Source organism: Vidua macroura, chromosome 8 (genome assembly GCF_024509145.1).
Source record: "Vidua macroura isolate BioBank_ID:100142 chromosome 8, ASM2450914v1, whole genome shotgun sequence".
NCBI classification, from domain to species: Eukaryota; Metazoa; Chordata; class Aves; order Passeriformes; family Viduidae; genus Vidua; species Vidua macroura.
The window spans coordinates 5,157,616-5,229,704 of NC_071578.1; the positions used below are offsets into that span (position 1 = coordinate 5,157,616).

The 72,089-nt window shown below is 39.0% G+C and overlaps 1 protein-coding gene across 1 annotated transcript; it reads right to left on the reverse strand.

Annotated features, from left to right (window-relative positions):
* Positions 1-11,433: 11,433 nt before the first annotated feature.
* WDR11 (WD repeat domain 11) lies at positions 11,434-46,876 on the reverse strand. The gene is made up of 29 exons (XM_053984092.1): positions 46,736-46,876; positions 45,686-45,797; positions 42,250-42,403; positions 41,217-41,390; positions 39,990-40,176; positions 39,352-39,517; positions 39,021-39,135; positions 37,869-38,064; positions 36,732-36,835; positions 36,071-36,244; positions 34,629-34,713; positions 29,825-29,931; positions 27,684-27,759; positions 26,143-26,251; positions 25,720-25,844; positions 25,156-25,303; positions 24,739-24,845; positions 24,160-24,274; positions 22,768-22,939; positions 20,928-21,036; positions 20,132-20,194; positions 19,081-19,146; positions 18,201-18,369; positions 17,868-17,963; positions 17,348-17,513; positions 16,413-16,510; positions 14,917-15,062; positions 14,068-14,147; positions 11,434-13,539 (listed from the first exon to the last, which is right to left on the reverse strand). Exons 1-29 carry the CDS (start codon positions 46,819-46,821, stop codon positions 13,382-13,384), a joined length of 3,663 nt encoding a protein of 1,220 aa, XP_053840067.1. The 5' UTR covers positions 46,822-46,876; the 3' UTR covers positions 11,434-13,381.
* Positions 46,877-72,089: the final 25,213 nt, after the last annotated feature.

The following is a 72,089-nucleotide window of genomic DNA, read 5'->3' on the forward strand; positions in this document are numbered from 1 at the left end:
TAGTGAAGATGAACAGAATTTAACTGTCTGCATTTAAACAGAAGTCTCAAAGGCCATCCCAGAACCAGCACAGAGATTAAATGTGTAAGCAGGGGGATGGCAGGGAAAGGGACAGGGGCACATCCACTGTGTGACACCGTGTGGGAGCAGAAATCTGGGAGCTGGGTGCCCCTGGCAGTGGAAGATGCTGCTGGGATCACCCTGCCCAGGGGCCAGAGCTGCTCCCAGCTGGCTTTGGCCAACAGAAAAATCCTCAGCTCCACCTCAGGATGGATGGCTACAAGCTGAAACCAGGCAGTTCCATCTGGTGGGGCAGCACACGGGTTTTTAGCAGAAATTGTAATTTTAAATCAGACTCCAAATCTGGGGAGGGCGTCTGAGAGCTGATCTCCTGCCTGGCCAGAGCCAGAGGGGCAGACGTGGGGTCATGTGGCACCTTGGGAGACAGGCTGGCTTTTCCACCTCAGGAATTCATGTGTATCAAATAGGAACTTCATTTCTATCCTCTCCCACTGTCCAGAGATGTCAGAAATCAGCATAATTGCACAGACTGGCAAGACTCCCTGGGAATGATATGTATTTTCTCTCTTTCTCTCTCATACAGAATCCATCTTTCCTCTGAATAATTACTGCCAGAGCTGAATCAGAGCCTGCCAACGTTGCAGAAAAGAATGCAACCATTTTCTACAAACTTTCAAAACAAATATGACTTCACTTTGCTGAATTTTTTTTGTTAATTTTTTTTTTTTTTTTACATCCACTGTCATTTGATTCTCTTTGAATAACTTGAATGAGTTTGGGGAAGGCGTGGTACACAAGGAACCTTTGGGCAGACCCTCAGCTGGTGTACAACTGGCTTCAGAAAAGCACTGCTCAGTCACATCCTGAAGATGCCTCACAGTGAATTTGAAAAGCTCTCTTGGAGATTATTCACCTCACATGAATGCCACTGTTCCCACCAGCTATGGCATTTTAAGGATTTTAGCTGTTAAGTCAGAGGGCAGACAATAGGATGGGACAGAGCCCAAGCAATTAACTCTTCACTTGGTTTTATTACTGAATCCTGAACTGGACTCCCACAGGGAACCTGTAACATGTTAGTCAAAGAAAAAAGGGCAAAACTTTAAATAATTAAAAGTTTGGAAGATGAAATTAAACAGCAGCCTATGATTTGCGCACAGAAACTTTAAGAAAAACCCAATGAAACAAAATAAAACCCAAAAGACATTAATTGAAACCTTTGATCCCAGCCAAGTATTCATCCTGAGATAATTACTGCCATAAAAGCCTCTGACACTGACAGGAGAACTGTCTTCAAAAGCTACCTACGTCAGCAGCTTGGAACTTGAGAGAGGAGCTGGCAAGGATGAAATCCTACAGAGATGTGAAAAGGAGGGAAGATTTTGGAGGGAACTGAGCCTTTCAGTGTTAAGTCATTCCTCTGTGAAAACATGTTTTCATCTATCAGAGGCTGAAAGAGGAAAAGGATGGGGAAGATTTGCCAGCAGAAAGGCAGTTCCTCCCATAAGTAAGGAACCCGTGGGTTAAAAAAAATAATTAGTAGCAACAAACTGGACCTTGAATGGCATTTGGGACAAAAGTCAGCAATACAAGGTGGTTAAAACTGAAATCACACAGTTCCCTACTCATGGTGCATGAAGTGCTGCAATCTAAAAATCTCCTGCTGGTGCTCCTCTGCTCTTCCCAATTACAAATGTTTCTGAGGTGCACAAAATTGAGGTTTTCTCTGTTCTTTGCTGCAGTCCTGCTCGTTTTGGCACTTCCCCAAAGATGACAGCAACTCTTGGAGCCCAGCAGTGCTCAGTCCCTGCTCCATAATCGTTGGGTTTGGTTTAATTCCTGGGAGATTCACCTGATTTTGATAGAGACAAGGCTGGCTGATAGTTTCAATCACCTTCTCACCCTCTGTGTACCGGCTGAGAAGCTTTAGGCTGACAGATAAACACTCCTGCAAAGATTCCAGAGTCTCTTTTCCTCTCCAGGAATATTGTTACAAGCCCCCCAAAAGTGGTGTCCATCAGTCCTGCCTCTTGTGCCAAGCACTGTCCTGGGAAAATGCTCCAGCCCATGCTCATGGTTCTTTCCCTACTCACTAATTATTCCTGCATAAGTTCAGGTAAAAATGGCTTTGACATATTTTTCCTGAACATTCCATATGGCAAAGGGATATTCTCATATCAACTCATTTTGTTGATGTGTTTTTAATTTTTTTTTTTTTTTTAAAGGTTGTAGAATTAAACATCTCTACAACAAATGAAAAATTGAAACAAAACATTTTGGGTATCTTTCCCTTTTTTCTCACCAAGTGTGATTTTGTACTTTACAAGTCACATCAATACTCAATATTGATATTTTAGATATTTTGTTATTGATATTGTTTTACATCAATTCTTGATATTGACATTTTAAAGCTCTACCCGTCTACAGAGTAACTAAGTGTAGCTTTTAGAGCTCTACAGAAGGGTAGAGCTCTAAAAGCTACACTTAGTTACTTTGAAACATATTCTTACTTTAGTAAGGCAAAAAATCAGTTTGTTTCCATTGGCCTTTTGGCCTTTCCAGCAGTCAGGGATGAGCCGTGGCATTTTTACTTAACTGGGAATAAATCTGAAAAAAGCACCTTTAGAAGTTCTCACCAAGAGAGTAAGAAGCCACGAGAAATACATATTTTGAAAAGAAAATGAAATGGACTCTTTCAGAGCAGATATTCCTGGTTCATGTGGGGTTAAAGGACAAACCCCAGACAGAGCCAGAACTGTGAGCACAGAGCAGGGCACTGGCCCAGCTTTGACACTGGGAGGGGGAAATTCATTTCTCTTATAAGAGAAATGAATAATGCAAAAACTGCATTACCGAACCCAGAATTGCTTTTGGGAGGGAGCTCCCCTGGCACTGCATCATCTTTATTTTTGAGAGGAATTGATCCTCTCCAGTGGGGGTGCAAGTGCTGTGAGTCTGAGCTGGCTTGGGGCTGAACATGCAAGTCAGGGAGTCAGGAACACTCAGAGCATCTCACCCCAAACTCCTGGGAGGACAAGGCCAAGAGCTGAGACAAAGCAGCCCCCAAACCCATGGGATGTGGGGGTGCTTTTTGGGCCTCACCCCCTGGAGGAGCTGTCAGGCTGGAGGTGAGGGTCCTGTCAGCACCAGATCCAGTGTTCTCCTTGTTTTCCTGCCATTTCTGACCACAAAGAACTGGGTGCAGCGAGGGACATGCTTTGGTGCCAGCACAAGAGGAACCTCCCTGTGCCTGTCCTCCACAGGGACACACACACAGGGATGGAACAAAACCACTCCTTGGCAGGGCTGGCCTCAACAAAGGGCACCACCACAGACTCCTGTCACTAGTTGGAGACATTAGGTGCTTCTACCAAAAAATTAAACCCACTTCTGTGTTGGTTTTTTTTTTTTTTTTTTTTTTTTTTGCCAGCTGCAAATGCAGAGGTTGCTTCCTGCTGAGCTAGAACTCAGAATTATCTGGAGTAGAAATTTAAGCACCATGGTAAGTGCACATGGAAAGACAAATCACTGGGTTTGGTATCCCCTCAGAGGGGATGCTGTGGAGCTGAAGAGAGAATTTAGTGCCTCATGCAACAGTTAAAAGTTTTAATAACAATAATAAAAGATTATTCCAGCATATCTCTCGTCCCAGCTACACCGGTGCCTCTGCCCAGTTGTGCTCCCAGCACTTTCTAGTTTCCTTAAACTTACAAAAATCATATAAAATTCACAGACAACTTCCTGCTGACCAGAGACACCCACACCAGCAGGTGCTGAGGGTTATATCTTTGAAACCCACCAGAAAGAACTTCTCCTGTCATAACCTTTCACTGATTCTTTCTCCTTCCTACACACAGGCACAAAGGATAAGGTGCTGTGATCTCTGCTGGTACCTGGGAATGCTGCCAGCAGTTCTGGGGGTTACTGGCACAAGCACCCTCTGATGCCCAGGTTAATGCAGAAACAGTTTTCCTTCTGCTGCTCCAACACAGGACACACTTTGCAATCTCTGTGTGTGCATTAGATCTGCCCCCAGCACTCTCCAGGGAGCAAATCTCCCCTTTCCTCTCAGTAATGAAGAGGCAATCCTTCAGTGATGCCTTGTGCAGGCTGACCTAGAGCAGAGGCTGGACAGAGTCACAGAATAAAGCAGGGATTTATTCAAAGGATCTCCTCATGGATCCACCTTGGGCAGCACCAGAGCCCAGCCAGGGCTGCAGCCAAGAGGAACCAAAATGGTCCCAAAATGCACGAGCGCTCCCGGGGGCTCTCACTGGGATCAGCTCTGCTCCATTTGCACCTTGCAGTTCATTGTCCCATTCCAGCTCCAGGCAATGCACTCCCATCCTGCTTGTTTTTCTCTCTCCAGCCCACGGTGTTTGTGCTCTTGGGCTGAGATTTGGATCATTTGTCCTTGGTGCCCAGCTGGAGAAGGAATTGTTTTGTCTCCCTGCTCTGTGCAGAGAGCTCACCATCCCCTGATATGAAGCCCAGACCCTCACACTAAAGCAGCACAGAATCTGAAAAACAGAAAAGCTAAAACCTGAGGCATCATCAGCGCAAAAATAAACTGAACCAGACCTGACCACAACCAAGTTCTGAAGCAAATCCCACCTTTCCAGCATTAGATGCAAAATAAAGCTTTAAATCACACTTTTTTTCAAGTATTTTCTTTTTACCAAATCAGAACAGATTTCAAGTGAGGTTTGACCATGTGTTTAATGACAACCTGAGCTCCCACTTTTGTAAGAAAACTGGACACTCTCAATGCCCTTCTTTCCTTTCCTGTAGTTGTTTGTAGCTGATGCTAAAATCCATATCTGAGATCATTCCTGCCTGGTGGTGCCTGGGAGCTGCCACTCCTCCAGGACTGCAAACAGGCAGAGAAAGCCCCGGTCCCTTTGGCTGAGGTGAGGCTGTTCCCAACCCTCTCCATTCCCTGATCTCTGCTGCCCTCTCCTGCAGCAGCTGCAAACTCCCAGGATTTCAGTGAAATAATCCGATATTAAAGCTGCTATGGTGAGGTGTTTAAACTCCGAGGGGATGGGGCAGGAGTTTTAGGAGTAGGGAAAATTTAAGCTGAAAAGGGAAAGTGCTTGTGGCAGCGTATTCAGCACAGCAAGGGGCAAAATAATGATAATTATAATAATGCTAAAATTATAATAATGATAACGCTAACAGTGAAAACAATAATTGTAATAATAGGAACGATGGTAATAAATTAAATTATCAGTTAATCATTAAAGTTGGAAAAGACATCCAAGATTAACAAGTCCAGCTTTTGACTTCATACCACCCCGCCCACTAATCCAGATTGTCCCCAAGTGCCACATCCACTTGGTTTTTGAGCCCTTTCAGGGATGGTGACTCCACCACTTCACTGAGGAGCCTGTTCCAGGCTTAACCACTCTTTCAGTGAGGAAATCTTTCCTAATATCCGACCTGAATGTCCCCTGGTGTAACTTGAGGCCGTTCCCTCTCCTCCTGTCCCTGTTTCTGGGAGCAGAGCCTGACCCCCTTGGTTGTCTCCTCCTGTCAGGAGCTGTGCAGAGCCACAAGGTCCCCCCTGATCCCCCTTTTCTCCAGGCTGAACAACCTCAGCTCCCTCATCCTTCCTGGGACTTGTGTCCCTGAATTCATTTAAGATGTTATCTCAAAGCGCCGGAGTTTCACAGAAACACAAACATTTTCAAAGTTCATCAAACATGAAAATGTGGAGGAATGGGAAAGAGAAAAAAATGTGCTTTGCAAATAATCTTGTGGCCAGGGAATTTGCCTACAAAGCAGTCAGAAAGGATAAACAGATTATTTCAGTTCAGTTCAAAGAATGTGCCCTGGCTTTTTGAGGAGATGGCTGTGGCATAGAATAAGAATAAACTCCCTCCACATTGGCTTAGTTCTACTGGGAGAAAAAGCTGCTACCAGAAAGCATCACATCCAGGTGATCTCTCACAAATTCCCTCCCTGCTCTCTTTCCATATTAGCCAGGCTGCTTTTCCTTGCATTAATCTGCCTTTCAGCTGCCTTTTAATCAAAGCCAGGCTTAACTCTCCAGTGGAAAAAGAAAGCAGATGCTGAGGTAAACCACAGAGTAGAACTGGAAGAAACAGAAAGAAAAGGCTCCTTGGCTTGATAAGGCTTTAAGAACTATTTTTCTAGAGGGAAGGGAGAAAGAAAATGCTCCATTTTTTCCCAGCTTGGATAAATGGCTATGCCTGCCTTCTTTTCCCAAATGTAGGAAGCATGGGCTGGTTTGTACAGTATTTTGCACGTGCCAGCTCCTACTTAGTTGTGCAACATAGAAAAAGCAAAAAAAAAATCAATGCTGACGATTTGAAAATCAATCTTCAGATTGTGGAAAAGATTTTTTGGTGCTGTCAGCAATTAAGAAACAAGTAAACAAGTACTCCAAACAAGCCATCAGGCACTCCAAATCAATCAGCTGTTCTAGGGAGGGATTGTATGCCAACAACCAGAGATTGAGATCCAGTACTGCCATTGCTGTAGGTACCAGTTAAAATTCCAGACGCAAGAAATCATTGAAAGAGAACATGGTAGGAAAGAAGAGACTCAGATATTTGAGGGGAGGGAGGGGTTTGTGTTGGTTTTTTTGGTTGGTTGGTTTTTTGGTGTTTTGGGGGGGAGGGATTGTGGTGGATTTGTGGTGGTGGTTTTTTTTTCTTGGGTGTTTTTGGTTGTTTTTTTTTTTTTTTTTTTTTTTGTTTGTGGTTTTTGTTTTGTTTTGTTTTGTTTTGTTTTTTTTTTTTTTCTTTGGTGGGGTTTCTTTTCTGTTTGTTGGCATTTTAAACATTTTGTTTTGGGTTTTATTGTAGAGATCCCCAGCTGCCTTTCAAACATTAGGTCCATTGCTTTAATAAATGTCCTTCTGTTCCCAAGGCAATTTTCTCCTCAAAAGAAAAGTGGTTGGTGACTAAACCACCAAGGAAAAAAGTTCATTTAGGAGCCAGGAAGGTAAGACCAAAAGCTGGTCTTAAAAAAAATGACATCTGCAGCAGCAAAAACCTGGTTTTTCCTAGGACAAGCAAATGCTGGAGCTGCAGCCACACAAAAGAATTGCACAGTAAATCCAGACAAGAAGAAGGAGCTCAAAGCTTTCTGAAATAGCTGGTCCTGCACACTACATAAAGCACCAGATGAACTTGCCTTTTATATAAAGAAATACTAGAGACAGAAACCAAAAAGGTAAAAAGAGGTGTGTGTATAAAAGTTCACAAACAGCGCTGGAAAAAAAGCATTTCCAAAGGGTCACCAAATTACACCATTATTCATAAGCCTGTGGTTGGATTCCAAAAGCAGGGAAAAAAAAAAAAAGATTTACTCAGTAGGGCCGTAAATATGAAACCAGTTTGAAAAAATGACCACACACCCACACACACACCCAAAAAAAAAAAAAAAAAAAAAAAAAAAAAAAAAAAAAAAAAAAAAAAGCAGAAAGATGACCTTTTCTTGCAACTGAAATTTGTTGCCTGTAGTTTTTTATTAGTTACAGCAAGTGAAATAAAAGCCAGACAAGTCTAATATAACTCTATTATCTCCTGCTACACCAGGGTGAAAAGTAATAACACTGCATTTTTTAAAAATCACCTGCTGGCATCTCTTTTGCCCAATGGGTAACACAACCACTCAATAAACCTCTGGAAAGCAGCCACTGAAGCAGAGTTTGCCAGGGGGAACCCTCCTGACCTGCAGCCACTCTTTGCTAAATGAAGTAGCCGTGACAATGACATGGACAAAAAAAGTATTTTCAACTTGGGGATCTGATTTCCAGAAAGAAAACCTTTAAGCTGGGCCAAGAAAGTCACACTGGAGAAGTATTTCTCAGCCTTGCCTTCTCCACCTGCTGAGTCTGATCTGACAGGAACTTTGGCTTTCCCTGCAGCATCTGCTGATGAGCTGTTCCCTCCCCACCACCACAACTCCTCCTTTTGATGCTGCACTTTGCAGGGAGGGAGGAGAAAACAGGAAGATGGAGGGAAAAGTTTAACCTGTGAAAGGGGACCAACGATTTCAATGAATAGCTTGGAAATAAACTTGGTATCACCTAATTGTAATTGCTGCTCTAAGATTTTCAAGACTGAAATAAACATATCACTTACCTTCTGTGGCTGCATTTTAAATGTGCTGCTTCCCTCCTTTGGGTGTCCAAACTTTTCCTTTTCTTCCAAACCATTACAACCAAGCCAGAAAGCCATTTTAAATCTCAAAACAACAGAAAAATAAAAAAACCAAAAAAAAACCCCAAAAACACCCCAAACAAACAACCCACACTAATAGCAAGTTAAACACAAAGAAAGTCTAGAATTAAAAAAAAAAAAAAAAATTAACAACTAAAATCTAGAGGTTTTATTTCAGCTGCATTTGGATGTTTTCTGCTTTTGTTCTACCAGAGTGGATGGATGAGATGCCAGCTCTAATCCCTCAAATTGTGACTATGACTTCCACCTGGATGTAAAATTTTACCCTTTCCAGTATTTCCCCTTTTAATTGGTCATTCTACATCCAACTCATTACAATTTAATATTTTCAGCTGGGCTGAGACAGGAGAGCAAGGGAGAACAGGGCAGAGTTCTCTGTTACAGGAGGTTGGGAGCCTTCTGATAATCAATTCTTTAGAACAGGCTGCATTTATGTAGTTATGTTCCTGTTAAAATTTGCAGGAAATCACTTAAATTATCAGTTAAGTTGTGAGGATGCACGTTGGCAGGAGGGCTTAATTCACCACACATAATAAATACTTGTTAGAAACCAGGCATGTTTCAAGAGGTGGATGTTGTTTTCTGATTAAAGGAGCAAAATATGAGAGGAAGGAAAGCACTTTGCACATGGACAGTAAATTCTGACTGCATATTCTGCCAAGCTCTGCCCATCCTTAGGGAAGGCAGGATTCAGATCTGCAAAGTTTGTACTGTCCTTCCACAGAACAGAACTTCAGTGAGTCCAAATCCACCAGTCTGCCTCTAAAAAATTTAATTTCATGCTTTTGTGGTGTTTCTTTTCCCCTGGAATCAATGGGAGTGGACAAAATGCACTTTGCCTGTGAGGTAACTCAGATCCCAGCTCACAAAGCAATGACAACATGGCACTAACTCGTGCAAGGGGGTGTGGAGTTGGAAAGTAATTGAAATCAGCTTGGGAAATGAACAGATATTGACTTTGCAACTTATCTTTCAGTACTGCAGCCTTTGGAGAGGTGAGAACACAGCTCTGCTGAACCCCTCTGTGAATTATCCTCTATTAAAGCTGTCACTTTTAAGCAAAATGCTTTTGCCTTGAGTATCTGCAAACACCTCAGCAGCATCCACGTCCTGGGTTTGTTTTGCCATTCTCCCATTCCTACAGAAGCTTTTTAAACAATTTCCCCACATCCTTTCCTCATTCTTATCTTTCCCCTTCCTTATCTTCAGTGCTTAAGTAGAAACTGAACAATTCACTATGAGAATTCCCAACTCAGAAATATCAGTGGGTCAGTATCAGCCTCATTAGAGAATTTTTTGTCACTGCTTGGATCTGTGGGTATCAGTTTTCTTACCCTGAACTCATTAATGAATGGTTCACATAAACATCAAAGCTGTGATGGCTTATTCTGAGAAAGAAAGAATTATAAAAAAAAAGCCAAACCCTACTATTTTGTAAGCTATTATTATTCTCCTTCTCCCTAGCAATTATAGTTGAACTTTTAGAATACAATTTTGGGCAGTAAATGATCATCCAAACCAAATCCATTCCCCATTGAAGAGTCTGTGATTGTCATTTTCTGTCTCCAGAGCCAGCTGCACCAAAAATGATCTCTCAGATTATTTGCTCAGACACTCAACATCAACACTCTGGGCCAGGTTTCTTGATGTATAATAAATGCCTCTCTCTGGCTGCAGTCTCTCTAAACTGGCAGTCTGCATTTTAATGAAAGCAAATGATAAATAATTTGCAATACAGTACTAATAATTTTTACATTGCAATCAAGTATTTTATGTAGTCATTTTCCCTAATTATTCCCCCTGAATCAATTCTATGTATATGTGTGTATATAAACACATCCACACACCATTAAACTGAATTTTTTGAGAAGTGCTTCAGAAATTGACCCAAGTTAGGCAATTTTAGACACTGTTGGTCAATATGTTTAATTTACAGGCTGCCTTTATTGTGAAGCACATCGTGATCCAATTAAAACTCTAATTAGGGCCTGCCTTTACTGAAGCCAAGCTGAAAGACCATTTTCTACACTTTTCACTGACAGAGTAAGTAAATCCATTATCATAAAACTGAAATAATTTGGATTTTTTTTTAAGGATCACATCAGGAACTGAAAAGAAATAAGCCCATTTTTAAAATTTAGCTCTGCCAAGAGAGTCCCATGACAACATTCACCGTGAGCTTCCCTCAGGTTGTACAACCACCAGTGGAATGGGAGCACACAGATGGGGAGAGAAACTGCCTGTGGGACTGACTGAGCTCCAGAGATGTACAAATTCCAGAAGCTTCACTGAACTGAAGACAATTTATGCATCCTTACAGACTCAATTTTAAGCTTTTTTTTTTTAAATTTTGCTTTTTTGTTGTTGATCATAGAAGGCCAAAATTATTCACATAAAACAATGAGAGGGGTAACCAGCACTAATTGTGTTGCAAGATTTTCTCCAACTAGAAGTTCCTCATCTAGACAACCTAAATGTCAAAAAAATTCCTTATTTCCAAAGGTCCTGGCCTTTTGCAAAAGAATCTTTCAACAGTTACTGAATACTCTCCTAATCAAATATCCCAGATAATTAATACAAGGCTGGTGTTCAAAGACAAATGCACGAAGAATCTCTGTACATTATACAGAATCTCTGCATATTGACCAGCAAATACAATTTTACCATTTCTTCATTGCCAAAGATGGTCAAACACAGGTTCCAGAGTTATGGCTTCACTGCTGACTGAAGCTTCAAAATGCAAAGAAAATACAGATTATAAACCTCTGGGGCTACTTGCAGAATTCACAGTGCTTTGAGGAAGGAATTCTCAAAGGGGTTTAAAGGAGTTAAAATCATATTTATTTTAAAAAATCATTCAGTTCACTTTCTAGGTTGTGAGAACAGAAAGGGAGGGGGTTTCTTTCATCACTTATTTCTGTGCTTTTCAAAACTCAGGATGTGCAGACCGTGTCCTGCTCTAATTTAACCCATACAAATTTTATGTTTGCTGCTAAAGCCTGGGAATTAATACTGCTCAAACACAATGTTTCATTAGAACTAATATGGGAAATGTGACTCAGATGTACAAAGGATAATCACTTCCTCTATTAAACCAGCCCTGAGCATTGTTCCTGTCCAGAAGGCAAAATGACAACACTTGCACAAGCAGCACTCAATTCCAATGATGGCTTTGTATTAAATCAAGACACACAGAGATGTTAAAAATATTTTTATTATTGTAATGAGACTGCAATATTATCTAAATAAACTTTTCCATCACTATTACACTATTTTCCTCATGAAGGTTCCAGTTGGGAATGCCACAAATATCCTGCAACCTGCACACTTACAAGTTTATAGAAACATTCAATATTAAAAGGCCTTTGCAATATGTTGTTGGCTTCATTTTTTTAAACCATCAGAATTATAAATCCAAGTGTATACTGAAGTAGATTTATCTCTGAGACCCACTGACAAACAGCTTCAAGGGCTGTCAAAGAACAAGTCTGGGTGTGCTCACAACACTGCAGTCCACAAGGGCTGCTACAAAAGCAAGAGACTGATCAGAGCTGTAGCAGTCAGTGTGAGCCAGAATTTAGGCCACTGCTAATTACAGTTAATTTTAATTAATTCTATTGTTCATGTAATACTTAAGGCAAATTTCATTGTATACTCATTTTCCCAAGCTAAAGCAACAACATAAGCACAGTTCACAATACACTGAATAAAAGGTATTTTAAGGTTATTTATGTAAGATGTGGCAATAACAAATACAACACATTGCAGATATAACTCCTACTTTTCTGCTCAGAATGACAAAACTCCCTTTTTCAGTTTCTATTCAAGAAGATTTGAATAGTCTATACTTTCCAATTTGATCAGAAATGTTATTTAAGACTTGAACCAAAGGTTTTCTGGAGCTGGAGATGTCCCAAAGCTGATGGGAGTTCTGAACATATATCCACAAATCCTTGAACAAAAGGAGAATCCAATGCACTGTTACTGTAAGCAGACAACACAAAAATTACATTCAAATGAGAGACATTTTACAGGATTCTTTTCATGACAACAAACTCAATTTCAGTAGCTCCAACAAGCTGGGAAAAAGAAGAATTTAGGTTTTTAGCCTAAATGCCACAGCATTGAAATTGCAAGGGCAGTGTACCATCAGCACCCATTCCTCAGCTGTAAAATTTCTCATCAGTAATACACAGAAAAGAGACATCTGACATTGGAAACAATAACACAAACAAGTACTGAAATACTGGCAAAAAATCAGAAAAGAGGTTTTTTGTGGCATCCTTGTGTATGTGGACCATCAGATATGTTAGCAGAAGTATCTCTTGAAAAAGCCATTGTTTTGGCTTTGCACAATGCTTTTTTCACCTTTTGTTATAATCAGACGTTTAAAACACAGCAGAGACTGGGGACAGCACCAGCAGTGTCCTGACCTTGCTGCTGTGGAGGAAAAACCTTCCCCGCCCTTTGACAGGCAGAATTCAGTCCCCAGGGTGTGCAGGGAGTGCACACTTGAAAATAAAATGGAATATAACAATCCCTTAACTGGAAAAAGTGACGTTTCATGGACTTCTGGAATGTTAAGAGAGCAACATTTGTAAGTGAACCTGTTAAAGATTCCATCCCAGGCAGTTATAGAAATGACAATACAGTGAATTGTAAAATAACAGTAATTTTAAACAAGAAATTGGACTGAAAAAAACATGATAATCCAGGAAAGAACTGTGTGCTTTGTGATCTCTATTTATTTTTAAATATATTTATCTTTTTACAGTACAGACTAAATCATTTTTACATATAAATACAACAGTATTGAAGTTCTATTTAAGATTTGATTTTTAGAAGTAAATGGACCAGACTTTAACACAGGTATGGAAGCCTGTCAGCACATCTTTAAATTTGATTCCTGCTACAATTGAAAAAGTGGAAATATTATTGTATAATTTTATCATAAGCTTCTTTCCTCTCTTGTGAAAGTGCAGACAAATTTAACAAAAAACACCACCACAGTTCTTAATCCTGACTTCCAACACACAGTATTTGCTCAAATCCCACAGATCAGCTATTACAGTGATTCAGGAGAAAAGTGTATTTTCCCCCAGTGGAATCCCAGTCTGCCAGAGAACCTCACAAACACAGAATTCTCACTCCTGTGTCACCTCCTCCTTCGGCTGCTTGAGTTCACTCAGAAGCTCCTTCCCACTTTCTCCTGCTTTGGAGGCAAAGAGAGCAGCTCCCTCCTTAAAGCCCAGGAGCTTCAAGCTTCTGGCATAATCTGCATACACAGCATGGATCAATTTATGTAAATGAAGCATTAAGGAAAACACAAATTTATAGCAAAACAAAAAAAGCTCTGAATCCTTCCCCCCCCTTCTTACTCCTTGGCTCTCCCAAGGTGAAAATGCTGAACATTGCTACCAATTGTGCTAATCCATTATTTTTCAGCACAAGTAAGAAAAAAAAGTTGCTTTAAATCCTCCTTTTGAACTCACATTAGTATTTATAAAGCAACATGTAGATTGCTGTAAACTAAACCAGACACATTTCAGATATGCTTAAGTATCTACCATGATACAATGGCATAAATTGCAAGAGAAATCTTAATGCCACAAAGATTTTTTCATTAATTAGACCTGAGGTTATCTACATCACTTATTAGTGGCATTTTTTATTTACAGGCTGATGACTCCATAGAACAGGATCAGGTATTATATATCTGCATTAGTTATAGTATGTAAAACAAAAGTTTGTGCAACTGCTCAGCTTTCCAGAACACGGGGTCAGATGTGAAGATTTAGTGAGCAAAGACAGGATTTCAGAAAAAGGATATTTGTATCATCATTAACTTCAAATGCCCCATACTTCAGACAAGCTTCTACAAATAAAGCTGCTCTATCAAAGTACCTCATACTGTTGAAAGGAAAAAAAAAATAAAAAAAGAGAATAATTTGTTATTATACAAACCAGAAAAGTATTCCAGGACATCACACCAAAAGACTTGCAGAGATGCTTTCTAAAACTTTTTTTATATCTCCCCTTCCTCCTTGCACTCAAGAATTGACACTTGGTATAAATTTTCCTGAAAGATCAGGGCTGAAGTTACTCAGAAAAAAATCATAGATACTATAAATCATTACTGCTTGGTCCATGGTGCTGGGAATCTTAAAGCCTGCAGTAAAATGAAATGCCAGTTGTTGCCCACAGGTTAAAACTAATTAAAGAAAAATATGCTTGTGGGAAATGGATTTGCAGAGAATTCTCAAAGTTTCAGAGAAGGTTCACATAGTAGGTATTTGTATGTAAACTGTGAGATAAGAAATACTGACTTAGAATATCCTATGGAATAGGATAGACGTTGAGAGACAAATGGAACTAGAAGCAAGTTTTAAAGGATGGTTTTGTAAATAAGATTAGATACTTTAGAGAAATATAACAAAAAACACTTATAATGTATTGTAATTGGGAAATAGTTGGCTTCTGATTGTGATAGCATGAGTTATAACATCTGTATTGCCTCACCCTTCACATGACACTGAAAATGGAATAAAAGTTTTTAAAATGCCTCTCAGTTGCCCCATCTCTGGGTCCGAAAAGGGCTTAGTCCAACACATGCAAAAATAAAAACAGATGTCAGAAATAAGTGTGGACAAGAGAAAACACAGCTTGTTTACACCTTTACCTGTGTAACATCTCTGCAACTTTAGTGAAGCAGCCAAGGGACAAGAGGACAAGAATGGCCTTGGATTTCTGGTTGACCTGTGGGGAGCAGAGGTGATCGACCCAACGGCGCAGCACGTCCGCGCACTCCTCCGAGCTCAGCCGCACCTGCGGGACACAGCAGAGCCTGAGCGAGCTCCCAGCTGCCACACACCCCTTAGCAGTGCTGGGATCCCCAGCGTGGGAAGAACGATGTCTGAGCTCCAATGATTTCAGAAGGCTGATTAATTACTTTATTAAACTATATTATACTCTAGCTGTATTACACTAACAAGAACTATCACTAACTAACTAGAAAATCCGTGATTCTCTCCTGAGAGTCCCGACACACACGTGGATCCAACTGGTCCATGAATCCAAAACACCATCACCAGAATCCAATCAAGCAATCACCTTGGGTAAACAATCTCCAGATCACATTTCACATGGGCACAAACAGGGGAGCAGCAAATGAGGTAATTGTTTTGATTTTCTTTTCTCTGCTTCTCTCACAGCTTCTCTCAGGAGAAATCCTGAGAAAGTGAAGTCTCTGTCTGTTCAGAGGGCATGTGAGTACCACAACCCCACACTCTGTTCCTGCTGCACTCTCCTCAGGGCAGCACCCTGGGCAGAAGCATCTGAAACCATCAGTTTTTAATAAAAAGTACGCATGTTGCTTGAGTTAATACGGCATTAAGGAAAATCAGAGATACCTGGGTATAAAAGTACTTCATTTGGTTCACTCCATTTTTACCTGTGATTAACATCATTTTTACCCCAAGCTGTTCTAAAGCTTTTCTAAATCAAGAAGTTACTTTTCAACCTTTACTGAAGACAAAAAAAAAAAAAAAAATCTTAATTTTTCTGAAAAGCAGCATTCCCCACTTTGAAAACCTAAGCACAACTTTTCCATTCTTTCTTCAGGAAGCAAAACAGAAACTTTACTTAAGAGATGCTGAAGAATCCTTACTATCACCTGCCCATTTATACTGTGGAGAATTAAGGCTGTGTCTGGGTAGTTTTGCTGTAATTATGGCTGCACAACAAAACAGAAGGTGATGCCAATTTATGTGGGTGGTGGTAATTTTGAAATCAGCTCACACATTACATAGAGCTCAGCAAAAAGTCACTGCCCAGTTACTTATCCACACTCAGGAGTGGGTTTTTGTAGTTTATTACCAACTTTATACTGCTGCAGCTACATGAACCTTCCCAAACTGCTGAAAAATTAGGAAATTGAGTATTCCAAGCCTTTTAGGCCCCATTCCTGGAATGTGGACAACAAGGGCAAACCTGTGTGGTCAGAAGGCTGAAGAACCTGCCAGCGCTGATTGAATGGACTGGCTTCTCGTAGCTGAATAGTATTTCTAATTGATGTTTCGGTGATTTAGGGAACTTCAGCACCCTCCTCAGCCTTCCTAAGCACAGGTGCTGTGCAGGGGGTTGGTGTTCCCTGCCCAGAAGTGAGGAATTGCTCACCTTGGCCAGCCATGCTGCACGGTTCCACTCGCCGTAGGTCTGCAGGTAGCGACAGGCGTCTGCGGCTTTGTCAATCAGACACAGCAGCTGCACCCCCTCTGGAACAGAAACATGCACTCCACTCAGGAAATCCAGGCAAAAAGAGCTGCTAAGCGTGGGGAAGGATCCCCATCTCCTCAGCACATGAAGATATTGAGACTGCTCTCCATATAACGTGGGTGCCAGTTATTGCATCTTCATTCCGGGCTATGGAGGCCACACAAAGCTCTCGTTTATCTTTGTTCTGAACACTAATTTAGGGATTCACATGACTTTTTACCATAAAGACATAATGATCTTTGTAAATTAAATAAATAGATTTCATGGGAACTTTTTAATTTTAATTTAATGTTGTCCACAGTGCAATTATTAACAGAGTGGAAAGTAGTTTTTTCCAGGCAAGTACAGACTTTTAACTTTCTCAGCATGTTTGAGTATTTCAGTTATATGGTTGTAAATGAAATATTTCAGTTATGTTTCAGCTCTTGCATTAAGCAAAATTAACCTGTACTTGTAAGAAAACACATATTATGAACAAAGGTTCTGAACTGAAAAGGAGACTAAATAAGTATTTCATGTTTTGTAACAGGGACACCAAATTTTAGTTAATTCTTTAATTAGAAAAGTGGAAAATACATATTATGTGCCCGGCTTCTCTTTGTGCAAACAACTGCTGAAGATTTACTCCAGAAGTAAGTTTTCCAGTGAAAATAAATCAAGACAAGCTGGATTTTATAACTCAGTTACTGATCATTTGTGTTAACTACTCTGTGTAGTCTACTGCAGCACATGTAACATGTAAGATCCATCACAGCAGGAATCACTCCTGTTTCACTGGCATCCTTAAAAATGATACGAATTATCAGTTTACAAGCAAAGAGAAAGAGATATTTTACCTGCAAGCTTTCCATTGGCTATCATGTTGGTTGCTACCAGTTTAATGGTGCTTTGAGATGGCCCTGATGAGGTGACAGTTGTGACCAGGCAAGCTTTGAGTGAATCACAGTAATAATGTGCATTCTCTGAACTGGTTTCCAGCAGTAGTTGCACTGCTCTGTCAGTCTGGCAAGAGAAAAAAGTACAACTTTGACCACAACATATTAATTTTGTCCAAAGGCTTTTCTATTTTTACCTTTTTTAAGACATGGAACAAGTAACAATGGAAGTTATTCTAAAACAGGCTACAAAAATATCTCCCTGTCTAGTAATGACTAAGATTCTATTTTAATAGGACATTTGCAATAAGGACAGCATTGAAATCTCATCACAAATTTAACATAAGAATGGAAAAACTCTGCACTGGGTTCATACAAGTAGGAAATAACAAATAAAGTTAGAAAAAGCTTTCCTTGAATAGGCTAAGTACACAAAACAGACAGGAAAGAAGAATAAAAAATTCAAATATTACCCACAAACCTGGCCCAACAGAAGAAGTTGATCAGCACATTTCCTGGTATGATCATATGTTGATCTCTTCACTTCCTGGAGATTTACCCTTTCCAGCTGGAATTTCTGGACAAAGAAGGAAAAATATTTTAAATGTAAGCCTACCCTAAGAAATAAAACCAGACTTTTAAAATATATTTACATATCTTGCCAGTTTTTGGACCAGCCTCTATTTTTAAGTACCAGGAATGTTTTAATCCAGACTGGTATGTTACTAATAAAAGTGAAATATGTACAGGAAAGTGAGTGTTTACTGTACTGATGACATTCCTATTAAATTTGGTTTTGAACTCTTTGACATACCTGGAAGTAAGAATTTTCACACAGCACATCATAGCATATATCCAGAGGATTAAGCAGCTGCTCCTGAAGGACAGCTGTGTCTGGTTTTGCAGGCTTTTCCTGGCATAAGCTGTGCAAATAGTGGGCAGCAATAGTCCAGAAATGCAGCTCAGATTCGTCCCCATACAGTCTGAGAAGATACAAAGCAGGATGTGAAACAGGCTTGGATTTGTTCATACACCACATAAAAATATGATATATTTCATTTTCTCAAGGACCACGCATTGCTGTGGACAACACAAATATTTTCATTATCAATGGGACAAACTATGAGAGAGGATTATGGAATGACATTCAGCAAGGTAAGCTACAACAGCAATTAAACCCCAGGAATGGTCAGAAAATGTGGAAATTGATATTTATTATTATATTGCACTTAGTCACTGATACCCTCTTTCAACCACAAAGCTTGAAAACCATCTCTGAATACAGACAGCCTAAAATTAGCTCAGTTTAGGCAGAGGAACCACACAGAACAAATACACTTGAAATAAACCCCAGACCCTCCCCTGTTTGTACAGAGCTATTGTGAAGTTCTAAAGGACATTTTGGGGCATGAATAATTAAATGTAACGTGGCAGCCAGAACTGCAGCTATAGAAGTGCCACCAAGACTGAGGGAAGTTCCTGGTATCCAACAAGCAAATAAAACTGTTTCAGTGAGGTAACATTTCCATTTTGGTCCTAAAACCACTCTACTAAATGAGTAACAAAGTAGTTTGGGGACTGTGCTAAGTTAAAGGACAACTGGGTGAGTTCCTAAACTTCAGCTCATTCCTGTGCATTAATAGCACAAGATTTTCCCAGGAAACATTTCCTGTATTTATCTGAATCTTTACTACCTGGCAACCAGGAGACATCTCTGCAGGAGAGTAAAATCTGGATCAAGCAGAAGTTTCTTTATGTCACTGCAAAAGAGAAAGTGTTAAAGAATCTGTAAAATGCTGGGCAGGATTGTTTGGTTGCTTTTGAACACAAATAGGATACATCACATACAAACTGAAAAGATCAGCCCACAAAATAGACAATTTCTTTTCTGAAGTGAAAAAATGCATCTCTGAAAACAATTACAGCAGGAATTATATATAATTTGAAATATAACTGATCTCCAGGGGCAAATGCAGGGAGTCCATCAGGAACTTTTTATCTTTGCAATATAGGGAATCACCACCAGGGTGTATGCAAAGCTGCCAATTAGTCTGCAGTAATTCTATTAATTACAATATTAATTCAGCTAAAAATAATTTTGCAGCTATGTAGTCTCACAGCAGAAGGGATGCACATGCATGAATTTAGGCTTTCCACAGGTGTTTCAAACTGGATAAAAATAGGTTTTTACCTTTTCCATCCTACTAAATGAAAGGACAAAAGGAAAATGGACAAAATCATCTATTTACTAGCTTTAACTATAATTTTCAAGGTTTAAATTGAATGCCAAAATCTGTTTTCTGTGTAAATAGAGCAAAGTGCATCAACATTACTCTGGAATTTTTTCTTCAACAAAGGATTTCTGGAATTATCTTTTTTTCCTCAGAGGTCAAATATTCTAACAAACCTTGGAGTGTTTAAGTAGCAGTGTCCAATGCAGTCTGGATCAGCATAAAGAACCCCTAAATCCCTGAGAAGTACTGCTTAAAACATTCCAAATGCTCGCAGGTCAGCTGCAAATCATGTACTGACCCTATCAGCACCTTTAAAGCACCAAGTTTAAAATGACATAAAAATTACATAAAAAATGACTTTTTTTTTTTTTTAATAAAAACTGTCATTACTCAGGCACATCTTTAGAGAAAAGAATTCTTTCTTCATTAACTGAACTGCCACAAACTTCAGATATTTTGCCTTCTCAGAATTCCATAGCTTACACAAATACAAAACCAGAAAAATTCTTACTTGGACAATGAATTCAACTGCTCTTGAAGAATGTTTTTAATATTTTCATTCTCTGGATAATCACTGGATTAAAAAAAAAAAAAAAAATAGAAGTTTTCTGTGTTACCAAAAGGACAGAATTATGTGAAATGGAAGAGCACTACTTGTAGGAGAAAAACACAGGCACATACATGGAAAGAATCTTTGACATTCTTTGGGTAAGCCATTCATGCGAGATTCTTTATCCAGTTACCAGTTCCAAAACAGCAGTGAAAGATTTGGTTTGCTCAGAGTAAATGCCAATCTTTCTTTTCCCATTTTTCTTTTTTTCATTAACCATAAAATTAATAAAAATGGCAAAGCCTAGAGCATTTTTAAGTGACCATGAGCACAGCCCAGGACACAGACATTTGTGCTCCTCTGACGATGTGAATGTGGCTCTCCAAGAGTACAGACAGGTCTATCAGAATATCACTTTCATTTACACTTTAGGAACAACTCTGATGGCTGCATTAACTTCTAGAACAAAGAGAACACAGTCTTTCTCAGAAGTAATATAATGCCATAAAAATATTGCCAGGACTGAAAGCAGACTGCAGTTTTAAGAGCCAAGAGCTACTAAAGGCCAGAAGAAATACCTGACCTTAGAGCCTTGCCTATGTATTACTTTTGGTAATAAATAGTGAACTAATTATAATTTTGACTGTCCCCAAGAGTGAGGAAACTTATACATCCAAAAGTTATTTGCACAGAAAGAGTAATAAAATATGTAGGCTTTAAAAAAAAATGTTATATATAAAACAATATTTCTTCTTACATGTCCATAATATCTAGAGAATATTTCTCATCCCAAGGTTGATGCAGTAGGAATGCTTTTAAAGCTAATGAAGCCCTTGGAACAAGGAGGTAGGGACACCAGACAGGTTCTGAAACAAAAAGAAAAAAATAATTATCCAGAGAGTCGTGTGCAATAATGCTGTGTTCATTGATCAGAAAATGTACCTCCAGAAAATATACCACAGAAAATGTGTTACAGAAAATGTACCACAGAAAACATCTCAACAGAAAATGTGCCACAGAAAATATTCCACCAGAAAATGTGCCTCCAGAAAATATATCACAGAAAACAGGCACCAGATAATGTACCACAGAAAATGCACTACAGAAAATGTACCTCCAGGAAATGTCCACCAGAAAATGTATCACAGCAAATGTGCACCAGAAAATGTCCCAGCTTGTTTGCAAGCACCAGGAAAATCATACATAAAAGTCTTTTCACACACCAAGCACAGGCTGCTAGACATAAAAGCTTATCACTACATTCAAGCAAAAACATTTCCTAGAAGGTACAGGGTTATCAACCATGCTCAATTGAGAATTTCAGGATATTCCATAGTGGGTTTAGCCATAGACTCCTGGAATTCACTGTACTGGCTTTGGCAGAGCTGTGTACAATGATTATTGCTACAAGGTGCAAAGTTAGCTATACCATATATATCATAAAGCATGTTTAGTTTTGCTTTGTCCCCCTAATTCCTACAGTACAACACAAGGATTAAACCCCATCATCTGGAAAGGATGGTGGGAAGTTTAATAAGATACAAATTATACATTAAGGCTGTCACACCAGTGTAGAAGTCAGTAAAGCTGTATCCAGTACAAGGTGTGGGTGACAGGCAGCAAATGCTACCCAGTGACTGAGGAGGAGAACAAGCACCAAAACCAGCTCCATTCTTAAACATTCACAATTCCCTGTACTTCGTGTGCACTGAGTGATGTAGGACTCTTGCAAATGTGAGTTGGTAATTAAAATATTACCTCAGAAGGACAGCTCAATCACAGCAGCCTTACAGCTTTCAGTGTGCTTGGCTTTCCAACATTCATCTTTATAACTTAATATTGCAGAACACTCCTTCGATAGCAAAAATGGCTGTGATAAATTACATGTTTCCTCAAACAAACCCACACCACAGCTCCCCACGTCACAGTTTATTGCATATGTCTTAGAATCTACTGGGATTTAAGGCAATGACTTAAGGAAATTGTATGAGTAAAGTAGGATTGGTTCAAAAGGCAACAAGAAGAAGAATTATTTAGAACACTAGTAATAAAAATACAAGAAAATGTAGCTTAGTTAACTAGTTAAATATTTAAACTCCCTTCTTAGACATATGGTTAAAAAGGTAACCAGCACAAATATTGCTATTTTAAAGGTCAGTCTGAAGAGCAATGAATCCATCTACAGACACCTGAAAAAAACCCAGAAAATACATTTTTACCCATCAACAAATGTTTCTAAATCACGTAATGAGTAACAGTGATACAGGTACTGATAGCTAATTGATATGTCAATGCCTTTAAAGTCAATTTGCTATATATCTGTACAAAGAGTTCTTATTTTCTTCATTTTTATTTAAATTAAAATATTAAAAAGTATGTGCTATTTAGGAGATGAAACTTGTATTAAAAAACCCATGCATCTGGCCTAAGCATAAAAAAATTACCTGTACCTATGCAAAGCAGTAGAAGGGCAAAGTAGAAAGTAGAAAATCTCCACATGTGACAACTCCCAGTTCTAACAGAAGTGCTGAGCTGCACTTTCCAAAGAGGAGGGCAGAAGTACCAAGCAGTGGGCAGCAAAGAAGACATGAGCATACCTATTAAATCCTGCTCATCCATCCTGAAACACGAGGGTTTCATGGACAAGTCCAGCACTCGGATGCATCCATCATCTGATGCCAGCACCACTTTGTCTGACGTGCACCAGTCCACATCCAAGATCCGGAAATTCACGTTCCTCCCGCTCCTTAAACTGCTCACCATTTGTACCTGCAAAAGTTCAGTTATTTTTTATTTTTAGCAGCCTCTCCATCACCCAGTGTGAGGCTGTGTCACACACCCAGGAGGCACAGCACAAAATTCACCACGAAAGGTGAAGTTAGCCATAAATCATTTCAATAATGGTCTTTTCTGGAGAGTAAGGAATTTAGAAACTTTGCAGTAGGTCACATGGTTGCCCTGGAACAACACTATTTCCCAGTTTAGGGCTAAGAAAAAATCCTTTTGAGCATAGTGTACAGCTGCCTTTTTGTTATCTTTTTGTTATCTTTTCTAACAGGACAGGATTAGATGTATAACAGAACTAAAATAAAATATTACTAGAGATATTCTGAAAGACTTTTGACTGAAAATGTGAATTTAATTTTAAATGCTTTCACGTAGGAAACTCCTTTATCCTAGGAAAAAATGAGGGAACAGCATTGGGAGAAGTACCTTGTGGCATCAAAACTATTCAAATGTGCTTCAAGGAGAGACTCATTGGGTAATATCCTACTCTACTTATGTAATTCACAGTAGTTGTTCATACCTGCTGTCCATTCTTATCATCAGTGGAGTTTCATATTGCACTAATTAAGTGTCTGAGTTTGAAGCTGGTGCTCATTACAAAGTGAACATGAAAAAAAATTAAAACTCCTCTTTCATACCCTGATACCTTGACCTTATTCCAGGGGCTAAGTTAAAACAGTACAATTATATTTCCTGGCCCATGGTACTATAATTCCCTGAGAGACCTAAAAGCAAACCCCAGAAGGTTTGTGAACATAACTAGAGCGATTCTGAGTAAGAAGAGAAGCTAGAGAGTGTTAATGAACAGATGTCTGCTTTTTTTGGTATTCCCTAACAAATTACATCTCAGCCATACACAGAAGAAACCTGCAGTGAAAGCAATCTCCTGTCCACAGATTGAAGTCTCAGACTGGGGACTCCCCCTTAAATTTTTAAGGTCTGCCTCAAAACCATTGCAAGAGGATGACAAAGAGGATCTTGGACATTGTCAGCTTTAAGAATGGAAGACTCTTCTCATTGATGGCAGCTCAAAGATGCCTTATAGGGAGTAAAAGTCTTCTGAGAAAAGCCATGTGACTTTATCACACAACTGCCAGCAAGAAATCCTGACTCAGTAAAACTTAACCCCTCACTCATCCTGCTTTGCAGAGGTGAGGTGTGGGCTTTGAAGAGAAGTGCCTATCAAACCCACAGCCACTTACCTCTTTTGAATCCCAAATTTCTACCCCATCGTTGTACATTGCAAGAAGTTTTTGATTTCCTTTCCCTGGGGCAAACCGTATTTTTTTCACCCAGCTCCGGTGAGTAGGAATCCCCCTAGGGAAAGACAAGATTAGGATCCATATTCTATACCCAATATTGTAGAAAACTGAATCCTTTCCAGGAACTTTGCAGATCCTGGTACTGCACAGACTGAGGAGAACAATCTTTCTATAGATCTACACACAAATGGATGTTGAGATTGTGAATTTATCAAACTGAAATGATGAAATGCTTGGAATAAACACTACAATACATAACGTTTAACCAGAAGCCATTGCAGATTTAATGTAAAAAAAAGATACCTAGCTGGTTTTAAAACCTTGATTAAATGTTAATTCTTCTGAAAACACACAAGATTAAATGTAGAGAACTGTGACACAGTAGACATTTTCTGAATTTTTAATCCAAAATACTTGCATTTTTCTCTACAGTGAAGAACAAAACTGAGGAAGGATGAAAACATTCCGCATTCTAATACTCATCATCTCATGTTTGACAGACTTAATTTGCATTCATACCTGGATACTCTAGCCTTCAAATCCCAGAAGTTTAAGTTTCCATCAACATCTCCAAGAACCAGGATATCCCCTTTCCAGGCAATACAAGTAATGCTACCCATACTTCCCTAAAAATATTTAAGAAGCAGAAAAATATCTTGTGATTAATAGATTCAAACATATGAATAAATATTTCAAGATTGATATTCATTTGAAGAAAATATTATACAACATGATACTCCAAAACAGGAAAAATTGTATAGAAAACTGTGAAAACAGAATTGCTATCAGTTTTAAAGTTGGAATTCATATTTCAGATTTCAAAGTACTACATAACTGACCACTTGCTGCTACAAGGCTTATCCTTGATTTTTTTTCTGGCAATCAAAGCTAAGCAAAAAATTAAAGCATCAATGATATAGAAAAATTGGAACTCACATCTGGAGGAATTCTTGCACTGTCTTTTACTGAGTTTCCCTCTACTGTGAGATGATAAACCTGCCCATCAGCACCTGTAAACACAAAGTGCTCCCTGGCAGAGATGTTCTGGCTCAGCTCTGATTTACTTTCAGCTTCTTGCAACAAGCTTTAAAAAGAACATAATGAGACACAATTATTTCTTTCTTGAAATCAGAATTGCAAGATAAATTCTACCTCATGCACAGAAACAGCACAAAAAAGAGCATATATGCTTCTAAACACTTTGTGCAACAGTTAACTATTTATTACTTCCACTCTTGTGGAAAGGGCAAGTAACTTGTCCAAGGGCAAGTAAGAGTTTTACTTGAAGAACCAGGTAACCAGTGGACTGCCACAGACACACCTGAGAGTAACAGGTACATCAAAGTCCCCCATGTAAAAACTAAAGGGAGGCCCATAAAGTTGTTTCGTTTGCTATGTACTCAAGAATCAGTTCCAAAATATTCTTTTCATTAGAAGAATGGCACATGGTGGGAAAGCAACAATTGCTGTAGCCCAGGACTCCATCAGGAGGGGGGATACCTGATCACAGAGGATTCCACACTGCTGACTTCAGTGTCTGATGCCACTGTCTGCCGGGCCATGGCCTCCCTGGCTGCCAGCTGCTTCTTCCTCAGGCTCTTTAAGTTATGGGAAGGTGACCACTCCTGTGGAAAATGGCCCAGGAAAAATGGGAAAGACAAAGGTTTATTCCCTGAATTTACTGGGGCTTTACAATGATTTCCAAGGAGATCTGTAGTACCTCCCTCCATCACCCAAGGGGCAGAGCAGATTTCTTCATCAGAACCTCCTTTTTTCCTGCCTCCATTTGGTGACAGATGAAATGTTAAAGCACTTCTCTGTATATGCTACAGCTACAGTAACACTTGCTGCAAAATTGTTCAAAGATTTTATACTATTTCAATGTATTAAATTTATTAAAAGGTAATAGAATTTATTCCTTACCAGAGCAGTGGCTGTAGGGAAGTTTTTAGACATTTCTCTGAGCAGAGTGCAAGTTCTGACATCCCAGATCTCCAGTGGCTTGTCTTTAAATACCACAGCTAGGTACTGCCTGAAACAAATGAGAATTTACTCCAGCAAGAGTCATTTGAGCATTTTACTTCATGCTGTTCACACCAGCACTCTAGAGACCCTCAAAAACTAGTTAGCAGAGCAAATCAAATCCCCCTCTGAAGCTTGGGATTCCCTTGAGTTACTGAGGAGCAAAAGAATGTCTGAAAAAGAGTTCTCTTCAAAGCTAACAGAATTATAAATTTCTGCCAGGTGGTTCTCCACAATTACTGTGGAGGAGAGAAGGGGAATAATTCACAGAGAGCAGCAGCACCTCTGATCTCACCATGTTCAGCCTGAACCAGAAAAACACACAAGACCGCAGGCTGGACAGAGTTTTTTCCCTCCTGCACATGCATGCCACTTCCTAATCCTGGGATAAATGAGCATAAAATCATCTCACACTAAACCACTTGTCAGTTATGTCTTCAGACTGCTCATCTGTGGAGCTGGGTGAGTGTAAGCACTTTTAATCCACCACTTTTCACATTTAACTTGAAAATACAGAGGCTGCAGCAATTTGTCCTCTCTGGCACTGCATTCATCTCTCTGCAAGTGAACCTCCTTTCTTGTCTCACTCAACACTCTCCAGCCTCTTCATCTAAGCCCATGGCTGTTCTTAATTTTTAATGCATTATTAAGAACATTATATGGTTAAACTCTTCCAGATTCTCTGGAACTTCTACATAGAAAAATATGTGCAAGCTAGAGACATTTTCTTCCTCCACAGTAAAGAAAAAGCTTTTAAGATTTAGAGACAATGCCCTATTAAAATCAAGTCTACTTTAATTTCATTTAAACAAGAAAGTGAAGTAATTTTCCAGAGTACTACAATTATTATTTTTGATACAATGAAGATCAGGGCCTCCTGTCAGAAGCCTGAGCTCAAAATAATGAGGACTTGAAAGGAAACAATTTGGTCATTTATCAGCTGACTTTTCAAACAACTATATCTCATATCTGGTTTTCCAGCAGACAATTATGGCAAAGGTGTGAAATACTTACAAAAGCTAAATAAATATGAATAATCATCCAATCTTTAATGCTAAACTTCCTAGTTCTAAGTAAGGCTTAAGTTATAGAAAAGAGAATTAACTCATAACAGGATCAAAGTTGAAAAAAAACCAGTTCAGCACTTTTATTCTCCTTAACTTTATCAAAAAGCCTGTTCAGCAAACACAATTCCTGTAAGAAATAAAATATTAATTACTGATTTTGCAATGTGATTGGATCCTGAAGTGACAAAGTCAACCAGAAAAACATTCACAGCTTTTTCACTTGGAATTAATATTCTGAAGCATTTCCCTCTTGATGCTGTTGAATATTTTCCTATACACTCTGAAGTGCTCTTTGTCTTGGCATGTCTATGATGTTCTGAGGATTTTCATGCAGTACAGTGAAATTTATAAACTTCCCAAGGATGATGCCCTTACTTCAGATGAGACACCTTTATCATTTCGATGGCTGGCTCGTCGTTGCCTCGCTCCCCACGGAATGCAACGCTCCTGCCTGGAGCACAGAACAGGGGGAGAACAGCAACAGTCAATAAACAACACAGAAAGAGAGAAATTTAAATAGAAACTGCTCTGCTTGCAAACAGAACCAGTTTACTAACCAAACCAGAACGTCTCCAAATCACCTGTCATCTCTAATGTTGTCATTGTCAAAGTTTTACAGCATTTCATTTTACTGCATTTCAGAGCTCATCACTGAAATCTCAAAGTTTACATTAAATATATTGTAAACTCCACTGTCAAATACTGTCCTGACTCACTTCCAGAGCACAGCAACTCAAATGGATGCATCAGGATTACATAAATATAGAGAGAGATTTCAAAGAGTTATTATTTTCCACTCAAAGTCAATGAGAGATCCTCTCCATTCCCCAAGGAGGAAATTCATTAATTGCTTTCAAGTTTGAGAAGAGAAATTAACTCTGCCATGAACTAAGTGTGATAGTATTTCATGGTGAGCTACATTCTACACTTACCAGAACCATTCTCTCTTCCTTTCCAGCTAAAATAGTAAATCTTAAAGAGTTTATAATCTCATCCCCAACAAAATTTTCATCCACTTGTAGGAAGTGCTGCAGAGTTATAGGTGCTAAAGATATGATATTTATCAAAATAAATAATGACCTACAAACAGCCTCTTTTTTGCAAGTTTCATTCTTAGCTTCAAGGAAAATTCAAGCTATAAATTTTAGCTCCTCTTGTAGCTCACAGCAAAATTACTGAAGCCAGATACATGAATAAATCTAGTTATCAAGAACATGAGTTAGAGCTCTCCTGTCAGAGGCTACTGGAATTCTGTCTCCTCTCTTTTCAACATCTTAGCAATTTTCTTTCATATTTTTGTCAAAGCAAATCTGAATAAGCAGAGTTTTCCTAGGCCTAAAATAGAAAATTGGGCTACTAAGTGAAGGAAGAAGCAAAAAAACAGACAGTTAAATTGCTGTGCCTTTCTTGAAAGCTTTAAAGAGGAAATGTACTATTTTTAAGCAACTCAAATGCTAAGATCTCATGTATTCACATTTACTCAAAACTTGCTTGCCTGCAGAAATTCTGAACCTTTGATGACTTCTGCCTATAAATGTTCTATACTGATTCACAAGGTGAATGAAAAATCAGATTTCCATTTTACATGAGATTAGTTTCCCAGTGCAAATATCTTTTCTGTTTTGATTTTAAACAGATGAACAAAAGACATTATATGAAAAAACTTTACAATAGTATTATGCTACAAGAATAACCTCTCTGTGCAGCACCCTGCACATACAACAACTGAGGTTTTTCCATAAGCTTAAAAATACCAATTAAAAAGTCACTTTGCATAAAGCAATTCAGAATTAGCCATGTGCTACAAGATTCAGGCTCTTCAATTAGAACTTAAGTGGCTCCAGCTTTTCACATTTAAAAATAATGTAAAATTATTGAAGTGCTTCCTGTTCTGGGCTAATCTCCCCAGTTATACCTCTTCTTGTACAAATATTGAGTTCATTGCAAAAGTATTTATCACCCACTATGAGACCAAAATAGCTGTAACCTGTTAATTTTGCTATCACCAGTATCTTTTAACAGTTATTTACTTTTTAACCTTTCCAATTCTTTCTAAAAGTACCAGGTTTTATTGTTTTAAATCCCTTTTATACTCATTCACACTCAAATCCTGACCATGTGCAACACAACACAACAAATGGTTCAATGCTATTTCAGGTGCACACGAAACAGTGGGTGCAGATTATGACAAAACACATTTGGAAATGTGGAAATATGTGCAGTTTTGAACAAAATCCACCACTAATACCCCACGTGGCTGCTTCTAAACCCCCTGCTGACACTTATTCTTTTAATAAGTCCAAGATGTTTTTGTAAAGGTGTTGGTTCAAGTTTGTCTGCAGAGCACCAAACAAAACACATCTTGTGGCTTCACAAAGAAAAGCAGGAACAGTTAAAGCTCGTTTATTATTTTATTTTGCCATGACCACAAAAGGAGGAAAAAAACAGGAGTCAGAACTTGTCACTCCCCAGCAAATCTGTCAGCTCCTGGAGCAGATTTCTCAGGAAACACAAACCTGTTGGAAGGTCCACCAGCTGCAGCTCATTCCTGACCAGTCCCAGATTGTTGGGTGTTGATGTGGCAAAGGAAATGAAGCCAGTCAAGCTGATCCACTCAATTCCCCTGTGATCAGAAGGAAACACATGAAGCATATCAGCCAAAAGATTTTAATTGCTACAAGTCTGAACTGAAGTATTTTTTTCCACAAATAAAAACCCAGCACAGATGTCATTTTCTACACTTTCTGGAAACATCATATTTAAGCATAAAAAGAAACTACACATTAACAACTATGGTGTGAATCTAAAGTTCCTGAATTAAATTTTAGAGCAGCTTTCTTTTAAGACTGCATTACTTTGGTTTAATAAAAAACCCAGGTAGAAACACTGTTAACTTCTGCAAAAAGCCCTGACAGATACTCATCACTAGAGTGGATTAAAAGCCCTGCTCTGATCAAATCAGCGGTTACTATCAAACAACTCCAAATTCCCAGAACACAGGAAAATATTCATGTGGGTGGCAGTGTGGGTTGTCTTATTTCTTTCAGTCCAGAGAGAGGAGAAATAAAGATGATATAAAAAGAGAGGCCCTGAAGAGATTTCACAAAACAACCATAAATCTGGCCTTTTTTTTTTTGTTTTTGTTCTTTTAGATCACACCAAAGCAGCTCCCAAGCAAATCACGTTGCAGTGCTGCAAGAATGTAAAGTTCCACTGCATTAATAAATAAATAAATAATAATCATAAATAAAATTGAACTCAACAGAACATATTGGCAGCACAGATGGCCTTTCAGCCAATTCCTGAAATACACCACAGGCAAAAGGGACAGAAAGTGGCACTGGATGGGACTGCCCCTAAACAAGACCCTTCTCCAGCCCCATTTCCCACACACACTTGGTGCCTGCAAAAATTGCTTTATCTGTGAAATAAATCAAGGAGCTCTTCCAAAGAAAATTGAGCTCTAATGCATACACGTACTCCACTTCATTTTAACACAGATAAAAGGATATAAGGTTTCCTCAAAGCCTTCAAACACAGATTACTTAAGAACTGTTCCCAGGACAAATATTCTGGTTCATCAACTGCCTGCTTTGGAAGAATATATGTGCAGTATATGAAAGATAAATAACAGTATTTATGATTTACTGTCAGTAAATCCAACTCACACTGCATTAAGTACAAGTTTCCTAAATACAATGTACATGGGTGAAACCAAAAAGCACTCCCATAATATTCTGCACATACAATTTACAGCCACATTTATTATTTTAGTTGAAGCTTTAAAAACATGGGAAGCTTTATTCCTAAGTCCTCAAAAAAAGTTAAATATTTAGGGCCCAGTTTTTTTCCCAGCAGGACCTATGGAAGTTCAGCCATTAATTTCAATCAAAATGAGAAGTATTCAATTATTAATTGAAACATTTCAGGCATGATTGAATAGAAATCTACAAGTGCAGTAATGGGTGACATTGCACGTCTCCAAAGGGTCATAAATCCAGGGAGCTTTCTGAAATGGAAGAAATGTGAATTCTGACACCTTTCCATTTATCTCAGCTATGTTTTTTGGAAAAAGTCCACTCCTAATGCATTGTTATTGCTGGTAGTTATTCACCATTCTCCTGCAAAGACCTGAAGCATTTTCTACACTTTTTTCATCAGCTCAGATTTAACAGGGCAAGTCCTTTTTCTCTGCTGCTGCCTGGCCATCTGTCAATACCAATAAAATCTACAGAAACCCAAGACACTCTTAAATCATAAGGAAACTTTAGCTCAGCTAACTGCTTGCACCTGAAACAACATATTTTTTGTCACTGTCACACATAGAAATTGAGAATCTGAAGACAGTGGTTCCAATTTTAATGATGGAGACAAGTAATGCTTTCCCTATTGAAATAGCAAACATTTCCTCCTAAAATCATCTTTGCCTACCATAATTAAGGGTTACATTCAGCTGCCAACCACTTTTTAGACTGAATCTACTCTTTTAAAATATAACATTTAGAGATTCTATATATTCAACTTGTCTCAGTTACTTGAGGAGTGAGACTCAGTTGTTTTGATTAATGCTTCCAATGCAAACAAATCACAAAGTGCACTGAAGTGGATAAAAACACAAATTACATTTCTAGTTGGGAATAGATTGTTGTGACTTTATGACATGGCAGCTGCTACTTAAATTTAAGGGTTTTAAGAAAAAGAGAAAGGAAAAAATGGGAAATTAAACCATATGCGCTCCCAAAGTGGTGGTAGATACTTTTCATTCTAATTTCTCTATTCAAGGAAAGTTTTTTTTAAAGAGGTGATGAATGTTTGCAAAGCAGTTTCCCAAAGAGCAGTCAGCTGAAATTCAAATGCTAAAAACAGCTTCAATTCAACTGCTAAAATTTGGATGTAATGTAGTAATATTCAAGTCGTGCCTGCAGGCCATAGACATTCTTGTTATAGTCAGTGAGATTTTAATTTTAAAAATAAAAGCTGTTGCAGTCTTGAACTTGCTGAGCTTCAGTGAAAAAGAATGAGCAGCACTGCTCCAGTCTCAGCTATTTCACTAGCAGAATGAGCAAAGGCAGCACCGAGAGCTGCCAATGTGCCACTGAACTGAAAGCTGCACTGCGGGCATTTTATTTGCCTCTCTCAAATATATTCTTCTCTGCACTGAAGGTGTTTTGTTATCTCCTGCCTACTGTCCACAGGTATCAGACTTGGTTATTTCATGGTTCTTCCAGTTTCTCTTAGTGATAAGAATGATTTGTATTTCTCTCCGTCCTGAAGGAATCCTGACCTTCTGCTCCCAGTTCCTGCCAGGCCAAAATCCCCTTCTTGATTTCCCCCTCACTTAGGCTCCTGGCAGTGTGCTTTAAGCATTTCTGATGCTTCTTACCTTCATCTCCTTATAAAAATAAAATTAAACTCAACAGAAAAGTATTTACTTCCACAATTCTAAACAAATAGTGAAAGCTAAGTAATAATCATAAATAAAATTAATATTCAAGGTTACCCATAAGTACATATTATCTTAAAAGGAAGGACAGAAAGGCAATTCTTCCTCTTTCAAGTTACAACACAAAGTGTAAATAAAAACAAAAAAAAAACCCAAACAAACAAAAAAATCAGCATGTGACTACATATGTACAATACTTTAATCTCAAAAAAAAAAAAAGGAAATAATAATTGCTAACACCCAAACAACTCAGTGGATTTGAAAAGGACAATGGATTTGTAAAGGAAAATTGCCTTATTTTTATTACATTCTCTTGCTAAATAAAGAGCACTGAGAACTCTGCTGGCCTTGAGTTACAATTTCAGGGTATTCTCAATTACATACTAAAATAATGATGGTCCCTGAAGGTGTTCTTTCAGATACAATGGAAACAGAGGCAAAGTAACAATTTCACAAGTGAAAGAAGAACTTCTGCACTCCATGAAAATTAATTTTAAAAAAGAAAAGAATCTCCATGCCTTAATCTAAATTGCTTGAAGCATTCCCTTGAACTTGTAACAATTATGTAGAATCTCATTCAGACAATTGAGAAAACTGTAACAAATATTTAAAAGATGTACCCTGATAACATATTAAGGCTAAATAGAATTCACAAACATTTTGTATTAATTCTAAAAAGTTTTGTTGAGGGAATTTGCCAGAAAAGCAATATATTCTTCAAGTTTCTCAAAAGCTGCAAACCCTTTACAAAATTGAAAAACCCAAACTAACAATACTCCTAGTAAGGCACAAAGCTTTTCTTCCAAAATTGTGTTTATTTCCTCCTTCCTCTCCATTTTCCTTTTTTTTTTTTTGACATATGAAATGTGAATAGTTTTCATTTTGTGTTTTATAACCACTGTAATAAAAAAGGACTCTCCTCTTGTGCTGCATAACAGAAAGTAAAATTAAAATAATTTCATGTGTAGTCAGTGGTATGAAACCAAGAGATTTAAATGGTTTAGAAGAGAAAGGGGAATTCTATTCTTACAGTGCTAAGTAATCACACCACAAACATAAAGAAAGTTACTTTGTTTGGTGGTAGATTTCCCCAGTGAACTCTCAGAGCTGCCTATTCTCAGGAATCTGTACTTTTTGCAGAATGTACAGTGCAATGCAGACCTTAACCAGATGAAGGCTTCAAAACACAATTCTGATACAATTTTTTATTAATATTTGTACTAGAAATAAGTGTTTTATTTTCATGCTTAAATCTGCCTGGAAATATGTATCCAGCAAGCATCACCTTGAATATCTGTGCCATCAGTTATCCAAAAAGTTCTGCCATTGTGTGCATACAAACACACAGCACAAAAGCTTTAAAATTTACTCTGCTCCTTCTTAGGATGGACAAATACTGATTCCTTTATTCAGTCTTTAAAAAACTATCTTTAATTCCCTTAGGACTAAAACTGTCTCAACAGCAATTTCAGCCCCAAGGGGATAAAGCAAATAAAGCCTGACATAGCAACCAGCATTATTTCAAAAGACTCAATCCCAATAGTTATGGAATAAATAAAGTTTCTTGTCCTAAAAAGATTTCTTTGTCCTGCAGTGCACTGAAGAGACTGGAAGTAGTTGATATGCATTCCAGATCAGCAGGCACAGATGCAATTCCAATATTTCTTTCAGTGTAATTTTCATTACAGTTTTGTCAGGGTGTTACAGCTCTCACACAGCAAAGGCAGGGTAGAGCACTCTACCCTGATTTCATTAACAATTTTCCTGATTTCATTAACAGCAAGGCAAGACACCCACACTGCTGGGTAACATCACTCAGGTGTTTCAGCATTTGTTTTCTAGAAGGATTATAGCAGGAATTAAAAGGAAAATCTTACTTGACTTCACAGGAGTGGATGCTTAACTCTTTGTGGAGGAGTCCACTTGTGAGGTGAAACACCAGGACAGAGCCATTGCTTGTACCTATAAAATTGATTTTAAAAATATAGGCATACATATTATTCTTTTCTTCCATGCTTTAGTGAAAATGCAAGATTTACAGCTATCTCTCTCTCTTTCTCATTTTTAGATACCTGTAACTATTATATTTTACAATTTTATAAAAAGTATGTGAATTTCTAGCACTTAAATCCCAAATATTAAACCCTCTGCAGCCACTCATATCCACTTGGATCAAGACATTTTCCCAAACATTTTTGCAGAGCCTGTAGAAAATCTGATTATTATCCTTGCATTTCCACAGCACACCCACCCAGCTGAAAAAGAAAGGAATGTTTCTTTTTGCTTTGATTATGGAGATGAGTAAATGCCTCAGGGAAATGCTTTAACTGTTATCCCCCAATAATGCCTGGGTAGATTTTATGGAATCATTAACACAATTCTGCTTTCTCATCCTGAAATAATGACTTTTTGCAAATTAGAAATTAGTAACCTAGTAGCTTTCAATTAAAAAGCTCTAGTAACCTAGAGCTTCAATTACATCAAAAACCTTCTGATATACTGAAACCTACAATTTTCCATTAGACACTTCATTATATTCATATCAGTTCTATGAATTACAGCAATGGATACCTAAAGAGCCATTCGGGTATGTTAAGTCTAAAAAGACCTTGCTGTAACTGCACTTTACACCTGTTTGTTTTCTAATCTTTGTATTTCACCTTTTTTAACAGTTGCAGCTCATGGGAAACCACAAGTTACATTTTAGCAGCATCACATCATGTCATGATGGACTGCCTCTAGTTTAGAGCACAACTCTGAAAGAGGACGCCAGAAAAATCAGCTTTAAACAGGGAAAATTCCAAGTTAATACATCAGGTGCTCACTGGCAACTATTCTAATAGCTAGATGAGTTTAACTACATTTGTGGTAAGACAGAATAGATTCATCTAGAAAAAATGATGTGCTGCAAGTGTAATTTTAGAAATTCGTATCAGAGTAAAAATAAAGTCTCTATGAAGTTCATTAGCTTGTTCTAGAAATGCAGGGCTGCAGAAGTCCCTATTTCCTGACATTCAGAGTGAAGTGAGAGCAACACATAAAATGCTGAGTGTATCAGCAGACCAATATCACACTAAATAACAGGATAAATAAAAACTTGCTACTATATTGCATTTTTTCAGGTAGCATTGCTTAAACCCAAGGCAAGAAAAAAGAACCCAAGGACCAGAACCAAACCAATACACGGGTCACTATCTGCAATAAATTACACAGCATCAACAGATAGATTTTTTTTTTTTTCTGTATCAACAACTATATTTGAATTTAACACAGGATCTGTTCTTTTCAGAGCAATGAATAACCTGCTCAAGGCACTCACCAACAGCAAGGATGGGCTCATACTGTTTGATGTTTTTGGTTGTGAGGGGCGGGCACATGCGGATGGCGAAGGGAGGCAGAGGCAGCCCTGACAGAAGTCCTGTCAGCAGGAATTTGAGGTGCACTTCCTGCAGAAATGAATTCTTTAACTCTTCTCCAGTGCTTGCACCCTGCCCTGCTTAAAAGTGAAAGCTCTTGGTAGCATGAAATTTTAATTGGAGATCTTAGAGAAAGTTTTGAGATATTTATATAAAAAAAAATTACAAACAATGTATAAGACACATTTCTTCCTCTTGAGCTTTGCATGATGAAAATTTTCTGAAGACTGGTTGCTGTTTAGAGTTCACAAAGAGGGGATGTGTCAGACAAATAGGATTCTAAGATTAGTAACAAAAAATCGAAGTGTTTTTTTCCAAATTCCATTTTAAAAGACTTTTTATCCTCAAAGAAAATGAACTTGGAACATTGGCCCTCAACATAAAATCCTCAAGAGGATTAATTTGATAATTTCTTTAGCAAACAGGAATTCTTCTATTTCAGAGTTACTATTAGAATATAATTCTAAAAACTACCTTAAGTTCCTAAGTAAGGTAAGATGTACAATGATTCAAAACCACGAGAAATTAGTAGCAGTGGTACCTATCAATGGAAGAAATTCTTACCAATCATGTTGTCTAATGAGAGGTCTGGAAGTTTATTTTGAAATGCTCCTACAGGGATTCCACAGAAGGAGACTGGGGAATACAGAGGTGAAGCACTGGAACTGCTGCAAAAGAAATGGGAACAAGTTCCTCATGCAGGCACCATCTCCATCCAAGGGACTCAAACTGCCCCTGCAGCCTTGGCAGCCGTGTCCTGCTGGGCTGGGGCAGCTCTGTGTCATCAGCAAAGAGCACACCTGCCTCTTGTAATACTACATTTTTCCTGTCCAAGACCAATGTTTTAGAAATAACCCTTAAGAATAGAAGAAGTAAAAATCAATTCAGATTCTAAACAGCTTTCCTGGATATGCAGCACACGGAATCCATCTAGCATTATTTCTGGGAACACTAAGAATAAAAACACTAAGTCTCTGATGAGCAACAAGAGATCTATGTTGAAAACCTGGTACTACTGACATTTAAAAGATTTCTATTTTTTTCATGGCAGAAGTTATTTATTTTATTCCATAGTACTTTGAAGGGTTATTGCAGCAGAACAACCTTAATACATTGACTGTTCCAAGCACTGTATCACTTCACACAGTATTTTGAGAGACTGCCCCAAATCTAAAATTCTAAAGGCTCTGTGTATAAAACCATTTTTTATACCACCATATTCCAGTCACCTACTGTGCAGCTTCATATTGCTCAGTGTCAAATTCACACAAATCCAGCAGAAAGCCATTCCTCTACTAAAAGTGTAGTTCTTTACAGACTCATTTTGGTCCTTACAGGTGACTGAAAGTGAGAGATTCATTCCTAAGGAAGATTATATGGTCTGAAGAAAGCCAAATGATAGGAAAATGCTCCCCCAAAATAAAACAGTCATTCTATCTTTTGTTTTCTTAGTCCAGACACTCAGGGTGGAACTGCCTTTAAAAAAACAAAAACTAAATACAGTTCCTGCACTTCCTCAAAGAAAGGGAACTGATCTATCTGGGTGACATAATTTGTTCCTCTTTCTTCACTCACACACATGTAGAGCACACGAAACACTTCCATGCACAGAAGGATCACTGTTGCCTTTAAAATCCAATGAAATACTGAACATCACTTGGAAAAAAAAGGAACTTTGGTAAGAAAAGTAAATCCCATTACCTGTTGCGCACATTTCTGCCAGAAAGGCTGGATTTTAATTCCCAGATCATCACCCTGCCATCACTGACTATGAGAGCTGCAGCATTCTCATTCACCGGGCAGCACACCATGCTGAAGGGTCGAACTGTTTTGGTCACCCTGATGGCATCACACTGACTTCTTAAATCATAAACCAGCTCCTGAGCTGGCTCTGGATCTGCAACACCCACAGCCCACAGAGAACAGACAGAGTGAAAAACATGGGATGGGAGCAATCAACAGAGGGAATGGTGAAGCATGACTGAGCACTTCGATTGAAATCCATGTGCTTCCTGTGCAACAATCAGGAAAAGCAACCAAAACCAACACGCTCTTCATCCTGCTGTACACAACAAAGCTCTGGAAAGTTCTCCAAAATGTAACTTTGTCTTTGTAATGTATTATTCCATAGGAATCTTGAAAAACCTAAAACAGTAACTGTTTCACAGCTGGGCAGAACCTGCTCTCCACAATCCAAGACTGGGTTTAGAAGTTGGAAGCCAGTAATGTAGCTCACTAGAAATCAGCAAACTGCCCAAACCAAAATGAACAAACAGAACTATGTTTTTCCTTTTTTTCCAGTCTCCACCATTACATTTAAAAGACCACTCTTAGTAACATTTAATGAGACAAAAGTTTAATAATTCAGATTTTAATACAAATTTAAGCCCATATCTTAGGTCTAAAATCAATCTTGCCAATTGACCAAATTACTTCCAAAATCTTGTGTTTGCCTAAAAACCATTTTCTTTCTTACAGATAAAAAGAACACACTAATATTTTATTTAAAACATTATTGTATATGTGACTGTTAAGTCACTTACTAATTTAAGTATTATTCAGCAATAAAAGCATAATCAGGATATTAAAGAATAATTATATTAATTAATTAATATAACTAATATAATCTATTTCACACTTAATATCAGGGAATTAAAAAAAATTTTTAATTTGTTTTGGGGATTTGTTTTGGGAAAACACAGCATAAATTTAAATTCAACATATAAGAGACAAAACACTGGAAAGGCACTAGATTCACCATCCTGTATGAGGCATGATGGTCATTACGGGTGTTAAGTTATTAATTAAAATGCATCCAAGTTCATTTCTGGGCATTTTTGACACAAAACTCACCTGGCTCCTCATTTGGAGTTGCAGAGATGCTGCAGTTGGATCTGCGAACCCTTAGCGTGATACAACCATTTTCATGTAGGCAAAATAACCCATCCCTCTGAAAACAAGGGATTACCTGGGCAAAGAGATGGCTGTTAGACTGCATCTTCAAAATCCTACCCTTTGCAAAGGACATTTGCAAGGGAGCCCACAGTTCCTGATGTTTGAGCAAATCATTAAAAGTGCTACCATTAAGGCAATGCTTCCATGAATTTCTTCAGCTACAGGATTTGTGACTAAGGAAGACAATTAATTGGAGAAAATAATTGAAAAAAATGGAAATCTACCTCACCTGTATGAAAGGCACCCCTGTCCTTTCAATGGCAATCACACCCACGGTCTGATTCACTTCCAAGTCAAGAATCAGAATTTCCCTGGGATACAGTAAGAGCATGTAGTTTCTTTTGGAAGGCAAATATGACAACTGAAGACAGTCGTTGAGTGTTACAGATTCAGCACTGTAAAATCAGACAGGAACTTTTATCAGATTGTGTAATAAACAGATCAGATTCAAAATAAAATTAAAAGTTTCATTTTTCCTGCAACTGCATTTCTTCAAGTAACCTCTATTTAGAACACAAGGCAACTGCAGATTTCCATTTCTCTGTCAGAGCAGTGCAAAGCACCACTGATTTCCAAAAACACATCTTGTTGACTTTTGTCTAAATAAGATTACAGAGCAATTTTAACAATTGCACTTCATTCAAATGGAGTAAGTGTAATTCCTCCACAACTCAAACCCAAGCAATTCACTTGGGAACAGCGCTGGCTGCCCTGACATTTACTGGCATCCATGGGAAATTATCCTTACACACACTGCTCACTTCAATTTTATACTGTTGTGTGTATTACCTTACAGCCTTTAACCTCAGTACATTGACAAAATCAAGTACACAAAGCATTATCTGAGAAGAAATATTTACAACCTACCTTGGTTTTTCATTACTGATTAGGATTTTTACTTTATCAAGGGCCTTTTTGGCCCCTGTAGCAGCAGCCAGCTTGTTGTGAGAAGGACTGGAATGAGGACTGGAGATGTAAACTTTCTTCCCTGAGCTGGCAGGAGCTTTGGAAGGGGAGAAGTCAGAGATGAACACTATTCCTTCACTGGTGAGCACTGGATCAAGAAAGAAAAACAGCACAATTCAGCCTGCAATTTGATTGTGGAGTTCATTTTAATGACATTTTGGTGAGGAGAAATGCTAATAATTTTGGTAATACCGTATCAGAGAGAAAACTCATGATTCTAGACAACCAGCACTTTCTAACTGAAAGAGCAGCAGATGATCCATTAAAATCAACTAATATCCAAAAAACTCAACTTTTATATTAAAAACTACTGTATTTCTGGCAGAAGCTCAGTTATTCTCTCTCACCAACTGTTTTTCTTTAAGATTCACAGTGGAAATAGAAGACAAAATACACACTGACCATTTTTTTTGTTCTCATGCAGAGCATTGCTCAAATAATCAATCATTCATTCACATTATTTATGCTGCAGCACAAAGCTCAGCTGTACACCTGAAGTGTTCATAGAAGATTGAATGAGATGGCTGATAAAAAAATCCCCAAACTACACGGGCTGAAAACTGCACTGTCTCATTACAAGTCAGGACTGATGAAGCTAAATTCAAGAATAAAATGGTGACTCTCCAATGCTCTCAGTTTCTTCCTGCTAAAATTAATAAATCTGCACAATATCCCCCTTGACATCTGAATCACTTCTGGTACTGATCTCACACTGAGTCCTCTAAAATCCTTTCTGTTGAAAATAACATTTATTCTTGGTCTACTTATCTCACTGGCTTCTCCCTTAGCACCCATCCCTTTTTAGCCTTTTACATTTCACAGGGCTCTCTATCCTTGGCTTTCTCCAGCTCCCTCTACACACTTCACACTTTTGTAAAGTCTCAAACTTTTCAGATCTCTAACTTCTCCTCTCATGCCTGCTTTCCCCCTTCCCACATAGCAGCACCTTCTGAACTAAGATTCCACACTGGCCAAAGGCTCCCTGTCTTTGCTTTCTGACTTCTTTTTGGCATTTCTGACATTATTCTCTCCAATCCATTACTTTTAATTTCAACATTTACATCTCAGTTTAACAATTTTCCAGCTCACACATACCCAGGCCCCACAGTTTTATACATATAAACTTACAAGCTAAATGTGAGGGATCAAAGGGATCAAATGAAAAAGACAGGATATTTTCAGCATAACTTTTCTTCCAAAGTTTGGTGCCCGTGTCTGCATTCCACAGTACAATATAATTTGGTGGGTGAACTGCAAGCAGCAAATCTCTGGAAGCATCTTGATTCCACAGCCACTGCATGTCTGCCAAAAGAAATAGGAAACAAAATTAATATTTGGGATGGTATCATTTGGACCTGGACACAAATGTCTACTTCACTCTAAAAAACCTTTTAATCAGTCTTAAGCTCAAGAGTAAAATGCAACTGAATGTAACACTCAACCCTTTCAGAGCTGGTAAAAGCTTTCCTTGGTTTCACAGAAAATAAAAGGCTTCATTTGGTCCAAAAAGCTGTAGAAATCTTCAAATGGCATGGTCAGGACTTCTTTAAACCTTCAGTGAATTGGTGTCAGGAGTAAATAAAACCCAATTTGTAATGCACACACAAACAAAAAGTAATGAAATTAAAATTAACTCTAGTCAACAAACAAATTTTCACTGGCTCAGTATCAGATTTAAAATGTTGTATTTTCTTTCACAAGATTTATAAAACAGAATAATAACAAAAACCAAACTTTTAAGAAGACTTTTATATAATAGATTTTAAAAGCCCACCAGGTATAACAGAAGCATCATCACAAATTTTTTAAATAGCTGAAATGCCGCAAAAAACCCAAACTCCAGCTGAAGAGCAGGAAGATGTACTTGACATAGTAAATGTTATTATTTTAATCAATAATGTTCATAAAAAGAGGTTCTACCTTTTTTTCACAAGATCTTGGAAAACATCACCATAATGAATTAAATCTCACAGCGCTCCTCTGGGGGACAGTAAATCTTACATGTACTCATAAAATGAACAAGCAAACATACAGAGGGCTAGTAATCCCAAGAGGAAAATTCCCTGTCAGAACTGGGCACAGTTTATAAAAGGCAGGTGATGGATTTGTACACAATGCTCCATAAAACAACTCCCACATAAACACCAGGCACTATCATTACCTTGGATGGGCTTTGAATGCTCCTGTATTTCACAGCGAGCTGCTCCTGTTGCCACATCCCACACGATGATTTTCCCTGTGGCATCAGCAGAAGCCAAACGTAAGGAATAAGGAGAGCCAATATTGTGGTGGTAATTTTCCTTAGCCCATTTAACCTGAAAATGCAGATGGGAATTGGTTAAAGGAGACAAATGTAAGGCAAAGACACCATAGTTCGTATTTTTCAGATAATGAACTCAATAAAAAATCACAGTAATAGTAAATGCCAACAGCACCTGTAACATACCTTTAAGTCACCATCACTTGTGTAAATTTAAGGTAGGTCAGCACTGTGCTGCATGACTGCATGGCTGATAGTCTCAAATTACATAAATCAACAATACTTGTTCCTGAAGGTAACTACAACAATCCAATCATATACACCATGTATATAAAGAATTTACTCAAATATTTACAGGAAACCAAATGGCAATGTTCAAGGTTCTGTGGGCACCCACAAATCTAAACCCACTGACTTCCAATCAAATGCAAGCTGAAAAATTATCATTCCATTTTTATACACATCCTAAAACATGCAATTTTCCTAATCTGACAAATATATTGTGGTATTGGTGAGGAAGGAAGGTTAGTCTTTAATTTATGTGTTGTCTCATAAGAAAACAAAAACAAGCTACTGCTGACATTTTCTACCTTTCTGGTTATTTTCAGCATGTTGCCACCACTGATTTCCAGGTACCACTTTCCAGTTTGGGATTTCAAGGTGCACAAGCTTGTAAATTGGCAATACTTATGAGAAATCTGTCTGAAACACTCTGTCTACAACTCCTCCCAGATTACGAGGGGAGGGATAACACTGACTTGTTCCTTATCTATCCCACATGTCTTTTGCTATCTGCTTTTAAGGTGAACTTCTGCCCCAGGACAGACCGCAGACACTGGCAGAACAAAGAAACATTATTGCTAAGCTAATGGGAATTCACCTGCTACAAAAATTCCACCCTGTGTGCTGTCACTGCCTGTCACAGAAAGGGTGAGGCAAACACAGGACTTTCTGCACATCCTGAAAATGTGACATTTAGAAACTGAGACAGGACTGGCGTTAGGCACCACTAACTGCACCATGAACCAGATTTACAGCAGCATTCAGAGCCCTGCTGGCACCTCTGTGCTGCCCCTCTCAGAGGTGTGGGAATCATCTCTCACAAACCAGCTGAATAAATTAAACAAATATGACACATGCACAGCACACAATCCCTAACTCTATAAACTCAAAGCATGTTTCTACCAGAATCACAAAGAATTCTTGAGAGACTCTCCTCTACCTACAATTTTCATTTTTGCAATTCCTGCTTCCCTGCTGTTCAAGAAAGAACTACCCCTGAGGATATCTGCAGGTGGCTGTGTAACTGTAATTGTAAAAACCTACAAAGCTATTTATTTCTCAGTTAAATGCATATTACTTCAAAGCAAATTTCAAGTCTGGAAAACCTCCCTTCTCAAGGGAGGAGTTGTCACCAAGCTCAAAACAACAAAAAAAAAGGAGATTTTTATATGACCAGCCCTAAGCAGAGCCCATGTGGTGCCCCCACAGCATGAACCTCTTTCCTCTCTGCAGTCACACTGATCCAACAAGACCCCACACAGGACCAACCACCTGCTAAAAGAAATTATTTTTAGTATTAGTCACTGTCTACTTGACTTCAAAATGCAGCAGCATCAGTCAGAAACAGGAACCAGAGGTGACTTTTTTTAATCTTCATAATTCATACCACCTCATTTATAAAGCTTTATTATCACTGTTTACTAATGCATCAAAAAAGACACAAACATCATTTCAATCCTCTCATTCTTGTGATGGATCAAACAAAACTTCTTTTGTAATTAGATTTTCTTCCATAAAAGCATGCTTTCAATATTCTTCTTAAAGGTAAAAGCAGATGTAATTCACTCCATACAAAGTCTTCAGTCCCACACAAACAGCATTTGGACAGATGGACAACTAGCATGGATCCATTTTCAGGGAAGCTTTTACCTATTCCAGACAAAATTACAACAGCCAAAGGAGAGGATGTATTTAAAGGAAAATAGCAAAAGGATTATGAAACAACTGCTTTTTTCTTTGTTTTCTTCATAACAGATGTGGGGTGTTTTGGAATTTTTTAGAACTGAGGCACAGGTTTTTGGGGAGAAGATCCCCAGTGGACTGAGGCTGCTGATGTGAACCTCTACTCCAAGGAGTTTAAGCCAGACTTACACAGCAGATTTCTTACAGATCCACTCCAGCTCATTTGTGCTTTTAGCATTTGCAAACTCTTAAAAAAAAATTAGGAATTGAAGAAAATTTCTTTGCAATGTAAAGGTATCTGCAATGATCATGGCCTCATAAGCATTTCTTATATAATGCCTATTTCTTCACATAGAAGGGAATTTTCTTTCATTATTCCATCTCATAAATTAGCCATTTTCTTACAGTCTATTTCTGTTCATAAAGCTTCAAGTAGTGGCTTTGCAAAATTATCTTATAAATTATTGGACTTCAGCACTTCTGTTCCTGATGAAATAATATAACTTCTCAAAGCTAGTGAACGTAACCAAAACTCATTAAAATGCTATCACTGCACAGAACAAAAACTAATTTTGCTACAATTTGTTACTTAAGATAAGCAAAAATTATAAAGCAGAAGACACATTCAATCCTTTTCTTCTACCACAAGAAGATCCCACTAAAACCCCCCCTACCTAAGACTCTATTATTCTTTATAAATTATTAACAGCCTTCTAATAAATACAGCACTTGTGCCAAGGACCATCAAACACATCTGCCAGCCAAACAATCTTCTAAACCCTAAGTGAAACCTGTCATTGTCCACAATCAAAGAAAAGATGAATCAAAGAAATATAACCTGTTCCACACTCACCCAATGTCAAACTCTGCAATTTCAAGTCAAGGACATTGAAAGGAAAGTACACGTACCCTGCACTTAAACTAAAAATTTAGCCATTTTATATTCCTAAGATTCAGTTTTGCCTGCTATTGTTCCTTTTCTCTAAGAAAAGAAGGAAAAGCTTAAAAGTAACTTCCTAGACAAATGGTGCACTTCTCCCAACAGGGAGGATCAGAAAGGGCAGCAGCAAAAAGCTTCATTTGATATTTTGTAATGTTCATTTGAAATCTCTTATGTTAACAGCTTTCTTAGAAACATATCTATGTTCTGTAACACTAACAAACGCTTTCAGATATTCTATCTTTTATATTCTATATTTTCTAGAAAGATATACCATCAACCTCAACTCAAATTTCAGCACGCATGATGTGACTTACCTGCAGGAGAGAGCACGTAAAATACACGTATTTCACATCAGATTGCATGTCAAAATCACATGGAACATCAAGTCAAGTATTTACAGAAATACACCATAAACCAGGAACCTCTCACCTTGACAACACTGGCTTTGTGTCTTTCCAAAACCTGCAAGGTCTGAGCAGAGTTGGCATCCACTACGAGCACGAGGGAATGGCATCCATATGCAATCAAACCTTGCCAGCCCCTGGGAGAGCAGAGAGCATCATCAACAGGGAAAACACAAGGAAAGCTCTTCACATCAGGAAGGAGGGTTTTCTTTGGGTAAGTTGAATGCATGCTACTAGACACCCCATTTGATGTTTATCAGATGGTAAATACTATTCAGTGACATAAAAGCTTTATAAAATAATATTGCACTGTCTGCTGGAGTCCTAGGCCACCACAAAGCATCTCTTTGTGTCCATCTCAGAATCTTCTTCTGTAAGTTTAAAACATCACACAGGAGTTCATGAAGAGCGTTCCCAAATTTTAGATGTAAGAACACAGATAAAAAATATATTTGCAATTATACAATTTATTGCATATCTTTTTTATTTATTACTTATTTATAGACAAAAAAGGAGCATGTCAACAATTATTACAGTGAAAATCTGCTGAGGCTTGTCTGACTTCAGCAGTTTACCACAGGATCACAGAATGGTTTGGGCTGGAAGGGATCTTACAGCCCACGAGTGCCACCCCTGCCGTGGCAGGGACACCTCCCACTGTCCCAGGCTGCTCCAAACCCCGTCCAGCCTGGCCTTGGGCACTGCCAGGGATCCAGGGGCAGCCACAGCTGCTCTGGGCACCTGTGCCAGGGCTCAGCACCCTCACAGGAACAATTCCTTCCCGCTGTCTAATCCCAACCGACCCTGCTTCAATGGGCACCCGTATGCCACTGCCGGGAGGGGCCGGGCCAGGCTCGTCTCGGGGCACGGCTCTGTCCCTGCCCCGGGCCGGACAGCAGCACTCGCGGCCTCTCCAGGGCCGCAGCCACCGCTACCCCGGCCGCGATTCCCGGCGCTGCTCGGGGCTCTGCGGACACCCCGCCGGGGCAGAGCCGAGCCCGACCCGTGGCTGCGGCCAAGGAGCCGCGGCGGGACCCGGGACCCCCCGCCCGGCCGCCCGCGGCCCGGCCCTCACCAGTCCGCCGCGCCCCGGTTGGGCGCGCTCAGGGCGCCCGTCAGGGTCCGCGCCGGCAGCTTGATGTTGACGGTGAAGCGCTGCATGGCGAGGCCGGCGGGGAGCGGAGCCCGCAGCGGAGCCCGGCGGGGCCGCCCCAGCCCCGGCCGCCGGTGCCGAGCCCGCGGCCCTGCCGGCACCGCCCCGCAGGAAGCGCCGCCTCGGCGCCGCCGCCGCTGCCCGCTCCGCCGGGGCCCCGCGGCCCGGGAACGGCAGTTCCGCCGCCCTGCCCCGGCCGGGCGGGGCCGTGTCCGCGGCCAGGCGCGGATCTCAGCGCGGTTCGGGTCCGCCGGGACCTCTGGAGATCATCCGCGGCAGGTGGGTTTGGAATGCCTCCAGAGAGGAGGCTGCCCGCCCTCCCTGCGCAGCTGTCCCAGCGCTCTGCCGCCTTCAGTGTGAAGAGTTCTTCCTCGTGCTGAGGTGGAACTTCTTGCGTTCTAGTTTGTGGCCGTTGCTCCTTATCCTGTGGCTACCACTGAAGAGTCTGGCAGCATCCTCTGACACAATATTTAAATGCATTGCTGAGATCCACTCTCAGTCTCCTGTAGCCCAAACACTCCCTCAGTCTCTCCTCATCAGAGCCATGCTCCAGACCCCTCATCCTCTTCGTGGCTGAACCGTCTCAGCAGCTTCGCGGCTTGCGCTGAGGAACGCGGGAGCTGACACGGAAGGGACGCCCAGATGTGGCTCCCACGGCCGGGGACACGCTGCTGCTGTGTCGCTTGGACATCCACGGCTGGCAGGGGGAAGGAGCGTGGGATGCCAGACTCCGGCTCCAGGGATGCTGTGCTCCTTGTCAGGCTGCAGCCTGGGCCACCTCCCTGGGAAAAGAGCTCCCTTCCCTGTCCCGTCTCCAGCTGCTTGGATGCTGCAGGACAGACAGAACAGTTTTTTCACCTTAGTGCTTTCTGCTCCAAAGCACCTCTTCAGTGACAAATCACAGTGACAGACCTCTTTGGTACCCTCAGGAGCAGCAGCAGCACTCGTTGCACCACAAGGCACCAACCCATCCTCCAACTGTCCCCAAGGTGTCACTGAGGCCAGGCAAAGCCACCTGGGATGACACATCCCTGTTGGGGAGCGCTGGACATTTGCACTGGGGCACACCAGGCTGCAGAGCACTGAGGTTGGACTCAGTAATCCCTTTTCCAACCTGATTGTGTGATTCTGTGAAGCTTCCAAACCAATTTTCTGTGCCACAGCATTAATAAGATAAGAATTATGTACTTGCAAGCTCATTATTTAACATACATGGGCTGTTGGGGTGTTTGTTTCTCTTTGGAATAATAATTGCAATTGTTTATTTGTTGTATTTTGTGGAGAAAAAGATGCCACTAGATGGCCAGAGATGGCAAGAATGTAATGCCAGCTACTCGCTCTTACTTTGCTGCAGTGTCACAGAAGATGCAATAATGCTGGTCCTCCTTTTCCTTCTTTTCATTCTAATCACAATTGAATTTGTGCAAGTGGGAACTCAAGAAACAACCTGCAGCTGATGCCTTTTCCAACTGGCTTCTAAGGAATTCTGCTCTTGAAGCACAGAACACCACTCACTGCCACTCCAGGTCACCATGCCATTGGAACTTTTTTCTTGGAACTGTCTCGTCCCAAAAGACCTCTCTCTACTCTTAAAACTGAAAAATACCTTTTTGGAGAAGTAAAGAGCTTTTTTGTTACCTTTTCTTTGTCTTTATTTGAGAACTATATGATTTGCATCTCTGGAGATCAATTTTGTAAGAGCCTGAGCAGCTACTAACTTCATTAATTTTAGTTATTTTTGCTAAAGGTGTGTTTTTACTCTGTGTCCTTGGGCAACATTCTTCTGCTCTTGTTTTTGGTTATTTTCTTGCTTTGTTGGATTTGTGAGAAGGGTCTTTTGCAACTTTTATTGCACAATAGAAACAGAAGCTCTTCTTGGCAGTTTTCTATCCATTTTCTTGACATCAGAAAACCAAGCAATGAGTGAAATGCCTAAAGGAAATAGACACTTCAAAGTAACTGAAGATAAGGACAGATACCAGAAAAAGGGAAGCAAAAGAGGAAATGATGGCTATGTCACCAATTGGTTGGGAAAAAAAAAGGATCTGAGTGGTTTTCAGGATCAGATAGGGTGAAAATCAGGGTGCATGAGCCAGGTGAATACATACTGAAGATTTACCAGAGGGATAGGGAGGAGATGAGGAAAAGGTTTGTGAACAGTGATAAGGATCATTGGAAGAGCTGAAAGGAATAGAAATGTGCACTGGATGAGCTGATTCCACTTCTAATCCACAGCTGCTCACCAACACTGAGTACTCAAACTGATGCACAGCAAATGGATGTGAACTAGAGATGTTCAGAGAGGTTGACTTCTTTTTTTGGGGTGGTTAACTGGATGTCTTCTTTCACATCTTATTGTTAATTTGAAACCACTGCCAAGCAAGAATGCAAAATACATCGAGGCACTTTGTTCTCTCACTCTTCTGTAAATATAATGATACACTTTTGGCTGCTGTAGGAAAAGCAAATACCAAGCTTTCAGCTCTTTAACTGCATAGTTTAATGCCATTAAACCCACTAAAACCTCTCAAGTATCCAAGCTGTGATACCCACTGGGTGAGACTTCATTCCAGACAGCTCCAATAGTCCTCACTAAGGACATATGGAGAATAAAGGTCTGGGTGATTATAAAAACCATTTTAATAAGTTAATGATTAAATAAATAATGAGAAGTGTGAGTCTACATAGCTTTTGGCTCATGGCTGTAAATGATTTTTTTCTGTGAGTTTGAACTAGAGAAAGTGGGATTGAAGTAGAGACGTGTGCAGTCTCCCTTTTAGGCTTCTCCTTTACATAGTAATTATTGCAGGAATATTCCTGTGAAAGCTTCTGGGACCTCTTTGATTTCCATGGCCTTAAGTTAGATCTGCAGGAGCTCCTGGGATCCACTGGTGAACTTTGGATCCACTTTGCATTCCTTTATACAAACCCCAGTTTGAATGGGGGTGTGTAAGAACCCACACATGCTATGGGGCAGGGTTCTGTTTGCATTACAAATCACACTGCTCTTGCCTTGGTGGTGTCATTTCTGCTCTGTGCATTTAAAGCTCCTTGAGTTTTCTGCTGGTTAAGTGTCCTGCTTGAAAGGGGGCTGACTAAAAACTGATGCCATCCTCTCTTATCAGAGGTTTTGCACAGAGCAAGAGATTTGCACAGTTGAGTTTTGCCTCACACTTTGGTTTTTTTTCCTTTTTTTTTTTTTTTTTTTTTTTTTTTTTTTTTTTTTTTTGCAAAGGGAATATATTGAAAGTCAAGATTCGTTTAATCACAGTCTAACTTCATAATCCCAGTAGAGATCTTTTTATTTCCTGTTGTATTTTCAGAAAAGGATTAAATAAAAAGTATTGATGAAGGAGATTCTATTTCTGGTGTGTCAGAGTTCTGCTAAATTTAACACAAAATAAAACCAATATATGAATTTCAGAGTGTGGAATATTTAGCTTCGAGAACTCTATCAGCTTGATGCAAAACCAGATGGCTTTAATCAAAGACTCAAACACTTGTCTCCCTTTCCAAATGTTTTCAACTTCAAAGTTTAAAATTACCCAGAATCTTCCCTCCAAGTGAGCATGGTCTAATCCAGTTCCACTGAACCTGCTGGAGGTGTAAATTTAAATTCTCAAAGGTTGTGGAGTGTACTATGAAGAGACCCTAATGACTGCCTGCAGTCTCCTTTTGTTTTGTCCAAGTTTCAACAAAGGAAAAATTTCTCAAATGCTGTTGTGTTTTTTTTTTTTCCTGAAAATATTTTCCTTCCCCTTATATATTTCTCTTTCTCTAAGGGTCCAAAAAGATGATGAAGTGTAGAATTATTTAATTCACATATTCAAGTATGTGAATTGAATAATAGTGCCAGTTTTGGGCCATTTCTTTCTAATTTCATCCATGACTGCTGTAACACAATCACTGAGGAGTCCTGGCCCTCACATTTCTTCCTGGTCCTTTCTTTGAATATTCCTGCAGATGAACATTTACCCACCTCCCTGAAATACATTAACTGAGTGCAAAAGCTCTGGAGAAATAGTGCAGAAAAAAAGGACAGAGATCTGGAAGATGTGTGATCCTCATGGACACAAAGAGGGAACAAGAATGCCAATCCCAGACATCAGCATCCAGGAGCAATTTGATTGATTTGGACCTCAAAAATTGGGGATTTTCCTAAGAGGAGAAATCAGAATTTCCACTAGCAGAACCCTGAGGTTTTTTTGTGCTGTATTCCTGGAGTTCACTCTGGCTCTTGCTTTAGGAAGGCGTGGAGGGGTGCCAGGAGCTGTGATCAAACAAATGGGTTAAAGGGGAGAATTATTGAAGTGTTTCAGAGCTTTGGAAGCATCCTAGCAACCTGAGAGAGCATTTGGTTATTATTTTATTAGGTACAAAATAAGGACTTTGTTTTATTCTTTTTTTTTCATTTTTGTTTTTTGGTAGCTATTAAGTAATTTGTCAGCATCAGTGCATTATGCTGTAAGATAATGATGAGAGCAACAGTGGTGTGAAATTGGGATTTGAAGTCTGTGTGAAACAATGCAGGATACTCAACACTGATGAATCAATCAGTGCTCCTGACAACATGAGGTTCCATGACATAAATTTTTAAAGAGGAAGAAGTCTCTAAGAAGACAGGCTTCCTGCAAAAATAATAGAAATTGAAGTAAAAACTGATTTTAAGAGCCATCAGCAACTCCATGACTACAGCTAATAAAAATGTGAACACAGTAATTTACTGAGTTTGATAAAGTGCATATTGAGAAATAGAAGTGTCCTCATGTATATTGCATATTAAATGGATGGAAAAAGTTTTAATCCATGTTATTAATGTTTTGGGTTGTGTAGGGTATTATAAACTAAATTAAAAAATTCAAATGTCCAGAAACCATGGTAACCATGTATATCCAGTAAATTTCTGCACATTATATAACCTACATATTAATATTTAAAGTTGGATGCAGCCCAGAAATAATTCTTATAAGAGCAGAAACCTTAATTATTTCATGATGTATAATATTTTCATTAAATGGTTTTCACATTCTTTGGGAAAATCCATATTAGGACGTGTTTGTATCCAATGTCCAACGGAGTTTGGGAGTCAAAGGTTGGCCCTGCTTCAAGGCTCTGGATGGAGAACACACATGGAAAATAAATGTGTAGAATTCAGTATGTAGCAGTACAATCTGCATGTGGGCAGTAAAAATCCAGCCTGGCACATCATCAACCACTTGAACCACAACAATTCCTTCACCAGTGCCTCTCCTCCATAAAAGGGGGGGAGCTCTGTGCTCTTTGGTTTATGAGGCAGTGAAACTTCGAGTCTCTGATAAGCTCAAGGGACACTGAAGATACTTAAATCCTGGTTTGATAAAACAAGATAAAGTATCCAATAAAATGCTGGGATGACCTGTGAAAGACAAAACCCCTCTGTAAACACAAGGAGCACTAGCAGGCTGGCAGTGACATTAAAGCCAGGCTTTGCTCACCACATTTGCTGTTCCTGCAGAGCTCCTGGGCTGTCAGTGGTTCCTGTGGCTGCCCGGGTGATGGATGTGTTCCCACAGTCCCTCTGAGAGGCAGCAGCTGCTTCAGGTAGTTGTTTCTGAGAAGGCATCACATATTCAGTGTTTAAAGAAGCTTTATAATCACTCTTTTCCCCTAGTAAAATATATTTTGAGAGCATTACCCAATGTTTTTGCTGTGGGATTGAAGTTCTCTTGTGGAATTTATTGCTCTTTTTCATAAAACATCCTGAAAAATGCTCTCATACCTTTGATATACTTACATATATTAGGTGGAGGGCCTGAGTCTAGCAGGTAAACAGGAGCAAAAAGTAGAAGTTCCAGGAAAATTCCATAATTATGATGCACAAAACTTGCTTTCCATCTCAGCACAGTGATGACCTGTGACTTCCCTCTAGCTGTGCATGATTTCTTTTTCCTCTGGAGTAATTATAAATTGATCACAGGCAGGAAGAAATGTTGCAGGTTTTGGAACACAAGGTTTAAGTGCACCACAATTCCCAGGCAATTTGATTTGGGATTTTTCACTTTTCCAGCTTAAATAAAAGAAGGAGTGATCACCGAGGGTCTTTAAGAAGCAGAATATCATACAGCAGTCTGGCAGAACAAAATGATCATCTCTTGCAATCTCTATGGTGGCAGCAGAAAAACACAGATTTGTGTCAGAGAGCAATTCTACACAGTTGCTGGAGTCAAAATATTAAATAAAAAAGTTTAAAAATCAGCTTCTGGAGCTGGTTCACTGGTGATGTTTCAAAGGTTGTGGCTGTTAACAGCAATTAAAGTTTTGGAGCCACAGGAAAGAGAAAAATCTGTGGTCAGTGCACTGAAGGTAGAACACAGGAGCTGCTTCTTCAAGGCTGCTGCTTCCTGCCAGTGCTGCTTTCCACTTTAAACTGTTTCTCAGGGGCCATTGAGTTACAGAAAGGAATCAAATGAGTCTTAATATTTTTCAGATTTCAGGTTTTAAAGAGCTTGTGTAAATATTTCCCATAAGTACAATCAATATTTGATCTGACTTTGAAATAGTGCTGAAAAAGCAAGTTTTATGATCACTGATAAAGGCAATGTAGAGGTAAAAATCCTCATAAGGCCCATCACTTTTGACATATTAAGTGTCCTGTCCTTAGAAGTGTCTGCAGGGTAGGAAATGACTTGACTGAAATACTGAATCTATTAAGAGACAAATACAATCTATCCATATATATGAAAATCATCCTCAGAAGTGTCCATTAAAAAAAAAAAAATATATCTTCTAGTAAAGATCAGAACCCTGCCTCTCCAACCATGACTAGAATGTATTTCTTTACAGCCCTGTCTGAGCTGTAAATGTTGGTTTATGTTCTGTGGAATTAGCAGTATCCATCTGCTCTTTCCCTTTAGTGAAAGTAGAGGAGAGAGAGGTTATGGTTTTGCTTTACTGATGATTTTCTGCAATGTTCACATCCTCTTCTTTAAGGATGATTCCTTAAAATGTGAAATTGCTCTTCCAGCATGCAGTGAATGCCAGAAAAATCATAATATCTGCTGTTTTAGTTCATTCTCATATGTGCAAGAGAGATTTTGACTGGCTTCAGTTGTGCTAAATTGACTTTAAGGCCCTCCACACTGTGGCAATGTTCCCATACTCGATTTTATGTATTTTTATTTACCTTTCCAGTTCTGACTTTTCTCTCTGTAGCACAAGAAAAGCAAAGGCAATTAAAAACAAAAAATCACCAAAACCCACTCACAGACACAGGTACAAACCCCATCAAAACCCAAACAGGCCTTCAAGACTTGGCATTGAAATTATTTTTAGGAACTTGATCAGTGAAAGACATCTTATGCCTGAGAGGTGTGAGTTCAAGTGGGAATTATGATGAAATGCAGGAAGCAAAAGCATCCCTGAAATCCAGGACTTCCACAGTGCTCTTCCAAACCTCATCAAGCTTGCCTGAAATGAGCAAGTGTTGAAAAATTCAGAAACAACAAAGAATTTGTCTTTTTATAACTTCACTCATTGTGGGGTCATAAAGCATTGTTGTTGCTGTTAATAATGAAGGAATGGGATTGTTTTTAGGTTAAGAATGATTTATAACTTAGATAAACATTTGTTTTAGAGGTTGTGAGATTTATGAGAATAAGTAGCTGGTTGTAGTTTAAGAGTAGTTACATTTTTTTTTTTTTTTTTGTTATGAGGTAATATATAACTTTCTAACTTAATAAGCAGATGTTACAAGGTTTATTTTGGGGTTTTTTAACTTACCATTTTTATTTAATGTTGTTGTATTGCAGACATTTTTGTTTAATGGGTTTCTGTTACAGTTACACACATGTGTTTCTATTGTAACTTCTAAACTCTCAGCTTACTCTATACAACCACACCCCTACATTATAAACTCTTTACTATCTCATTAATACATTTTTACTGACTTAAAGTAAGTAAGAAACATTCTTAATTATAGAAATATAAGTTTATTATTTTTGTGTTTAATGTTTGGATATTGTATTTTTACATCAATCTAAGCTGCTTCTAAGGCTGCAAATTAAACTCTTCAGTGTCTGTGGAAGTTTCTGTTTTTCTGATTTCCACAATAAAGCAGAGCTGTAAGAAATACATCTGTGAACTTCAGCCTACAGCAGGGCAGTTTGTACAGGAATGCACAGGTGTGTGCTGGTTTTGTTTCACACAAATAATATTTGGAAGCATCTGACAACAGCTTTGTCATGACAAACTTACCTGGAAATAACCTTTAAAAGCACCACTGTATCAGGTAATTTAAGAAATCAGATTTTTCCTGAGTGCAATTTAGCTGGGGAATTTAAAATCTGTGTTAGATTTTCTTACAGAAGGAAATGTACCTCTTTCTTTCATTTCCAGGTTGTTGCCTTGAAGCTCAGCTGCATTCCTGTGCTGCAAATACTGGGGATGGTTTCAGTATTTCATTTTTCCTGCTCTCCAGAGCAGGACTCCTGGGAGAGCAGGAAGGGTGAAATTGGCTTCACTTGGAAACCATTTCACTCAGGATGAATATTATAATATATAATATAATATAATATAATATAATATAATATAATATAACATAATATAACATAATATAACATAATATAACATAATATAACATAATATAACATAATATAACATAATATAATATAATATAATATAATATAATATAATATAATATAATATAATATAATATAATATAATATAATATAATATAATATAATATAATATAATATAATACATGACTGGCATTTTTAATGAGACATAAATTGTGAGAATACTTCCAAATACTGTCATATCTAACCACGTCCCATTTCTTTTCCTATAAAACAAATTTCACTTTAATCCCGATCTTCAATTCTGACAAAAATGCTGATTTCCATCAAACTGCAGCTGAACTTTTGCCTCTGAGGTGATGATTTCTGTACCTCCATCCCAGAGGAAATGCTCTTTGTGCTGCACACTTGGGCTGAGCTCCCTACCACTGAATCCACCCCAAGCTTCCAGGTTGTTTTCCTAGATTATCACCATGCTGACAGTAGGTTGAATAAAAACCAGTTTATCTTCCTCTGTGGAGCAAGGGGACATTTTCTCTGCTTCAACAAATGCAAAATTCCCTTTGTGATGCATTTGTCTGCAAACTTCACCAGACCTGGCAAGTTTAGATATGATATTTCTGTTCTTCATTATGCTAAAAGCCCCCAGATCCCTGAGAATAGGATTTCCACAATATCTCTTGTAGTGGGGAGCATGAATATTCTCTTACTGGAGACGTGACATAAATTCATCTTCCCTTGAGAATGAATTAATTGAAAAAAAAAAGTCTAATCTGAAATTTGCATGTTTTAAGGACTATTTATCCTTTAATTCTGAATGGATATAATTCAATAAGTATTTATACTGATGACCATGTGGTTTCAGTATACTTAAGGCTTTCAAAATTGGAGAAAACACTTTGCTAAGACTGACAGTCCTTTTGATGGTTGCTGGGAGAAGAATATTTCTTGAACTCTCTTTGGGGAAAAAAAAAAAGAGTGGTTTTCAAGGTTTAAATATCAGTATTAAAAGCACAAAAATCACCAAAGTTCCCATCTTCAAAACTTCAGCAGGTGAAAGAAGGTGGCTGCTTATGGTAGCAATGGAGAGAAATTGCAGAGATGGGGGAGCACAAGGCAATGAAGATCCCCATGGGCCTGATGAGCTCAGAGCTCAGCTGCTGCCAGCCAGGACAAATAGTCTGTGGTAAACACAATTTTCACAGGCTAAGTGTTCAGCTATTCTTTAAAGGCTTCCTCCCTTTTATTTCCCATTCCCCTGCAAACTGTTTCTTCCAGCAGTTCTGGAAGTTTTGCTATGAGAAGGAGCTGACATTCAGTTTTAAGAATAATTAAAGAGCCACTTTTTGACTGACAAGGGCAACAGATCTAAAATGGTGAGCCCAAAGCACCTTCCCCCTGCTTATCAATTCTGTTCCATCTTCATCCTTATATTTTCATGTTCCTTCTCTTTGCCTCTCTTTGTTGCATTTTGCTCATAGTGGGGAATAGAGATGGTTTTTGTAAAGTGGATTATTGTAGATGAGTTTTCCATAATAAAGCAGTTCTCAAGCTCGCTATTCTCCACAGAATTTTAAACAAAATATCCCTGATTTGAAGATATTTTTGAAGAAAGAATGAAGGCAGATTTATTTGAAGACAGAATGATCAATCTAAATCAGATCCCAGACATGAAAGCTTCAGAGCAGAAAACAGAAAAAATAATTAAATATTTACTATGAGTTATACAATATTAAAACCAAAGAGGACTCAGAGGAATGATATTTACAAAGCATTCTTGATTCTGACACAAGAAAAATGTTTAACCTAATAACAAAAATATTCCTCAAATAAAACCACAAGTTCCTAGACCTAACTCCCCAACTTTTATTAAATGTAGCTTTAAAATATTAATGCATACTACTTAAAACTTCTGACTTGCATTTTTAATAATAAAACTTTTTAAACCAAGTAAACCATGTGACAGCCCTTGCAGGGCTGTTTTCAGCCTAGTGGGAGCCCTGGTCCTCCTGTGTCCAGCAATTTCCTTCCCTCTGCAGGAAAGGAGGAGAAACCTTCCAGAAACAGAGAATGCAATTAATCAATTAATCCTCCTCTTACTTGGCCTGAATATAAGAACCTTTTGTACACCCTACAAATGTAAAATTGGTGAGCACATAAAGTGAGCTGAAGGAATTAGACATAAATACATAAGGTTTTCTATTTGGCAAAACTGTTTTCCAGAGGATTTAAAGTCCCCTAAATTTCCAGGGCTTAGAAACGCTGATTGGTCTGGAAAAGTCGACAAATTGGATAGACATAGAACAGTCATTATTTCTTGCCAATAGTCATTATTTCTTGCATATTTTTAAGGAGGAAAGACAGTTTTGGAATGTAATCTTGTAGTTCATAATACATTGTAGTCCTTTGTAAAGTAATTTAAACACAAGTAATCTCAAGGGCTTGGGTTTTTTTGCAGGATATTGACAAACATGACTAATCCATTGTGCCACAATATACAGAGGGATAAATGCTCCTTTACAGAGATTAAAAAAAAAAAAAAAAAAAAACTCAAAACAACCACACCAAAACACACAAAAAAAAAATAGTACTTTTTTTCCCTTTAAAAGATATCACCTTCCTTCAGCTTTTGTTTAAAACTTTTGAAGAATGAGTTGTGTGACTTTCAGGAAAGTATTTTTGCAACAGGTAAGACTATGTGACACTGTGAATATTTGCACTGTTCTAGCCCTCTTCATATTCTTATTTATGCGTTGATTGTTGGGCAGTAATTTAAAAATTACTGTAGCAAGATTAGAAATTACACAAGCAAAGTGGCAGAGAGGAATAAGAAGAGCATCAAATAGAAACCTGATTACTTCATGTATTACCATTGGGATCGTTTCATTAAGTGCATTCCTCATTTCATTACAAAATTCATTGAGAACTATAACTGCATTATTTTTCAGTCAGCAACCTTTTTTTTTTTTTTTAATTTCAATTTCCATATTGATCTCCTCAGTCCTCAGAAGGGTTTTGGGGCAAAATGACTTCTTGCATTTTTGATTAGGTTGAAACCAATCTGATTTGTGATTTTTCCACATCTCTTCAGTTCAGTGAGTCACTGTGTGAGACACTCTCATGTACAAAGATTCAGCAGTGGGCAGCACTGTTGGGTTGCAGACATCACAAAATCCTGGTAAATTTGTAGGGGTGGGAAACGATGGGTTTATCCATAAGCAGTCCTGAAGTAGGAATAGATAAACTGTGCTACCCAAACATTTTGTTTTTCACTTACATAAAGAAAGCCTCGACTGGTCCAAACTCAGTGGTACCCTAAACACCAATAGGTTTTTTTCTGTGATTAATGGAGATTCCTCACGTGATATGACTGCAGTGGTAATTAATCCTGTTAAATGTTTGCTGCTGATACCCATCAGCATTAACAACCTGCAAAGGTATTCACAGCAAGGGATCAACCATAGACAGCTGCTTTGAAATGGAAAAGTTTACCTTGTTATAACTGAAATCAATACTTTGGTGTTGTAGGGCACTGAACATTCCTTGCCATGCAACTTCTCAAAGAAAAAAAATGACCACATGCTTATTCTGCTGCAGGAAAAGCTGTGTCAGAGGAAGATGAAAAAGCTCATCCAGGTCACCCAAGAAACTGGTGGCACAGCTAGGAAAAATGAGAGTTTGTTATGTCCCAGTCTGATGCCATGTGATCCTCAAATGAAAGGATTCACAAACAGCAGCAGGCTTCATAGCAAAACCTCCTCATTAACTGAGACATGTGGATCTCACATCAACCCTTTGAAAATCAGTGTTTAGCTGTGAGAAACCAGTGTTTCCCATGGAAGTGCTTGTAACACTGAAACCACTTACAGCTACTGGGATACAAAGCACATCTGTCAAAAGAAAATCCTCATTAATAAAGGATGAGAATTCTGGCTCTTCTACAAAGCCATAATGTGGCACCAAACCCTTCTTGCTGCTTGTGATAATTTTGCCTTTGAGAAGAATGAAGATTTCTAACATGGGCTCACATCAGTGCAGTTACTGTAAGGAGGAATTTGGTCCTGCCTTTTCTCTCTTAACAGCAGTGAAGAAAACAGGTGCAGTGAGAAGAAATAGTGACAAAAGACCTGTGAAAGCAGAGCAGCTGCTCCAGATGTGCTGGTGTTTGCACATCTGGTGGAAGAGGCTCTGATGCTCTGCACAGATTAGGGTGTGGATGCTCTGGCCCATCCCTCTCTCAGTGTGGTGCCTCAGGTTTTGGCTTTTCTATTTTTCAGATTCTGTGCTGCTTTAGTGTGTGGGTCTGGGCTTCATATCAGGGGATGGTGAGCTCTCTGCACAGAGCAGGGAGACAAAACAATTCCTGCTCCAGCTGGGCACCAAGGACAAATGATCCAAATCTCAGGCCCAGGAGCACAAACAACATGGGCTGGAGAGAGAAAAACAAGCAGGATGGGACTGCATGGGCTAAAGCTGGAATGGGACAATGAACTGCAAGGTGCAAATGGAGCAGAGCTGATCCCAGTGAGAGCCCCCGGGAGCGCTCGTGCATTTTGGGACCATTTTGGTTCCTCTTGGGTGCAGCCCTGGCTGGGCTCTGGTGCTGCCCAAGGTGGATCCATGGAGGCCTTTTAATAAATCCCTGCTTTATTCTGTAACTCTGTCCAGCCTCTGTTCTAGGTCAGCCTTCTCAAGGCATCAAGTGAAAAGGATGGTTCCTGGAAGCAGCATTTGGTTCATTTGCTCCTGGCTCACCAAAACATAGCCTACATGTTGATATTTATCATGTTAATTAACATCAGATTTATACTCTGCTACAAGTGTAGAACAGCAGCAGAGCAATTATTTTAGTGAAAAAATTGTTGCCTTTTCAAACAAAGCTTCCAAATTTTCACAACAGCCACTGGTGTAAAACTTGAGGCATTTGCATTTTTAATTTCCCCTTGCCTTGACTGGTTTTAATTAATGCAAATTACGGTGGCAATGATTGGCACGGATAGATGCTGAAACTAATTACTAAGATGGCATGAGTTAAGATTTAAAATGCAAGATTTAATTTTGGAAAAGAACAAAATAAATAAAAATCAGCTCTAGAGCCCTTACACAGATTACAGATGGCACTGGTGAGCTGACCTGTCTCTTACAGAGAAGGGGATTTTGTCAGCATATTTGCATGCAGTGCCATATTTACTGAAGCCTTTCCCAAAGGCAGCTTCTCATACATTTGTTATTCCCCTCCATCCCTTTGATTAAACAATTGAGCCCCCTTGTAGCTTTTCTATTTTTACAGTTTTTGATCCATTTGGTCACTGTAGGGATATGTTTTCAAAGCTGTCTCGAAGCACAGGAAGACTTTGGATGGTACCTCCTGCAGTCCTCAAAGGCAATGACATCTCATAATTAACAAACAGCTCTGAGTATTTTAAAAATGCATTCCCACAATTTCATGGTTGAGGGGAAAAAAAAGATTTAGAAATTAGCTTGACTTGGGTTTTGTCATGTTTTATTGCTCTTGGGTTTTTATATGGTAGGTCTTCTAAAAGTCAAAGAATAATGAAAGAAATATCAGAAACTGGGAGCAAAGCAGAAATGGAAAGAAAAAGAAGAGAGAAAGGACTAGAGAATGAAATTTCAGCCCCATCTATTATTGAGAAATCAAAGGTTTCTAAAACCCTAGGGTGAATATGTCTGTTGTTTTTCCCTGCTCTATTTTACACTTCAAATCAGCAAGTGGTTGGCCATTTTTCTGTGTAACTGATGGAAATTATTTGGGTAAAAAAATCCTGGTGTGTGGACTACAAAATGTGTAGTTACACAAATGCATGACTATTTCTTAATATCTTAAAGCTGAAACTTTTGGTTACTAGAAATGTCTTCCTTTTGTCGAGTTTCAGCCTATGTTCTGCTTCTGTATTTCACAACACATGCTTCACATATTAATTTTATATTAATGAGTTTTAATTCATTGCCTCTGTGCAGTAGGAAACTTCTTCTGTAAAGTTCCTTTTAACTTAGGCTTTAAAACAGCTGTTTTTAAAAAAGGCAAGCAGCAGTTTCACCAAATTGCTCCTGTTCCTCCCACAGGTTTGAAGCCCAAGAGGGATGATGGGATCTGCTCTGTCTCCTTCTCAAGTCACAGGGACTCAGTTCCCTCAGGCTGGAGAGCAAGTCAGAAAAATGGAGACTCCAGATTTCATTTTGAATGCAAACTGAGCATCTCTCAGCAAATCAGAAGAGAGTTTTCTTTGAAATGATGGATAAATAGCCAGCATGGGCTTCAGGGCATGAATTATTTCAGGCAGTCTCATTCTAATACTATCCAAAGCACCTAATTCTACTGACCCTAAAGTGTGCAAGTGTCCTGGTTCAGGGAAAATTTGGGAAATAAATAATAAAAATAAAAAATAAAAAAAATAAAAGAAATAAAGCTGTATGAAGAAAGGCATGTCCTCTCACCAAAATGATCAGGCAGAGGGAAAAAAACAGCAGCTCACCACTGTAAGAGTACCCTGCAAGATCTTTATTAATATTACTCTTGTAATAATGCACATAATGGCTGCTTTCAGCCATCCTCAGAGAGGATTTGATGAGCTGATGCTTACACAGTGTAAAATGATGCTCCTCTACTGAAATGAATGCAGCTCTGCTGAGTCCTGTGAGGTAAAAATCAGCTGATGGTCATGAAAGTGGAGAAAAAATGGTAGTATTTCAACAGACTGAATTTGCTCAGATTTTAGGGATGCCAGGTTGAAGATTCCAGTATGGGCAAAAAAGTGAAATCCAGCCTTTCCTAACCTCAGCCCCTTGTGGACTTGGCTGATAAACTTGCCTCACTTGATAAAGCCCATTAAACCTTGCAGCAGGAAGCAGAGGGAAAGGTGCTGCCCCAGCTCCAACACTCTTTACAATGTATTTCCCCAGCACATTTTCATTTTAGAAAGGGGCTGCAAATGCCTCATTTGCCAGGCAAACAGCACTTTTGGGATGGAGAGAGTCCTTAACTAGGGGTGTTTTTAGGAGTCTTCTCAGTTACTCTAGTTAGGCACCACTGGAGAACTGCAAGAAATCCTGAGCTTCCTAAGCTTGTCTACCTTTAAGAACACATGTATTTTTACCTGGAAAGCAAACCCCTTTCAAGGGCATCTGCTCAATGAGACCTTTTCTCCCCTGCATCCTCTCCTCTGCAGGCAGCTACTAAAGATTACAGCCCACCCTGTGACCTCCTTTAAAGAAAAACCTGAATTTCCCAGTGTTGTGAGACACAGCAGAAACCATTCACCCCTTGACTGGACCAGAATAAAAACTCTCCTTTTGTTTTCCAAGTGCTCCCAAAAATCCTCATTTCCCTAGAAGAATCCCCTGAGCACTCATGCTTGTCTTGTTATTTCTTAAGCACCTGCAATGAGGACAGACATCAGCTGGATTATATTTTCAGATGAGCCTCACTTAAACCCTGGTGTTTTCTCTAAATTACTAATTAGTTCATTGAATTTTCCTTCCTTACTGACTTTCTTAGGGATACAGGTGTGCTCACCAGTGCCAACACTGCCCTCAACTTCACTAACATGGTGTAAAATGTTTTCAATTTCATCACAGAGCTGGAAGTTGTGTCTGTCTGGCAAATTTAGTTGAAACATCCCAGTTTTCTTCCAAGAACCCAGTTCTCTCCTCACACTGCTGAAATTGGATTACACCGAGGAATAAATTATGGAAGGAGCTAAGAACTGCCAACAGCCAGCACCTAAACCTTACAAGACTCTTCTCTTACAGATGAAGGTCTGAAACTCCTCCAAAACAACAAATAAAGCCAAGATTCTTACTGCAGATTTTTAAACATCTTGGAAAACTGACTCAATTTCAAGATTCCTAGAGAAGTTTTGCACTGCATTTACATTTTTACTGAAGAGTAGTTGCTCCCAAGTTGCCCTCAACAGAAACCCACTCAGACACATTGTTGGCAGAATACGAAATTTTGGTTAAGGAGCTAAGTTGGCCTTAATTTCAGTACATTGTTGTACAGCTCACTGAGGTTGATTTAATATCCTAGTAGAAATTCAGCTGGTGCACAATGCTGTTGTGATTTTCAAACAAATTCAGGCATAAAGTTTGTAACAGCATATTAATTTCTAGTCCATGTAATTTTCTGAACTTAAAAAGGGGAGGTTGGAACTGTTCAGAACTGCTGCTTTTCATGCCAGCACAGGTCTCCTGCAGGACCAGGACTTTGTCCAGCTCAGGGCTGTCAGCCCAGGCAGGGATTACAGCCCAAGCAAACCTGGCAGGTGAGGCTGACCACGATCCCACTGATGGCTCTGCTGGCACAGGGTGCACCCAGGTGAGTTTGTTCCTCTGTTATCTTTTCCTCCACCCTTTGCTACCAATTCAAAGCATCTAAGTGCTGGAATCCACACCTGATTCCCCAGTCCAAATGACCTTGATTTTCCCTCCAATTAGAAGATGCTGATTTGCTTAATGCCTTTGGGAAATAGACTGTCTTGCCTAAATACACACACTGGGTATTTATAGGTCTTCAATACACAAGCCTGAAAAAACTTTGGCTTCATTCCTTGGCTCAAAACTGGGTTAATGAGGAGAAACATCTGCCAGTCTGGAGATGCAGTAGTCCTGGCCATGTGGCAAGCATCTCAACAAAGTAATAAAATCCAACGTTTAAATTAGGAGGAACACTAGGAATAAAAGTTATTTACTTATAGCAAGACTGTCAAGAAGTATCCTCTCTTTTTGTTTCTGAGATGAGCTGCTAAAAGTCTCTGATTTGTGTCCTGCACTGAGGGCAGGAGACACTGGAAAGGCAATGGTCCAGGGAACAGTGACTGCACTCAATCCCTTACTCAAGGCCTGTGCAAACAGGGAACAGAAGAAGGAGAGATGATGCTGATGAATTATTCATGAATAATAATGCACACTCTACACTGGGGTGGGTGTATGAGGCTCTCATCTCCATTTCCTCTCCTGCAAACTGCTCAAGGAGCAGCTATCTCAACTGATAACTCCAAAACCCCAGGATTTTGTTCTATATGGGATGAGCATAGATTTGTAAGTTCTCTAGAAAAGCTTCATAACCTCCACAAAAAGAGCAGTTGTACATCCCCAAGCAGCACACAGTTCTTTATTAAATTGTTGAAGTTTTGCAGTCCATTCCTTCTGGAAGATGCTGCACTGACAATCTGGCAGTGGCCTTGAGAGCTGCCCTGCTCTGTCCAGTGCCAGAGAGCAGAGCAGGAACAGATTTGTGCTGGGAGCACTGGCAGAGGTGGGAGAAGGCTTCTGTCCAATCTCAAACTAAGGACAGCACATACTCAGTTTCAGTCTTTTGGTAAACAACCATCAGAGGTTCAGTTTTTAAATGGTGATCCAGAGTCATTTACATACAGGGTGCAGGAATTTAAAACCTTTGATTTCGTTCCATCATGTCCAGTGGGTCCTAAATGAAAATCCAGGAAATTTATGTACTGAAGTCTTCTGTAAATGCTTTTAAAAGGTAGACTGACCTCTATGTAGGACATCATCAAAAAACATGAATCCAAAATCATGAACTCCTTTGAAGGAACAACATCAAAAAAAAAAAAAAAAAGACTAATGGGTGAAAATATAATTCAAAACATTGGATAAAGCCCACTGGTGATGCACAGTGCCTTGAGTTTGTATCCACTGTGATTTCATCTCAATTTGAGTATTCATAAGAAGTCTATTTTGAAAATCAAACAACAGATTCTGATTTTTGAAACAATTCAAACTGAGTTGAAACTTTTTTTAATGCTTATTTTATTTTATTCTACTGGCTAGGAAGAAATTCTTGGGGAAGGTTGGGAAGTGAGGGGGATTTGCTACAGCTGTCATTGCTTTATAAAATCTGCCTCAGGGCTCTTTGTGGTGCCTGAAATGGTACCAGACTTGCAGGAGCTGCTCTAATGCTCAGTGTTTTCCAGGGATGCTGCACCAGTGCCATTCGGTGATGGAATTACAACTGGAATTACAATTAACCTGTTCATTGGGAGTACCCTGCTTTAAATAATGAAAGGACCTGCTATATCCACAGCCCAGGGAAGTAGTAACTAATTTGTACATTTTCCACTATGAATCATAAGCTCCCTATAATAAAATGTAATAGGATTGAATTTAGTTCTTTGATAAAAATTTACAGTATTGTTAGAAAGATGCTAAATCTTCAGTTTGCAGAGTTGGTTAGTTTTGTTTTTAATCTGCTACAGCTGCTGTTGAAACAAATTGTAGTCCCAAGGGCTTTCAAAGTGAAAAAGATAATTAAAAATTTGCATAATAATTTCACTAGAGGGCTCTCATAGTTTGGATGTTTATTTCTTTTCTATTTAATTTCCTCCTTATCAGGGACATGATACACACACCTTCCTGAAATGTGGAAAGAAAAAGGGGTAACATTGCAAGAACAGTAAATCCTTTATGATAGGAGGCTTTCTATCTTGAGGCTATGGGCAAAATTAGGGGTAGTGGGAAACAAGCACCCATGTGGGTAAAATTCAAACTATTTTCCACCACCACAAAGCCACTTACAAAGCCTTGTCACAAGGATAATGACTTTGGCAGCATTTTAATTTCATTTGTTATCTGTGGGTGTGGGCAGCCCAGTGAAACTCATCTGAGAGCTGCATGGATGTGTCTTCATTAACTGATGACATTAAGCTAATGATAAAATAATGATCTGTGCAGGCCTAATGTTTTTACTGTAATGTAATAACCCATGAAAAGAGTCTTTTGGATTGCTTTGGTATCTCCTTTAAATAATTCCTAAAAGTGATTTTTACGAGGCTGTTTCCTTCTCCCAGGATGTCCAACAAAAGGAAACACCAGGGCAGGTGGCCTTTGCAGCACGCAGTCAGCTGTGCTTTGATAGAGAGTTGTCTGAGATGACATTTTTGCTTGTAAACCTCATCCATTTTCAGGCTTGAAGGGACCTTCCCACGCCAGTTAAGCCTGGACTTTGACAAGCTGCAGTAGAACTGTGCCCTGTGAGAAGCTGAGTGCCAGCAATTCCATGAGGGATGAGAACCAGGGTGGCACAAAGCTTCGATGGCATCGTGGGGCCACGGATGGTTATGGAAACATCAGAGTGTACTCCAGAAACATGAGAAAGTCACAGTGTTAAACCTCCCAACTTGCCCAGCACTCCCAGAGGCTAAAGCTGAAGCCTTTCCTGACTCCCTCTGCAGTAAAGGAGGGCCAAGCAACGAGGCAAAATGCAAGGACTGAGACAAAACCTTCACCTACAGCTGGGCAGGGAGTAACCCCCTCATTTTCAGTGTCTGCACATCTCCCAGCTACCAAGCTCTTAATGCTTGTTCCCTGACAAAGCTTTTCTGCTCTTCCTATTCCAGCCCCCCATCTCTTCCTTATCCAACTACACAAAATGTTCTGTCACTGTACTCCCTCCCATCATTTTCTCACCCCACTCAGCAGACCAGTCTGGCCCAGGATGAATCTTTTCACACACCCAAGTGTGACTTGCTGCAGGCTCAGCTCACTGCAGGGTAATTTTCTATAAAATACTTCATTTACTAACTTAGGTAGAGCTCCTTCCCTTGGATGCCCTGACTGTGAGAGGCAGAAAAGGGTTAATTATTAGAGCTGGACAGAATAAAACAAATAAAATGCTTTCTGTGACTGAAGGCACACAAAATAGTGACTTGTTCATATATCTTTCACAAGCACACAGCAAATAATTAAAAACACTCAAAAGCAGTAGCTGCATTTTTAGGTAGCCAGAGTCCTTTGCATGTTTTGACTGTTGGGAAAGAGATCTTGATTGAATGAATTTACCTCCATTTTCAAAAGTAACTGAGTGATTCAGACGTGAAAATTCTGGGGGGGTTCAACAGGGCGAGAAACAAATGGTCTAGGGCACTCAGAGGCATTCAAGCAATACAATCCTGCTTTAGCCCTACCCAGGTTCTGCTGCCTCAGTGAGCCAGAGGATGCTCTCAGCTGCCACATAGCAAAGTTTTTAGACCCTACACTTCCAGCAAAGTACAACAGGTTGTAGCCATCCACTCCTAAGAGTAGTTTCTCTAATTACATGCCAGAGAAAGATGTAATAATGACACAGAATTTGGTAGCAGATATTTATTCCTGTTCCATAGCTTGAAGGAAATCTAAGTTCAGGAGGAAGAATTTCCACACAGTAATAGGCTCCATATTGGTATTTTAAGATGCTTATTATCTAAGCACACTGTTTGCAAAAATTATTTATTGCAGGCCAACATTTCCTTATTATTTGTGGTGGGATTTGTTATTAAGCACACTTAAGTGAAACATCTGCTTACACCACTCTGCTACATCTCTGACAGAAACAAAAACTTTTCCAGGCACAGTCAGAGAAGAATAGGAATGGAATCTCACTCCCTTTGTTTCAAATCACTGGAGTGATGGGGAACATGAACTGTTTTACATTTTGTCTCAAGAGAGTTTTAAATAATGAATCCTCTAGCACAGGGTCACTGAATGTCACTATTTCAGTTTTCACCTATAGGAGGATGGCAAACCCCAATTTTTCATCCTTTGTATTCTCTCTCTGTCACAGACCACCATCAGAAATTGAGTTTTTGCTTAATAATTGCAATCATCCTTCCACATATAATTCTGCTTTTTTCACAGAGATTTTTCCTCCATGGTTTGGTTGTGACTGACTGGATATTCAGGGCCTTTTTCCTCAAGACTCCTTGTTAATCCCTAAAGGCATTCTCTAGTTTCCTTTCATCTTCTACCATTTCTTTGAAGTTGGGGGCTCTTTTCTTTATCTCTCTTGAAGCTTCCAGGCCAAATTTTCAGAATTAAAGCTGAAACTGCAAAGAGCAGAATGGAATAAAGATATATATTGTTAACTTGGAGTGTGCTGGAGCATAAAATAAAACATCTCAGCCAAGCAAAAGTTCATTGCAGAACAGGAGGATAGAAAATAGCCCAAGTAGCTGAAATCAGACTTTGCTCTAAACTGAGTTTTCTTGTCTGTGAGCCACACAAAGTATGAGCTGCCTCAATGCTCTTTTAAAATAGAAATAGCCCCTCTATAGTGTAATACACCTAAAGGAAACTTTTACACTCCTTTTTACTGATCAGAAGCCATTAAAAAAAAAAAAAAAGAAAAGAAAAAAAAAGTCAGGAGCAGAGGTGTGGAAGGAATGAAGTACCACAAGGAATAGACACAGGAGAGGCGCAGAAAAGCCTGGAGAAGGAGAACTCCACGGAGCAGCAGCAGCTGTAGGAGGCACCTCCTGATGTTTGCCCTTCACTCCCCATGTTTTCAAATGTTCCAAAAATGTCTCCTTTTTGTACAGTCTGGAAACCTGTATTTACAGCTGTTCTCAGAGAAGCTGATTACTTTTTCAGACTCCATGATAAATTGCCTCAGTTAATATCTTTTTTCACAAGAATTACAGTTTTCAATTTAATAGAGTTATAAAAGCATAACTTGAACTCTCCTGATTTCATTGTAAAGCAGGGAGATTTGGAAGGATTTAATAACTGATAATCTGCTTGGCACAAAGAATGTAAGTGTTCTTCAGATGTGTATTTCTGAGCATGCATGGACTGCAAAACAGTATTATAAAAACATTGAAAAGAATGATAAACTAGACAAAGACAATAAAAATATAGGTTATGGGATTCTGATAAGCACAGTATTACATTTTGTAATAGGATGATCATCCTAAAATGAGATACTATAACAAAATCAATGCTCACTGCTCTGTTTGCAAGGGTTTAAGAGGGAGAAGTAAAATCCATGAAGATCCTGAGCAGCCCTTAGCAACATCCCTGTGACTATAATAAATTACATAAAGGCATTCAGGCAGTAAATTACCTGGAGATTGTTAGAGATCCAACTTCTCCAGAATGTCTCTTGCATTGACATGTAACCTCACAGAGGTATCTCTAGTAGAAGGAACTGGACTGTGAGTTTTGCCTTCCTAGGTCTGACTTTCTCAAGGCCTGGTTTTATTTTCTGCAGTTTTACAGGGATTAGCACCAGCACAATCCTTTGTATCCATACTGATCTCTTTCCTCTCTCAGGCCAATTATTCAGATCACTAATTGTTAGCACTTAATGAAATGTCTTGGTTCCAAACATGTCAGAAGTCAATATTGTTTGTGAGCCAGGTGAGCTCTCAATGCATTCTCCAATTAACAAAGCTCGTGCCAGTGATACCTCTCTGCAATTCTGCTTTAGTTCCAGCTCAGCCTATGAGTGTTTACAGACATTATTTTGTACAGAGAAATGTGTTATTCAAGAAACAGCTTTCACTGGAAACTGCTCTTTGGGCTGTCCATGCAGCCCAACAAAGTGAATTGTTCCACAAGCTCTGACTGAAATGATAATGCTGACCTGCCTGTAAAAAACTCAGCAGTCACCATAGAAAGTTTTCTTTTTTCCAGGGGACATTCTTCCACTCTTAACTAATTTTCTGGACTATTTACTCCTCATCAGCCTCTCTGAAATGGGAAATGTTGATGCATTGCAGTCTATGTCAGGGAGAATTGGTTTAACAAAAGGTCAGGCTCAAAGGGTTCCTGTCAGCTTTCAGTGAGTGATACCATTAGTGGCCTTTTTCTGAGAGGCTAAATGGCATTAGTGATGCTGCCAATTTGTAATTTTAACAGAACAATCTAAATTCACCTGTAGGGATTCTTTTGATTTTTTATTTCTTGATTTTTTAAGTGCTTCCCCACCCACATATGCTCACTTGATTCCTGACCTTGGAGAAATTAGCACTGACTGTGTCTTCATTTTCTCTCCTTTTAAGAATGTGGTAATACTTCTCTAAATGCTGCCTTAACTCAGACAAAAGCCCTGATGAGCAGATATCATTAGGACAGGAATATTAAAAAATAGTCACAAGGCAATATAGAAGACACATTTTCACCACTGACACAGAAGATTAAGTACCAAATATGCTGAAATACTTGCTGGAGAGCAATGGAATAATAATCCTAGAAGAAATTGCTCTTCAGAAAAGTTTCACAGAACTGACTAGCATGGAGGACTTTTAGGTCCCACTACATTTCACTGTCAGAACCAGCCAAAATTTCTGCAAGTTAGATCTCCAAATGTTGTGTTTGAAGAGGTTTTCAGTAATTTTCACTGAAGTTGGCAAAGAGGGAAAAAAAAAAAAGATACTATAGATCTTCCTCATGTTTACCCGACTGTAAATTGAATTTTTGTGCAATTTCAGCCCTGTTACATTCAATAGAACACTGAACCTCCCAGTGGGATGCACAACTCTGCATTTTTCCATCCTGACTAGAATCAGGAATTGTGGGCACCAGCTACAGAGTGATGAGAACTACCAGATTTGCTCTCCTGCACACAACAAGAGTGGCATAATTTGAACAAGCAATGTAGGAGGTGTCAAGAGGATTGAGGGCAGAGATCACAAGCTGAGCATCTCAGTAGCCTCTGCCAGTTTTAGAACTGTGGGCTAAGCAGGGAATATCTGTGGCAGTTTGTCCAACACAACACTCTGGCCATGTCAGTGAAGACACATCCATGCCACAGTTTAAATAACAGTGAAGGATGGGCTGATTGATGCCCCAGTGAGATAAAATAAAGAGAAAAACCACCCCACCTTGTTCTGTCTCATCACATAGAAATATTCACACAGGTTAGCTGAGGAAAGCTGACCACCAGAACGATTGCACAGCCTAAATTGGTATTTATGAAGCAGGTAGAGCTCTCTAGAGGAAGAATCTCATCATGAAATTTCAAGGGGAAAAAAAAATCAATCAGCCAGTATGAGAACTTTTATCAGATTTCAATACATTGAATGGAAACCAAACTAATAATGTAATCACTTCTTAGAGATCAAACCAAAAGTGTTTCTTTGATTTTAAGGTATCAAGTCTGCATCTGGATCATTAAATTCCCTTTGTTACACATCAAACCACCCTTATTTATCAGTCTGATTTTACAGCAGCCAGAGAAACCTGGATTTAGCTCCAAAACTCTATGTTCTTATTATAATTAAGACCAACTCACTGAATGATTTCTTCTCCTGCACTCTGCACCTGCAATGCCTTGCTCCAGGCTGTTGGCTGACACATCCTCACTGATTTACAAAACACAGCACAACTGTCATTTTGCCCACAATTTCCACACTTTGTTTTTCCCTTTTTTCCCTCCCCCAGGAGAATTTAAGCCTTAATCTCACAAATGGCCTGAACCAGATGTCACACAGGTGTCTCCCTTTGATTGTCTCAGCTCTGAGGTGAAGATTCTGAGGATACCAAAGTAACCTTTAGACAGGAAATACTCATTCCTTGTTAGGAAACATAAACAGAAGAACAGAAGGTAGGAAAAGGAGGTGGAATTCAAAATAATCTTTAGGAATCTTTTAGTCATTGAATGCAGTTTCCATCTAAGATGACCATGATGCATTATGAAAAAACATTGGAGTTATCCAAGTGCATTTAAAGAAGGTAAGTTAGACAAAACAAAATTATTCACATGGGAAAAAAAAAAAAAAAAAAAAAGGACAAAATGGACATCCTAGTGTAAGAAATTGAGAGAAATAAAATCAAAAAATCTACATGGACAAAAACGTCCTTACTAGAGTGCAGAGAGAAAAAGGGAAGGAATCTAGACTGGAAACCTGAAAACAAAAAATTCTCATTAAAGAATGAAAAGGTAATACTTGGAAAGAAAAATAGCTGTGCTAAGAAAATCAAAAACACAACAG

What these genes read in the sequence shown, in the direction of transcription:
- WDR11 (XM_053984092.1), bottom strand. Translation starts at nt 46,821, where the DNA reads ATGCAGCGCTTCACCGTCAACATCAAGCTGCCGGCGCGGACCCTGACG. An exon ending in AACTCCAAATGAGGAGCCAG is followed by an intron (nt 38,065 to 39,020) that starts GTGAGTTTTGTG and finishes TGGGTGTTGCAG; the next exon opens with ATCCAGAGCCAGCTCAGGAG. An exon ending in GTGCAAGAATTCCTCCAGAT is followed by an intron (nt 24,846 to 25,155) that starts GTGAGTTCCAAT and finishes AAATATTTTTAG; the next exon opens with GGAAGTATGGGTAGCATTAC.